Source organism: Dermacentor andersoni, chromosome 5 (assembly GCF_023375885.2).
Source record: "Dermacentor andersoni chromosome 5, qqDerAnde1_hic_scaffold, whole genome shotgun sequence".
Taxonomy (NCBI): Eukaryota; Metazoa; Arthropoda; class Arachnida; order Ixodida; family Ixodidae; genus Dermacentor; species Dermacentor andersoni.
Genome location: NC_092818.1, coordinates 181754149 through 181826237, shown reverse-complemented (window position 1 = coordinate 181826237; position 72089 = coordinate 181754149). Strand labels below are relative to the sequence as shown.

Genomic DNA, 72089 nt, shown 5'->3' with positions numbered 1-72089 from the left:
AAAAAGGTATTCCGCTTCGTAATTAATTGAGTGACCGGCAAACACGGACAGTATTTTGTTCACTTTGACAACGACAGGGCAGATTAAGCCGCGCGCTCCGCTCAAACACAAGACCAATGCGTACCAGTGCCACTGTCGAGAACCAACGTAGCGCGCCAACTTCATTCATTTTGTTCGTAGCACCTCATTTCGACATTTAAATTCGCCGCATTTCGCCAACTTGCGATTGTATTCACTGAACCCTGACTTGTGACTTCGCCTTCCTTCCTTCCTAAGCTGTACCATCGTGAAACAACTTAAGCATTCTGCCTGTGGTTGGGCATCCCATTCACGGACGCTTATTCATTCCTCTTCGGAATGGCCAACAGCGCCGCATGCTGCTTTTGCGGATGTGATGAAACTAGCGAGCACATTCTGTGCTACTGTTCAACACATGACTCTCAACAGTATGTTCTGCATACTTGTTTTAGCCGTTTTGACGACAGACCGTTCTAGGAAGCAAATATTACAGAACCTTGGCTGCATTCATTGTTTGCATTCAAGCTGCGCACCTCTGAATGTAAAAGGCCACAAATCCCTGTATGCCACCAAAGTGCTAATGCACTTCTTGATGACAACGGGACTAGACGAGCACTTGCGAGTGAACACGTGATCGAGCATTCGTTGGCGGATGTGCGCGCACTGACTTCCCTTCTGCTTCGCTCCTTCTTTCTTACCTTTCTATCGTCTTTCTTGTTCTTCACATGTGTAATAAGTACGTAGCCAACCGGACGCGACTTCTTATCTGTCTCTTTTGACAAATGGCCGGACCCAGTTTGCGTTGGACGTATCTGAGAAGATCAAAGCACTTTCTTGGTTGTTACCTCAAGATGTTTAATGTGTCTGCGTTGATAAAGATTATCTGAAGAGGAAAAAAAATATTTGCCGCGATTTCACCCAACAGGAGGCGTATAGAGCTGCAGCTTTTTGTCGTTTGCATGCAACGATTTTTCAGGTTTTTCCTTAGACGTTACAAGCGTTGTGACTTCATATGGTAGTCCATGGGGCTTCCGATGATCAAGTGACTTACAGATCTGTATTTAGAGAAAAATTTAAAGGATGCATTAAATAAGCTAACAAAGGTAGAATCTTGAGTGAGTTGGTAATTTACGGAGTTAAATGGGACCAGTTAGAAAGACGGGGCCGTGTTATTCATTGTTTCATCGTTTCCTTCACTGTGCTTATATATTATAGTATGAAAATTTAAAGTTCTATCCTTCTTAACTGCACACCCGCTTATTGGAAAGCTATCTTCTGCTCCTTAGTGAATTGCCTACGTATATGTATAGACACATTCCATTCTTTAGCCTGACGTTCCGTACGCATTCATGGACTTTTATCTGTTGTGCTACCTGTCATCCTAGGAAAAAAAAAAGCATTCATTATACTTTTCAAGCTCCTTGAACGTTTGCGAAAGCAGGCTTAAATGTTAATGATAGTTCAAGTACTCTAATACCATTTTGCACCTTCTAAGCATAAACATTTAACCTCTGCGCTTGCTGTTCAGTTTCGTCTCACGAAAGTTGAACATTCAGCAGCTCACTGAAAGAAGCCTCACGAACGCTATGAATACCAGCGTCTCTGAAGGTCGCAACTTACACCTTACTGAAATTACGGAAATCTTACTGCCAGATTTACAGGTACACAACTTTGCAACTCCATCAAATTAAAATTTGATCTTTTCACTCATTCAACCTCCATCTCAAGAAATGCCTGATGAACTTATGACAGAACTGTACTCCCAAGAAGAGTTTGAGTTAATTTTGTTGAATCTTTACTATTCGTGGCGTTGCTATAATTAAATTTCATCTGATATTATTGTTTTACATCTTCTCCCTATTATTGTCTAAAATGAAGATAAGAGGATGATGCATATACACTGCGTATAGAAAAGACAGGCTGACCGACGTTCTTGTGGAAGCACTAGAGTTGTTAAATTATGGCCTTGCCATATTTGTCATTTTGGCATGTTAGCTTTAAGTGCATGGTGGAGTAACGTCACACGCTGTCGCTAATTGCGGAAGAATATACTAAAGATAATGAGTACTGATTCATTATGTACGTCACTCATTAGGTTATGAGTAGCCTTTTTCCACAGAATAAATAAACAAATAAATAAATATGCAGACCAAATATCTTTCAGGATATACAGTAAAGCGTTACAAGACCTCATGTCCTCTGGACGAAGAAGACTTCATTTCAGGGTTCTCGTAAGTGCTTTTGCACTTAGTACGCGTTACGATTACATATAAACTGCTAACGGAAAGCTATCGGAGTACAGGGTCTCAGCCATGTTTAAGCCACCAACATTTGGTGCATATATCTGTGTTCAGCGTTCTCGAAAGCCATTCCGGCAGGTGAAAACCTTCACTGGCATATTGCATTTCTCAAGTTGTTCACGATGGCCAAGCCAGAACTACGTGGTCAATTCCAAACACGCTGCGTAAAGACCAACAGGAAGAAAGTGAGTTTAAATTGTGACTACTCCAAAAGGGTAAAGGTATCAGAATAAAATTTGGCTCCCTAATTGCGAATTATTTCGACGTTGGACGTTGCGCCCAGATAGATATTGTAAATGGTTCGAAGCTGAAATAGCACATTCTAGCCGCTGGTGGCTACGTATTGCAACGTAACGAAAACATAGCATCGTTATTTATGATGCGTTTGATATCGCATGCATACAAAGTATACATTGCCGTTTAGCGTGCTGTCAGGATTTACAGAACATCCTGGCAGGAACAAAGAAGTACCTACCTCGAGTGCGTAGCCACTCAGCTACATACTCGCGCATGACAACGTCGAGGCATTTTATGAGGGCTGTCTTTTTTTTCAATATTCAGTATACAGCCACAAAGTGGCAGCGCAATATGCACAATTACGAGGTAATCAATTTCATAAATATGGGCGGAAAGCAAAAGCAGAGATGTGTCGGAACAAAAAAAAAAAAAAAAAGAAGCAAGGGCACGTTTCGAAACTATCGCGGAGGCACGCGAGATTCGGGGTGAAAAAAGTGAGGTGCTGGCCGACGTTGTTTATAATGCGAGACGAACGCTGTGCTCAGCGCGGATGCAGCAGTGTGGGAACCGTGCTGTTAATGCGCATACCTGACTCTTCGAGTGTAAAGCGCGCTTATCAAATATGCGCGCCGGAATTAAAGCGCAATTTTCGAGCTCGCTGGTGCGACGGCGCCTCTTCGTTTAGCGAGCACTGCTTCCTCTCGATCTCGCCGTTAATGCAAGGTTTAAATGGTCGTTGCCGAGAATTCGCGAGAGCGAAAGTTGCAAGAAGTAAATAAAAAATGCATCATGAAAACCGAAGAGGTGAAACTTTCTAGCATGGCCTTTGTTGGATCGGCCAGAAAGCCCCCAGTTCATTCTTTCTTCGTCAAAAGAAGCACTCTTTTTTTTTTGTGTGTGTGAGCAGCATGTAATTGGTAGAAGAATAAGCGAAGTCAGGCTGCTCGGATGGAGGGACTTGCATTTAAAGCTGTTCGTGATGCCGCAACCCATACTTCTTTTCTATTTTTCGCGTACTTTTTTTTTCTTATTGCAAAAGAAGCACGGATACCGTGAGGAATTTTCATGCCCGTCTCGCGAACTTTCCCTCCGTTCCAGCCACAAATTCAGCGCTTGTTCTCGAATCAACATGACAAATATGGCGGGTCGGATATATTAAATTATTTTTATCAGTTTGCCAAAGCAGGAGAAAATACGATGAAACACAGAATTAACAGAGAAAGAGCATTTCCGAGTATGATGCCTTTGTCGTAACGCACCACGCACGTGGCTCGTAGTTTGCGCAATATATGTCGAAAGCTTCAAAATGATTCGCTTGGTTGCTGCGTATTCGCAATGCAGCGGCACGCTGATAAATGTTCTGCGGGGACTATAGCACGATAAACGAAGACACAATAATTGGACACTGTGGGCGTCAATTTTTGCATCACAAAGGTGCTTTTACCTCATACTAAGGATCGTGAATCTCGTATTATTTTGTCTATATCAGCAGCAAAGCTTCTAAATTCGTCTTATCAGTTCGTTTGTAACTTAGGCCCATATGTGAAGGGGGGGGGGGGCAGGCTGAAATGTAAAGAACGGTTTACGGACTCTAGTACCAGATGGCCGGGTGTCATAATAACACGCCTTCATTATTCCATCGTAATAAAAGTGAAAGCCCAGTTTAAGACATTGGTTTTTGTGGTCTGCACTTCCACTGTTGCAAATAAATGGCACATAACACATAGTTACGGGGAAGTTGGGAGTATATATATATATATATAGACAGACTGCATTTACAATATATTGTCACGAAGATAACTAAGACGGGCTCGCCGAAACAGAACAGCTTTCTTTTAATGACGACCCCCCCCCCCCCCCACAAAAAAAACAAAAAAACAAAAAAAAAAACCGGGGCACAACTGCGCCCTTCGTCGTTTTCTCTCTGGCGATCGGTACCTGTAGTGGGTGGCGATCGGGACTCGTAGTGGGCAGCTTACTTCGCGTCAATATATTGTCACGTGGTAGTGACGGTCGAGGACACGGCAACAAAACTGTGAATGGCGAAGCTAACCCTGAAATGCTGTGCCCCATAATCAGGCCACACTCAAAACTCGAAGAAAGCAGTGAATACAGTCGGCGATCGTCGAAAACGTGACCAGCGGCTCAAGCGCGTCGGCTTTTATACATCAGTCGTCGAACGTTCTAGAGTAATCGCTGGGACCCGCGTGTCTTCCACAAAGTTCTACACTATTCGCGTCGCGCATACATGCAATCAGATTACACAAGGTTTGGTGACAGACAGTGGATGGAACCATCAATAACATTCCAAAAGCTTCCGATACATGCAGTTGCGTCCTGCGCTGTGCGATAACATTTGTTAGGAGGTGACAAGCGGTCACCCGGCAAAGATAAATCAGTACACGTGTCAATACCCCCTCTTAAAAAGCATCGAAAGCAGAGTCAATGTGGTTAAGATGGCTGACCAGCAACATGATGATGATGATTTTCTGTCATGGCTCGCACCCACTAACGGGGATAGGCCAAGAATCGAGCGGCAGCAGGTAGCTAAAGAAAATTCTTATTTGAAAACGATAAACGCCAAGTAAAAAGAAAAAAAAAACGGAGATGATGAAATAACTAAACTAATATGCGACTGAGCAGTCAGACTAACCTAAAGGTGAATGTTACTAGAGGCTACAATCAAGGAGAAATTAATGTTAATAAAGAATTTAGACAAAATAATTTAGTTGTAGTGAATGCAGATTTGATATATAGAATAATGATACAATAATTAGCAGGACAATAGTTTTGTTTCATGTAAATAATCAAATACTGCGGAACAAACATTTCTGTGACTATAACCTAGTGTCGAGGCTCCAAATGATAATAATACTGGTATACTTAACCCTAATCCAAATTTACAGAGTTGAGCTTCAAGTAATATCGTTCTGTGGTGTGAATATTGTCTACATGATAAAATGTAGTGGTCTATTCAGTCAATTTACTTACATTTGTGGCATAAAGGGGTCACCGTCAGACCAGCTCTATGTAAATAAATATTCAAATGCGGGATGCGACAGCGTAGTCTGGTGTATGTAATTTCCAACTGCCGTGAAGGACACCACTGTTTATTCCAACAAAAACCAAGATGCTGAAAGTCTGGCGATGGTACCAGCGTTAATGTACTTACATCATTTCGGAGACAACATTTTCTGTATCTCGATGCAGTGATGTAAGCTGTGTCGGGTAAAACAGGAATCAAAGGTCCATTTAAAGACGTTTTGGCGAATAAATCTGCCGTTTCATTGAAGTATAAACCGCTGTGGCCAGGAACCCACAGCAAGTTAATTTTTCGTAATGTTGTAGGGGCTAAATTTTGAAACATACTTAAGATAGCTGTATTCGTTGCCGTGGAGAGCGACACACATACCGATAGAGAATCTTTAACTACAACAGCTGACGATTGATTAGGGGGAAGTTTGCGCAGCGCTAGAATAGCAGCCAATAATTCTGCTATGAAAATACACGTGTAATCTGGAAGGCGTATAGAAAAAGACCAACAGAGAGAGGGAGAGAAAATGCCTACGCCAGCCTTCTCTTCAGACTGTGAAGCATTGGTTGTTATTGTATTGCTTGTTTCCAGGCGAGAAAGGTAATCTAGTTATTGGTCACTTAAATATTGGTATGACATTAGTTTAGCATTTGAGGGGAAAATATCGTCAAATTCTATCTGGAGACTTATCTTGGATTGACCTGTTGGTTGAATACGTTGAATTTGTAGATTCAATGGTTTTAGCTGTGTCTGTACAAATACAATTCTGAGATGTACGTAGTCGCGGCCTATGATTATTAAAGAATGAACTAGTTCATTAATGAAAACATACATTGATTTTACTTGAGGAATCGTAAATGCTTAGGTACGTTTGGACTGTGAGGATTCTGAATCTACTTTTTAAACATGGTATTCGCGCTTCCATATACAGAACGGTGTTTTCCAACAAACTTATGGAGGCCAAGGCACAATCGCAGAGCTTCTTTTTCTAATAAAACCAGAGGCTGCATTTTATAAGCTGAGCTGCCGGAAAACAAGACACACCCAAATTCCATGAGGGGTCGGACATACATTTTATATATAATAATTAATGTATGCCTTCGCCACCCATATCGTCGGTTACTGATCTGACGCAATCATCCCACAGCACGAGTTGCCTTCGACCTTTTCAATGTGGCTTTTCCAGTTTAGTGTCCCATCATACGTAATTCCCGGGTATTTAGGAGAATCAACCTGGGGAATGAACTCTTGGCGATACATGAGTGAAATGTGAACGGGAACATCTAATGGATAGAGAAGACGTGCACGTTTAGTGACGTTTAGAGACATATGGTATGTTCTCTATCCAAGTTACAAGAGTGCATAAGTAATTTTGTAACGATTGATAAAGTAAATGTAGATCATCCTTCGATGCAAAAAAAAAAAGGGTTGTCATCGGCATAAACGTATACCTGCATGTCCTGGAGGAAAGAGATGGAGCTTAAAAATATATTAAATAAAACAGGAGATAACACTGACCCTTGTGGTACCTCGCGTTTCTGCTTATACCTAGACGATGAACATCCGCATTGAAAACAGTAAAATTCTCTTCCCCTTAAAAATTCCGAAGCCCATGCCATGATGTATTTCGGAAACCTGTAATTGTCTAATTGCTTTATCAGTATGCCATGCTCCACACAATCATAAGCTTTAGCTAGATCTAGGGTCACTTATTCTGAATATTCTCTTCGGCGACGAGCAAGTTGTATGCGACTCTTTAAGTCTACGTGCGCACACCATATCGAGCACCCAGATCTAAAGCGAATTTGACTGGGGCTAAGTACTAAGTTTTCAGAAATGTAGGTTGTAATTCGGCCATTCAAACTTCCTGCTATCAGTTTAACCAAATTGGATGTGAGAAATTGGTGAAATATTATTAAATTATATCCACATCCCTGTTCTTTAAGTATCGGAATTACCTTAGCAATTTTCCATTCTGAAGTATCCAGGGATTTTTGAGAGAGTAATTTACCATATTCAAAATTTCTTGCGAGGATAATTCATGCAGAATTTTTATCATGGTTGTGTTTACTCCGTCTGGACCTGGCGCTGAAGAAGGCAGAGAGTGAACAACATCCGCAAGTTCTTGTAATGTAACTTCCCTAAATTCGTCTAGCGGTAATGGTTTGAATGAGTACGGTGGAACTATTGAAGTGAATCTGTTTTCTAGTCCCTTTCCAATACTTTCCTACAATTTGGACAATTTACGTGGCGAAAGGGCAAAATAGTTGCTATTTGTTGGAATAGGAATCATCTTTCGAGAGCGTAAAAATCTAAAGAGGTATTTAGATTTATACAGATAAGTGAATTTATTCATATCATACTCATCTTTTGGCTTTAGCTATCGCATGCTTGAAAGATGCAGCAATAAATTGGTAATCCCTCCAATTGTTTGGACACTGATTACAAAGAAGTTTCTTCCAGGCAGATTTTCGTTTTCGGGGAGCGCGCGTGCATTCCGAATTCCCCCATGGACTGAAAGATTCATTTGTGTCGGAGGTTAAATTAAAAAATGCATTCTTCAAGGAACGTTTTAAAACTGTGCAGAGGCCCAAGTATTCTTTTGTATATCCGTACAGGAAAGCATCGCAGACGTCAAGTCCTTTAGAAATTTGTAAGTTTACAAGTGTGGTATTTTTTCTTCTAAAAGAAATCACAGGGAAATCAATATCAAAAATAACAGGAAGGTGATCTCTGTTTGTAGCGCAGTTTATAGTATTCCACGAGGATACAGTTAGAGACGAGCTGCAAAAAGTGCAAACTGTGGCCGATTGAGACTGGCCGCGCACAAACTTAGCAGCTTTTGAATTCAAACAGGATAGATTATTATCAAGAGTCCAGTCCTACAGGCGTTTTCCACCTAAATCAGTTTTAATTAAACTCTAAGACACATGGTGATAATTAGTCACCAGCGAGTACTATGGCTTTTCTGTAGGAAGCAAATGCGCTGTCAAGAGATCGGGTATCTTGTACTGCTGCTGGGAAATATAACTTAATTAAGGTAAAAGGGTAGCAGTCTGGGAGTGTCATGTATAATGATAAAATTTCGCATTCGGCAGACATACACTGATACAAAATTGTGGCATTGTGACTAAATTTAGTTGAAATCAAGCAAGCAACGCCACCACCTCTGGCAGGTTGATCCAAACGAAATAATCGGTAATATTTTAGGAAAACTTTTTGACCATTAGAAAGCCAGGTTTCTCGTAAGACAGTTATGTGTGGGGAAAATTTAGAATAAATATATGATAAATCTGTAGTAGCAGAAACAATCGAATGGCAATTCCACTGCAATATCTTTAGAGATTGAAGATAGAACGGCAGCGGAAATTGCCTGATCCAAAATACTCTCTTTCAAAAAGTTCTTCTTGGAGAGGTTTGCTTCTTTAGATTTTTTAGATTTTGACTTAGGGGAAATTTTGAGGGGAGGAGATCTGGTGCATTTCAGGCTCTTAAGTTCCATTTCTACATTTTGGAACTCTTCGTAATCGTCCCTTAGTGGTTCTGGAGCCGTCTGTTCTACATAAGTAGAAGGTCCTGCACAAGGAGAATCAGCTAATGGATTGGGTGACGATGATTGCTATTGAGCTAGATTTATAACATCAGAAACTTGGGATGCATGCCCCTGGTTTGAGGCAGCACTAATTAACTGTGCCAGCTGACTAGACAGCATTTGTGCCAAGGACTCAAAAATAGTTGTTTCAATATGTTCCATAGCCTTTTTCCGTAGCTTTCCCTACAGCGTCTGCTATGGCCTTGGATACAGAAACATCTACGCCAGCAGTGTGACGAGCTGTTACGCCTGCATATCTCTCGGTTCTTCCTTGAACTTCAGCCACTGCTTCCCTACGTGAGCATCACCTGCGTTCCACGACTTCGAGTATTCTTAATTCTCGTTATTTCGCAGAACAATTCGAATAGTCTGCAGCGTGAGCTTCATTACACAGACAAAATTTCCCTTCCTGGAATATACAGTCTGTGCTGTCATGATTTTCTCCGAAAAGTCGGCTTTGAGCAACTGATATGCAGCCTTTGATGCTGTGCCCGTAACGCCAACATTTCAAGCACTGTAGTGGTCGTGGAAAAAGTGGCTCTACTCTACATATTAGAGGCCATGCCTCGATTCCAGATAGACGGACTGTTCCCGCGAATCTAACAATCACCGATCTCGTAGATGACTTCTTGTTCTCAATAGTTCGGCTACATCGGTATGCAGAAACAGCACCCGCTACTGAAAACAAGTCTAATACTTCTGAGGGGTCCAGGCTTACGTCTATCCCGCAAACTAAGCCTTTCAAGCAATCAAGGTGTGCTGGAATAAACGGGCTCACCGGATTCGATGCAAACTCGGGACAGTTTAGAAGGTCTCGAACGCACTTCTGGTCTGACAAACAGCACAGAATACTACCACAACCAAATTTACGGACCTCGTTGATCTTCTGGAATGAGTAAGTGGCCTTCCAAAGCTCCACCTGAATAGTTTTCAAGTTCTTCATCTGTATGGTTCCCTCATTAGTAGGAACTAGGGCTACAGGAACATTATTGAAGCCACTGTGTAAAAATTTGTCTATCCGCCACTCTCGGGTCACTCTAGAAGCTAGCCAAGGTGAATGCCCTTGTCCAGGAGAAGAAAGAGACATGAGGTTAGTCAGACTGCCTTCAACTCGCAGCACACTAAATGGAAAGGTGAAAAAAAAACGATATAGAAGTCAAAAGAACAACGAAAATGCGAAACGAATAGTATAATAGCGCCGCCCGGTTCTTGACCACACCGCCCAGGGCCAGACGACGACAACGCTCGCCTCACGAAAAGCGTCCAGTTGCATGTTGCATGTTGCATCTGCATGTTGGGCATCTTTGTAGAGAGAGTTTTGGAGCCTCTGCGGCGTCAACATTTGAATCACTGAAAGTACTGAAAGAAATGGGCTGGCGCGCACGTTAATAAATGTCGCATTAATGAAGGCGAGAATCTTGGCGCTTCTTTTTCTGCCCGTATGCCTTTCTTCCCTTGCCACATCTCTCTGGCTTTCCTTCGGGACTCATTACTGGAATAAATTTCTCCGGGGCAAGTGGACGCTGAATTTTTTGTTCCCATGGAACCTCTTTTGCCTTTCTTATTATCGTGAACGGCCTTTCCTCCTGTTACTTTGATGCTTAGATGAACTTGTGTCCTTGATATGTAGTTAATTTTGACCGGTTGAGAGACACTGCTGTGCTGGTTCATTTTTTTTCCCTGCTGGTTCAGTTTCGTTTCAATTTTCCATCTGACCGAGAAGATTGGTTTTTTTTGCAGTGCCGCTTTGTCGGCATCGAAGCGGTTGAGTCTCGCAGTCTCCGGGCTTACCATCGCCTCCAATCCAGAAAAACAAAAAACAAAAACAACAGCAGCGATAGCAGGTAGAATCAGCACCAACGGTGCCCACTCTCCGCGCTACGTCTCGAAAGCTTTCACGTGAAACCTCAAAACAAATTTAGTCTAACTGCGGTGGCGCATGTTTCTGAGGGATATTCTTGTTTTTTTCAGCTAATAAAACGCAGTTGCATTTAAGAGCCCATATATAGCTGTTTCGAGAAAAAGCAAGACAGTAATCAAAGTATGCGACGTCATACCGACTAGAAGCAGAACGCTGCAAACACAGAGAGAGAGAGAGAGAGAGAGAGAGAGACGACGAATGATGATGCAACACAGAAGCACGTCACCATCGCAGGGGAAACACGATCGCGCAAGGAGTTCCCAGCTCTTGCCTTTCCTTGCGCGAGTGCCCCTGGCGCCCTTCAAACTTACTACGTCGAGCAGAGAGCATTACTCTTTTCATGCTTTCTGTCTCGTCGTGTCCAGACGCGACGACTGAGAAAAAGAGATCTATCGATTTCCTGTCTCACGCTCGACGCGCATCGCGGGCTCACGAGGACCAGAAGAGAAGGGAGACAAAGCGAATTGAAAGGTCGCGCTCGGCTTTGACAGAGATGAAAGGAAAGAACGAGAAAAGAAAATTGGTGCTTCGTATGCACATTTCGCTTACTTCAACTTGTCTCGTCTTCATACGTCTCTCCATTTACTGGGTTCTCTTTTATCGTGTTTCCTCTCACGGCGTGGCGAGGCTTTTTTTTTTTTTTTGTCTCGCTCCTTCCCCTTAATGGTGTTCTTTGTTGCCTACCATAAGCTTGGGACCTTTGCCTTAGTAGTACTTTCTTTTTGCAATGAGTGCTTTAAAATTCGCTTAGAAGCTCGCGTCAGAAGCTCGACGTAAACGAGCGGCCTCTTTTGTGCTCGTAGCAAGCTCGTTACAGCCTTGTGCACTTCCGGATTTACGAGCGAATAGAGCTCGGGCGATTTGTGAGGTACTGTAAAGAGAAGCGGATGCGAAGGCATGCGCACGCTGGTAGAACATCCGGAGCCGGTGTAGAAGGTTGTCCTTTTCGTATATTTATTTCTCATATTCTTTTTATCAGTATCATCGGATTTAGTACAACACTGATCAAGGACTATAGGCGAGGTCCAACTCGCGGACGGTTCATGTTGCGGGACACGTGTCTTGTTTCGTCGTTTCCGTTATTCAGCCAACAAATGACCCTCCTAAAACATGTGCTCCGACGCTGCTTTGCTTTTGCCTAGTTGCTCTATCGTAAATAAAGGAGCCATTCATTCGCAAGAGCTAGGTGTTCCAAGTAAATTGTGCGCCTTCGCCTCCACAGGTGTGACGGCTCCACAGCTTGGGCATGAAAGGCGAACACGCAGATTTGTGGTCGTCACTTTGTCATCCTCCGAGGGACTAAACTTTTTTCTTTATTGAAATATATTTCTCTTCCTCGCGCTTCCCTGCTTTGCATCCGTCTGGTGCGCAACTACGTGCGCTCTGCATCGACGGCGAATGCCAACGCTGGGACGTGTTCACATTCGCCGCCATCGCCGGCCTCACACGTGCACCGGCCGCCGGGAACGATTCTTGTCGCGCCAAGCTGTGTGAAATACACATCAAGACTGAAGATAGGGCTAGTCTCTAAAACATTAGGATTGGGGGAACATCAGAAAAAGCGCTAGCAAAAAAAAGGAAAAAAAAAACACGGACAGGGAATGGAAGAGTACCGACACCTGCGCGATCGGCGAGAAGCTGACAAAAACAAAACAAAAACAAATTCAGCGGCGATTTAACGGCATACGCGAGAAAAATGGGTTATTATTACATCGCATCTCTTTGAGGTCCTGAATCCACGAATAAAACCATGTTGTTGCCCACAATGATTGAAAAGTGTTGTTCAGGCGCTCACTACTATATATATATATACACCTCCACCACGTGAGAGCCTTCCCATATTTCTAAAACTTTTTTCTACTTTCACACTTCTAATGCTAACGCATTAAAAGATATAGCTGTACGTCTCCATTTTGTCCATAATTATTGTGCTGCTTCGCCAATATACGTGATTAAATACACGGTAATGTTAACGAGCACAGCAAAATATCATCCGCAATATAACCGCTGGAGATACGCAGTTAGGCTTGCCCCGGTGGGCTTTGCCTGCGGGGCGCATGTGCATAGCAATTTGTACTCGTTTTCAGTTTTACACGTATACTACCTGATTTCATAAATGTCACGTGCTTCGCACAAGCGAATACCCTCCTCAAGAGCAGATGCAGGAAAATGCGTTTTCCGGTTCGTCAGGCCTTAAAAACAGTTGTGCAAAATCACTCGAAACTCCTCGTGTGCCTTCGCCTCGCCGTCTGCATCACACGCCAGTGCTTCTACCACTTCCGTCCATGGCATGGCCCGCCAGCACGCAGCTGGCGCCTTCCGATGGCCGCCCGTTGTTTACAGGCGTATGCTGTTTCTAAGCAAGAAAAAAAAAGCGAAAATTATATCATGGGTTCTCTGTTGGGTGTTTTACGTACGATATGGACAATGCAGCACGAAGTGTCGCACGGTATTTGTGTTTTACATGCGCTGCGAGTTTTATTTAGACTGCACAAACGGTCCACGTGAATGCTGCGCCAGCAAGCTTCTTCGTTGTGTAATCACAATAGTCTTATATCCTCAGCTCTCTCGTGTATTAAGAAGTAGCTGACATGCCTGACTCATGCCAAATTCTCCTTACGATTTATGTCTTATGTAAAGCCAAGTCAGCAGGAGGGCAAGATACACTGCATGTAATAAGCATACGAAATATACTGTAATACAGTTCTTCCTAGAAAATCGCACCAAATGTATCGAACAACAGTACGTCACAGAACAATGTTGGGCAGCTGCGGTCCTCAGAGAAAATAAATGTTAGAAAGAGTGGTAGGAGGGCTTCCCCAACGCGTGGCAGAAGTGTAGCCTAGAACAATAAAAATAGAAAATAGGCATGACAAGCAATTACGAGAAATGATCTTCGGCATGCGTCCTTGCTATCTTGTGCGCCGATTTCTGTTTTCCGGCCGATATTTGTCCTTTGGTATCTCTTCAGCCCCTGCTCCCTTGTAAAAACGGCGTACAGCGCGAAGAAAAAGGACTGAGAGAGACGACAAACACTGCGTTGTTCTTGTCGTTCGCGCTGTACGTCGTTTTTACCATGAATTGCCAACTAGCCCAAGCAACCACAGTTGTTCCCTCCTCTCTGTTGCACCGTGCAGGGTGCACGTCGCAAGCTGGACTTTCTTTGCTTGTTAACCGCCCTGCCTTTCCTCTCTTTCACCTTCTGATAGTGGAATAAATACAGTTTCTCCCTTCGAGTCCTGACAGAATCTTATCACTTTTTAAATAACGTCCCAACTTTGTTTAAATTAGTGCCGTTGTCGTGGTAATAGATGCTGACATTTATGAGCAAGCGTTGGGGTTGTTCACTGTGCTTTCAAAGATTAATTACCCTGCATGACTGCTTCATCTTGGCTTTGTGCAACATGCTAGTGATGGTGTTTTTTTAGGCGCCGAATGGAGCAGCTGTCGGGTGCGAGTGAATGCGGTAAGTTTTTTTTAAAGGGTTAAACAAGGAGCGTATCTCTGAGGCAGTGGTACTATGTGTTATGTTGATGTAGAGGGTAGCGTATGGCGCCGGTTGTTCTATTAGAAGTTCCTGCCTAACATTATACATGAATGAGCTTCTTTTGGGCGATATTGTGGATGGATGCGATTAAAAGAACTCCTTAAGCATTAAAATACAATACAATCTTTTTCACCCGCCCTATAAAGTGTGTCTGTCTTGGTGTTCATGTGTTCTGATATCGTGTTGTCACACGATGTCATTCTTTTAGCTAAGTCAGATTGCTGATGATGCGTGCGTCGCATCTGCATTTAATTTTTCAATCACAAGCGACAGCTCGCTTTCATGTCATTCGATTGTCACAAAAAATTTGTGATAAACACAGGGACCTATTCTTCGTGTAGCACTGCGATTTCGCTTTGCCGGTTTGTGTAGAATGCAACTGCCGCATCGGCCTTTGTTTCTGGCGAGGTAACGCGGTCCCGTTAGGATATCAACACTTTTAATAACAAAAAAACTGTTGTCTTGTCTTCAACGAAGCACTCTTGTCCTGGCTTACGAACACGCAGGTGCTATGACGGTTCACAAAAACAAAGGCACCAGCACAACGTACACCAAACATTCGCAAGGTTGTAGAGGTGTAAATGAAAATGGTGCTCAGAGCATGTCCAGCCGGCGTTAGCGACATTTTCCAGTGTAGCATCCTTCGAGACCCAAAACTTCGCCTCCAGGCCAGGTTTGTATGAGTGTCCTTGGCACCAACTGAGTGGCCAGAAATGCTGTCGTAGAAGAGCGTACAAGTCCTCAGACGAATAAAAAGCAGGGTTGTTGGTGAGGCAGTGAATTCTCAGTTGCTTGCGTTTTGCGTGATGACTGGCGCCACTTTTCACAGCTTCGGCAGTACAATCAAAACCAGTAGACTCGACAGCAATGGCACCAACACGCAGGTTGCTCCATTGGATACTGCACAGGTTTGAGAGGTAAAACAACAACAACAACAACAACAACAACAACAACAACAACAACAACAACAAGCAAATGAAGAACAAACTTGAGCTACAGGATGACGAGCGAAGGTTCTGTTTGTTCCTCGAGAATTCTCTGATTTCATTATCTATATATTCACTGTTTTATTCTTATCATAATAGCATGTAACCAAAAGGAAAGAGTCTGCTATCGACTAAGATGCGAGGATCTTTGAAGCATATAAAATGATGATTTAAGAGCTAATTTTCACGCCATAAACATTTTACAGACACAGCATGAATGACGTTATCGCCGGGATCGGCCAGTTGCCATCAATGATGCTAAAAAAAAGAACGAAGAGAGAATTAAACGAGCTGTCTTGAAATAAGTTTTCCAGTAAGCATTATTTTAATTGAAGCATTACCGAGGAGCAAATGTGCTCATTAGTAGCACAATTTATCGCAAATTAATTTTACCTTTAAGCGTTGTAAATGAGAGCTCGTTATTCAGAAAGAATCTAGACACCCAAACGCACCGTCTTTGCTGGCTGCTCTGAATCCCGACATGGCTCGGTGCTTGTTTTTGATGCTCGCCTCCGCGCTGCTGGTATTGAGGACATTCGACAGCGTCACCGTGCAGCGCAGATGCATGCGTTCATCCTCGAAGTGTTCGGGCCGTACCCTGAATCGGAGGCCCAGTGATGCAGCGTACCTCGGGTATCTCTGCAGCTCGTGCCTCACCAGGTACTCAGGACGGGCCTGCAGGTGGCAACAATCACGAGCTTCTCCCGGTTTTTGCGAAGGGCACTTACAATTACTTCCTAAAGAAGGTGTCCTCGTTTTGTATTGTACTACTTTTTATCTTTATTTGCAGAAATGTGGAGGTCTATGTAAGAAAAAGATGTTGCTATGCTCTCGTATGAGCATATCATTGCGAAAGGCGTTAGAAAGTTGTTAAGGAGATTTCGTTGGGCTCCAAGCAGTCTTGTAGCCGGAAACCGCCATCTGAGAGGAGTTTATTCACGTTTTTGGTTACAGTATACTTGGAAACCAGTGGCATATTCACTAGTATGACGTCACACCTCCTCGTTTTATTACCTTTTGTGACACAGGAGGAGTTGAGATGGCACGCTCTTTACGATTCAACAAACTTGCTATAGAACAAGACTAAAGGGAAAACGATGGAAGTGACTGCTTCCATGTAAGGTCTTATAGTTCTTTACATCAGCACAATTCTCTAGGTAAATTTCGCTCAAGTATTAACGGACGTCAAGAGTAAATATGCATGTGGCCGCTTACCTCTTTGTCGTTAATGAACCACCTCAACTCCGGAGGCCGGTCGTACTCTGAAGATCTGCAGGTCAGGTTCACAAGGTCGTTGACTCGGTACTTTGGCGCACCACCGTCGATTCTGGGACTATGCGGGCTGGCCTCTAAAGGTAACACATCGAAAATAACCGCATGAGGTGCGCTAATAACGGAGTAGCAACGACGTTTGTGAATACTCAGTTGTAAGCATATATGTTATCGACGCTGTGTGAATGAGGGCGACCTACGGGGTTTTGCGTGCATACAGCTAATCTATGGGGAATGTATGACAACTATATTGATGGAGGAGGACATCGGAGTGTTAATCGATATATCTATGGAATGACACTTCTGGAACATAATAACTGGCTTTGCAGCTAAGCTCGACGATATCCTTAAATGCATCGATATAGCTAAAATACACCGCTTTACGCAGGTATTTAAGTAAACCGCCACTAGAATGCACCTAAGCGCCAAATTTGCTTTCATAGGTTGCGTGTTTGCACTGCTGCACACTTTCTTTAAATTATGTATAGAAAGGCACTGCGAATGCATTTAGGCCCTGCTGTCTTTATTTACGTCTCGCTCCCTCTTTCTGTCCCGTCTTCTTTTTTCCACTCCAAGCATCACGTGCCGTGAGCACTGTCATAATAAATTTGAGAAATGTGGCAATCTATTAATTGCATTCGTCAACGGCACACTACGCGAACGTTCATATTGAGTCGGGATATAATACGTAAATGAGGTTCAAGCTTCCACGCTTATGCTTTGGAGCACTAATAGGAATGTATTTCTCACGCAATTACAAGTTATCCTGTACCGTGTGCATGTGTGCGCACGCATTTGTTTCCTTTGATCTTTGTGCTCCTTATAAACTTCGCGCAATTGTGTCACTTTCTGCCAAAACGTATACAGGGCAGGTGCCTTTTCAATCAGCTTGAAGTTTTTATTTATCACTACCCTTGCCAACCGGATTTTTTTCTATGTTGTTGCTCTGCGGCAAGTTTTTGTGGTATAATGCTGCTTTATAAATGTGAGCGTAAAAATGTTGAGTTTTTGACGGGCGAAAAGATCTGCAAATTTGAAACCCGGAACCTGACGTATAAGTTAATTTTGCAAAATATTGGCGATAAACGTGGCGTATTAAACATGTTCATGTCCCCATTTTTTTTTATACTGGAGACTCGTGAGCAAGCGCGCAGTTATGAAAATAGAAGCGTGCTTAGATTAACTAGGCTACTTTCTTTTCGAAATGCGATAGTCAAACGACAGGTTCAAATGCACACTAAAGAGAAACAACACATTCGTTTAGACTGATAAGATATCTTAAATCTCTATTTTCCGTAAGCTCGTGGTAATAGGGTAATTATTAGAAGCGGGAAATGAAGCTCACAGTTAATTTTTTTTAAATTTCACACCGAATCCTCAACGGAGGTGTTTTTACGTACTTGAGTTTTCTGACTAAATAAGTGCTCCTGACACTTGCAAAGTTCAATATTATGCCGTTTTAGAACACAATAACCTCCAGTTTACGGGAAAAAAAAGTTATCTAGGTCCCAGCAGACGCCATCAAATTCGTGACGCCATGGCTAGCTGGTGCGAAAACTTCAAGGCGGCGGCGCCACAAGTCCTTGAGTCTTTTCTGACTTAGTGAGCCTCTTGTCAAGGTAATAATGACTGCTTTGGTATTGTAGAAAGTTAATTCAATAATACGTCTGAGATAATTTTTATCTTTAGAGTTCCTTTAAGAGGGCAAGTGTATTTGTTAGAGATAAGGCCTACTTAGATTTGCACCACTGCCAGAGAACAATTTTCCGTATTTTCTTGGTGGTTATCCAATCACACCTGGATACGGTATGGAAGGAACCGTGTCGCCGACAATAAGCTCTTCGCTGGATGTCAGGAACGTCTCAGATATGACGCTGACACACTTGAGCCGCAGCGAGCTGCCAGTCACGTGGTAGGGCTGCAGGACGAATGACAGGAGGACTCCTGAACTCTGCAGCCCTTCAGAGTCATACAGGGTCTCCAGGCCGTGCACATCGCTGAACGGAACCTGCAAGAAAAAAAAGAAACCTTGCAGAGCATCCCACATAAAATAAGTCGTATTTTTAATAGAAATACGGAGCTGATAAATGCGAGCAAAACTGATAAAGCGGAGTCCGCAGGCACATCGCATAGCTCAAGATACTTATTTTCAGTTTAGATAATCACGTGAGTCATCGTTATCATATTCATCTGGTTTAGGTTGGCTACAGGATGAAAATGACTTCAAAAGATCTCAAATCACCCCTTTCTTGTGTGCTGTGACTGGAGATTTTCTAATCTCCTCACTCAATCTAGTCTCTGGTCGCCCTCAACTGCGTATCCTTTATTTAGCGCCACTTGTTCGTCGAATAGTCAACCGATTATCTGTTTTACGCATTGCAAGAGCGGTCCCATTCCACGTTCTTTTCAATGACAGAGCGTTTTTTAAAGAACAGCTCTCTATATTCTTAAATGTAGCATATTTTGTGATTGTGCATAGATGATAAAATTATTGACTTCCATCTGAAAAAAACATCAAATTTATTTGTTGCCCACACGTGTCCTTTCGTGGGATTCTTAAATGGCAAGGTTTAATGAAAAAGTCATGAGCCTTTCCACTCTGTGAATGTGGATGACGAGCGAAGCTGTTTAGCACACGACACAGAGGTGACATATAATTTTGAACAAAGGCACGAACGTATTTATTCTACTGATCGGCGGTCACAGTGGCGATAGGTATGCACACACATTCTCGTATCACCTCTGTTATTGAATGTCTTACGTCATTGTCTTAGGTGACGGATGGTCACGTAAGACAATGAATGGCTCATACCTCCTTAAGCAATTGTTCATACCACTGTTAAAGAAAAGCTCGGTGCTCTTTCACTCTGTGAAGAAGGACGAACAGCGAAGCTGTGTACGTGGGCTTCTTAATGACGAACTGCACCTCCGCTGCGGGTCGGCCCGGCATTGCACTATCTTCGGAATCGGCCCACGATGTACAATGCTTAAAGCCTGCTTCACTTCCGCCGTGGGGCGGCCCGGCATGGCACCTTCTTCGGAATCGGCACATGTATGGGGAGTTTTGTGTCCACACACATACACGATCATGGGGGAACTAGCCCATAACAGCTTCGATGTAAAATTGGTTACGTCTTTGTGTTTCTTAATTAATTAACAAATTAATTATTCATTTATTTAATGACGACCACGAACGGGGGAGCGCTGGCACGAGCGCGGTAGCACCGAGGGGCCCCAACGAGCCAGATGTGGAATATGACGACGATGCTGGAACCAATCTCGATGATGATAGCTTGTGTTAATACAGGGACACGATCCTCAGGAAAGTAGCCCTTAACAACTTCGCTGTACAAAAATTTAACGCGGCCTCCCCATAACGACGACTGAAAAGCACTGAAATTCTACGCTGCAATGATGAGCGGCAACGCAGCCAGCTGTACAAGAAGAGAGCGACGACGAACGCGGGAGCACTGGCACGAGCGCGTTCGCGCGGTAGCACCGAAGGGTCCCAACGAGCTAGTTAGCGGGTTGTTCACTGATGACGAAAATGCTCTAGCCATATACAGCTTCGCTGTACAAGCAAAAAAAAAAAAATATTATGAAGAGCCGACGCTCTGTGCGAATAAATGTGAGCAACATGTTTGTAAAAGGCTGGCACTTGTGTATCTGACGGCAACGGCAAGGCGACGACGACAGCGATGACGGTGGCATGACAACCGATTTACTGTACACCGGCGACGAAACGTTACAGCGTATTCATTTACGCCGTAAGCTGATCCCGAAAATCAACATTATCTCGGGGACAATACACACCTCTTGGTCGTTGACGTGCCAGACAAGCTTGGCAGCAGGTAGCGAGTACGGGGCCCTGCAAGACACGTCAACACGTTCCCCGACTTCGTACTTGGCTCGCGTGCCTCGGATCTTGGGTGGGTGCTCGGGAATCACTGTCACAAAGAAGACAAAATTCATACATACATTTTTGAGAAGGCCATTTACATATAGCAGTGTGATGTTCTGACTTCACGCGAAAAAAGAAAGAAAGAAAGAAAGAAAGACAGAAAGAAAGAAAGAAAGAGAGAAAGAAAGAAAGAGAACATTACCATTGACAATGCTGCACTCATTAAGAGAAACGTCTTCGTCGAAACACTGCTCCAAGTAGACTTATCGCTTGCTTCGCATCACGCAGGGTCACTAAGGATCTTTGTTGACGCTTTTAGTTTCTAGTTTTTTAGTTTCTATTGAAGTTTTTAGTTTTTTAGTTTGAATTGTACAAATATTAATTGTACGGTGAAGGGGGGGGGGGCAGTTAACATTATGTGATGCCTGCATATTGTGTATCTATTGAGGAATATTTAGCTCACCAAAATCAGTTTCTCAAGCCAAAAAGATGAAGTTAAGGCAAATATACGATGCCCATTATTTTCACAGACAGGCGCCTTTTGTACACCGAGAAGTGTTCACCATTATTTGCTCGTTTGATCCAAGTATAGATTCCATCGAAGCCCTCACACGAGGCAAAACAATTTGCTTTCTAACAAAGGGACGCTTATTCAACGAAAACACACAGGCTCTACGTGCAATTGTGCACTAAATGCTTTAAGCTTGCGTCGGTGTATCTTATACAAAAGCCAGACACAAATTCAAGAATTCAAAATGCATACTTGCAAAAGTGCTACATCTCTATGCTGCACTCTACAACCTAATGCACCCAACACTTCTGGAGCAGGCGACTTGTGAAGTGCAGCATGGGAACCCCATGATGCCACACAGCCTGCTTATTGACTCTGATCACTGTTCCCACATTTACATCAATATTTATAAAATATTTGCGGATACTAAACAAACATAAACCGACGGTAACGGGCATCATAAGTCCTGTACGAATTTTATCTAGGCCTCCCGAATGAACACACTCGTGAAGTACCCAGGCATAATTTCCATGATTGTTCTCCAGAAGACTGGCAAGCTATCCCGTTTACACGAATAAACGCAGCCTAAAATGCTATCAACTATGTTGAAAGAAAACTGCAAATGAAAATATATGCATTCATTATTTCGGAGACATAGTCCTTGAGTTACCAGATGACTATACAGTGACTTGCACGTTACTATAACAAAACTATGAGAAATTAGTGCGCTAAGTGATGTGCCTGTAAAATAATTATACCCTTTCTTTAAAAAAGAAGATTCTTAAACGTGTTTTCGAAAGCGTTATTTAAACTTTTTACGCCATGTTTCTCACTCTGCCGAGGGAATTCTGCGTTACACGAAGTTCACATTTGGTTTAAATAAGGCACGCGCTATGGGTCGCGTGTATGCAGAGCTGACAGTGTTCCGGTTGATTACGTCCTCTGTAATGAATCGCGTAACGAAGAGCTCCAGAGCCTATATGATTGACTTTAACGAGCGACGCAAGATTTTTCAAGCAGCTGTTACATAACTACTAATGTCACCAGGATTGAACTTACCAACAATAAGTGGACCACTAAGGAAAATCTTCATTCGAATTTAAATGCGTTTAGATCAATGCAGGTCTCGCAAACAACTTCTGAAAAAAGTGTTTCCAAATATAACTCTGCCGTTATTAACTACATTTCCCAATTCCCAGAAATAACTCTGCCTTACAGAATCTTCATATTTAACAAAAATCAAGGGCATCCTAAGTGATACGTGTCATAAAATTTTAACGCTAGCTGCTCAGTTTGAAGCATTACAAAAAATTCATGACCCCTCATGTTTAGGGGGTATCTTCATGCGTTATGCGACGTTCGCCAGCTGTCCTCTGTGAACTAAAGGAGACACCTTGTTTCTGTTTGGTGAAAGTAAGGGCCACGTAATGTGTCACGTGGAGGTAAAGCTCAAAGTGGGTGGGTTTATTGCGGCTTTTGCAATAAATTACGTATGCAAGAACTCCGGAACGTTATGGGTGTTTTAAGAGTGCGCAGAATTTAGCCCATTTCCCTGGCTGAACCACCGAGCCACCATGATTAAATTTAGCGAGAACGGGAGAAAGGCTATGACAAATCTTTGTGCCAAGATAAATGCGTGTGAAATAATACTGCCCTTGCGATAAATTTAAGCAAGAATTCGAAAACGTCATACCGCCGCTATCCGCCAAGCTTCCCAATAACATGAAACAACTATTTTATACCAAATGTTCGTGTTCTGGAAACGGGGGTCACGTTCAGTACAATGGGTTACGAAAGTCCCTTTCCTGGTCAGATTAGACGCGTGGCAAATAGCTACTGAACTCGTGTCTTTCGCTTATTTTTTGTTATACGAAGTTCGTGGTAGGTTTCTGCGGTGTACTCGATGAACTACAAAATGCGCAATGTTTATATTTGCTTAAATTTAGAGGTGGGTTATTAGAAATAAGGTTCAAAACGTGCGGAAAAATTACATGCCTTAGCAGTAAATTAAGTATTCAGGTTATAGGGGCTGTTATAGCTGTGTTTTAGGAACAACGCAGAATTTAACACGCGGCTCTGGTGGAACTGTAAACTCAAAGATCACGTTACCTGGGGGAGTGCATGTGGTTAAATTATTGCACTTGTAAAATTAATTTACCAAGTGCCCGAATGCGTTATACGACGGAAAGTTTTAAACGGGCCAGTAACATAGGTGCAGTAGGCGATGTAATAGGGCAATTTAAATTTTTATTGCAGCTGCCCAAAAGAATCTGCTTGGATGGAAATTGGGTTGTGATTCTGCAAGGTCAACCGAGTCTGCAGTTATGTTACCCTAACACCTCTGAAGAAGATCTTGTCCTTGCCGCTAATGTGTTTTCAATAATACTTCGGGCCAAGGCTACGTTATTTTGGGGTCCGAATTCTTAATAATGAACTTGGTGTCCTTGTTTCTGAAAACCATCTGGGCTCATGGACTGTGTTTCAGTTGTTCTCGACCAAAGCAAGTTGCGTAATCGGCTCGCTTATGGCTCGCACGTGGTCGTCAGAGGAGTCAGGCTGCCACCTCTCCAGGGTCACTAGTTTAAGTGTAGACGCGAGTTTTGCCAGGATCACTCATCCAGGGTCATCGTACAATACGCGAGCATGGTCCAGGAAGACGCCACAGCCGTGCTAGCAAACTTGCCTGACTGCCCATGTACAAGCATGGTCAAAAGTATACGGGATGCGGCTTCCGCGCTATGATGGTGGTATACCAATACTGTATTAATTAATTAATTAATTAATTAATTAATGAAACAATGATATTAATATTAGCAATGTTAATTATTATTATTATTATTATCATTATTATTATTATTATGATTATTATTATTAATAATTAATTATGAGTACTGTACTAATACAGTACTCATAGCACATATGAAATCCAGGCCGGGTGCCTAGACGCAGGAAATATTAATATTTTCTCAGATAGCAAATTCTGCGCGCGCCTCCATGATACTGCCTTTCTTCATTTAATGTGCCTTTATATGATATCTGATATTTCGTGCGACGAGTTTCTCACGCCTATCGTCTCCAACGGCGGCGGATCAGTGGCAACGTAGTAGCACACGCCAAATCCTGCGCTAATCTTCTGAGTTTTCCCACGTCATGGTTGGAACGATTTTTAAAATTTTTATTTTGGAATACCTTACAGGCCTTTATGAAGGTAAGGCTGGATTAAGAAACACAATAGAAGCGCTATTCAAAGCAATAAAAAATCATGAGCCATACCACTCTGTGAAGGTGGATGACCAGCGAACCTGCTAATACAGGACACAGAATTAAGTGACACAGAATTTTGAACAAAAATATGAACCCATTTATTGTCTTGATCAGTGGTCATCGTGACGATAGGTACGCACGCACATTCTCGTATCACCTCTGATATTATTATATTAAGTTCATCATATTCGCGTATAGTCCGGACTCCCGAGGAGCGATGCTTCTGCGAAGAGCGACGGCAGGAACACAGACGAGAATGCAACCATCGCCGGTGGGCGGCAAACACTACCGATGAAGCTCACAAGGATGGCTTGGTGGGCTAGTTGGTATACCATCTCAAAGAGTTAACAGCACACACAGACGGGGACAGAGAGAAGAACAACAGGACACAGCGCTGAACCTGCTGTCCTTCACTCTGTCCCAGTCTGTGGGCGCTGTTAACCCTTTAAAAGCACCGATGAAGATCGTTCACAAAACGCCAAGCGCATGCTGGACGTCGGTCTTCGTAGGCGCGTTGCTCTTTGGGAGTCCGGACTATACGCGGCTTCTACAATACGACGACAGAAGAGAAATGAAATTAAAAATGGAGAACTGCAACTTGTTTTTCTGTATTTTTATACATTCGCGTGGACGACGGCACCGCCACCGCGGGAGAGCGGAAGGAAAGGAAACTAGATACGCAAGCACTTGAAACGCCGACAAAGAGAGGGCGGTGCGAACGTAGACATCCGGCATCTTATACCAAAAATGTTGGCGAGATACGCCATGCCCCAGTTGAATACACAGAACAACTGGTTGACTTCCTGAAGGATATTGCATGGTGTGACATCTGCCCGTCGTCAGGCGAGCTACAATCGCCAAGAAAACGTAGCGATAGAATTACGCTCACTGAGAACCATTATTCTGCGTTTCAGTGAAGACAGATTATTGCCGCAAAGAGTGCACTTGCGCTTCACGAGTCCTCCTGTAGAAGAATACCGTGATCCTGCTCTGAGATGCTACAACTGCGACAGATTTGCACATTTGGCCAAGAACCGCAGCAGTCCACGCCGCTGCAAGATATGCTCAGAAGACCACAACCACACAGAGTGTAAGTGTGTGCGTCAGCCAAAGTGTGCCAACTGTGGAGGAAACCACACAGTGTCCTACTCCGGGTGCCCTCAGAACAGAAGCGCCTCAGAGGTACATAGACACCAGTTGATATACGGAAGGCTGCCTCTTCTTAATGCACTCCAATATAACCTTGATGCCGTAAGATATGCGCCTCCTAACAAAAATAAAGAGCAAGGGGACAATTTGAACTATTCTGCAGCTCTAAAGCACTCAGGTCGACAACGTTCCGACAGCGAGTGACCCGATCCATCTTCAGAGAATGCTGCTCATCTTGCCCACGCCCCCCCCCCCATCGCGTGAAATTCGCCTACTTTCTCAGCACCGTCCTGTGCTATTGACACAGCAACCTCATCTAACACCTCAGCGACTACCTCAGCATTCGCCCCAACTATACCAGTCATCCCAGCGACCACCCAGTCAGCTCTCCAGTGATCTGCTCTGTTCACAGATGGAGCTTCAGCATCGTTTGGTGATTACGCGTCTATACCCGTGGCAAAAGTGATCCTGCCCATGCTATTCGCAGCTCGGCGTGCAATTCTCAGTGCCATTCCACAAGCAATCAACCTACGAGAGGTAAAAGCCCTGCTGTCTATGGAGTCGTTGGGGCTACCACAACCAATAACAGCTCGACGGCAGGCTTACAAAGAGTAATCGTTACAACGATGTTTCTGTATTTCAGTGGAATGCTAATAGCGTAATAAGACCGCTGATTATTTTCTCAAACTACTAGCTCAACATAACTTTCCTATTCATAAAACTTAGAGCGCTAAAAACACGAAAGACGTAGAGAAAGGTGTGTGTTTCTTCCTCTACGTCTTTCGTGTTTTTAGCGCTCTAAGTTCTTATTATTAACTTTCCCTTTTTATGTATACAGGAGGCAGGCGTACGAGATGACTTTCGTCTTTCAAACTCCGTGATATATAAATCATCGAGCATTGCTGGAAATAGAAGAGCGATGTTATGCGTGAGAAAAGACTTGCCGTCCTATTTAATACAGCCGAGTGATTCACATATACTGGAGTTCGTAGCGTGCAAGATATATTTTAGAAATACATGCGTCACAGTGATAAGCCTTTATCTACAAGGTTCTAGCAAAATACCTGTAGACAGCTTCGTGAATGCGTTTGGTATCGCAAACTCACATGTGCTGGTTTCTGGGGACTTCAACGCACATAACGTCATCTGGGGCAGTGAACATAATGATTTCCACGGGAACATTATCGAGTGCGCAGCAGAAAAATGTAAATTGGACCGTGTTAAACAACAGCTTTCCGACGTTCTTGCGGGGGTTTTGCTACTCCAGCTCTGTAGTTGTTATGCTCTACTCACATGACCTTCTTGATGGCGTTGATTGCTCAACCGGCAAAGAAACGCACGGTAGTGATCATTTTCCGGTTTGGTAAAACATGGTCTCATACAGAATGAATGGGCCCGGCGCTACTCAAAATATGACAATTTGCTAAATTTTTATTACTACTTAAGTAACTAATTGGGCAAAAATGCAAACTTTCAAAGTTTTGCAAATATATTGTGCGAGTCTTACAAGATCTGCACAAAGCAAATCATTCTCCCAAATGAATCCGCTGCAGTTTACGGGGATACGAATGTCTAAGGCAACTAGAAGAAAACTGCGGAAAACTGCCGAAAAACGAAAAACTGGATGACTACACATGACACAGAAAGTTCAGTATACTTCACACAGACGCTAACAGAAATCAGGTACGAGACGATGGCGAGAATATTGCACGTCGTTGTCTCCTTTCCCTCCAGTTCCCAGAATATGGTCAGTTGTCCGATCTTTTAGTGGTCCAGCTACCCAGAGTCATACTTCCCGAGCCCTTGCCGTTGCTCGAAACACTGCGCAAACATCTGTTGCTGACGAATTCTGTCAACTTATATGCAGACCAGGAATTCCGTTTACTTGCCTACAATTTACAATTTCCACAAAACTAGCAGAACAAAAGGTTCGTGCGTGCTTTATGTCACAACACCCTTAACTTGACTGTGAGTTTAGTTTAGGTAAATTGAAATGTGCTCTTATTACGTTATGCCGTACAAAGACAACTACAGGCCCAGACAGTGTTACGTATGTGGTGTCAAAGATCCTCAGTACAGCCGGTAGAATGGCTCTTCTGGATATATTTAATAATATCTGGATAAAAGAGAGTTTTCCAGATTCATGGAAATTAGCTCGTGTGATTCCAGCCCTGAAACCAGGAAAGACTCCTCTTTCTCTCGACTGCTACCAACCCGTTAGTGTCACAATATGTTTTTGTAAACTAATAGAGAAGATGGTAGACAGTCGACGGCAATGGTGGTGTGAACACACAAATGTGCTTTCGAACCACATGACAGGTTTTCGAGAAAAGTGGTGTACAATGGATGCAGCATTAGACATTGTCACATGCGTCGAACATGAACGAATATGTGGAAATGTGACAATAGCGGTATTCTTAGACATTCAGAGTTCTCTCTCTCCCTGTCGTCTTTGTTTCCCCCTTTCCCATTCCCCCGGTGTAGGGTAGCCAACCGGACGTTATTCTGGTTAACCTCCCCGCTTTCTGCTTTTCTCTTTCCTACCCCTCCAGAGAGCATTCGACATTGTAAGTCACATGCACGTCCTTGCTGATATGTTAGAGCTTGGCCTACACGGCCGAACACTGCGATGGACATCAAATTTCATAAGCGAAAGAAAAATATTTATGGAAACAATTCAAGGAGAGAGTAATTATCACAGCATCACGCAGGGCGTTTCGCAGGGCAGTGTTCTCAGTCCGTTTTTATTCAACTGTGTCATAGCAGCCTTAACGCAAAAACTACCATCTGGCCTACAGCACTATCTGTACGCAGATGACATCTGCATATGGGCCTCTGGATCTCATATACAAAACATGCTGCAAGAAGGCCTTGATATCAGCCACAAATTTTTAAAACAAAGGGGCATTAGTCTTTCATACGCAAAGACACCGCACTTCCTTTCACTAGGCGATGGCTGAATAATTTCCAACTTATGCTTGAAGGGCAATATTTGATGTTCGTAGAAGAGCATAAATTTCTTGCGGTTATTCTTGACCGCCAGTTGACATGAGCGTCACACATTCGTGCAATTGAAAATCAGACCAATACTGCAATAAACGTACTTCGGCGACTCGCTAGCACAACGTGAAGGGGATCAGTCTCTTCAGTATTGCAAGTTCATAACGCATTCATAAAGCAAAAAATTGCTGACTCGTCACCTATTCTCCGTGGTTTATCGCAAACTTCTGAGGAACGTCTTCAACGCTTACTGGAAATAGGGCTGCGAGTGTGTCTTGGGGTTCTGTAGGATAGCTGGAGTTGTCTAGTAATTGCTTAAGCTTGTCACCCACCATTTCCAGCCATACGAACGGTTGAAACATGCTGACATGTTTATCGCGTCTTAACCCAACACGAGAAACATCCATTAAACCTCGCGCTTAGCGAACAAAACAAAAGCAAAGTTCATGATCTTGTTCAAGAAGATAAAGCAGTATTACCAAGATTTTAATTATGCTAAGTGGATGTTAGTTATCCTCCTTGGATGTTAACAAGTCCCAGAATAGAATTATCGGTCGAGGGGATTATTTCCATGAGAGATATGTTCACGCTTGCCACACAGCAACTGGCGCTATTCCAAATTTACTCATTATATCTCCAGTACATCCATGTGTATACAGACGGTTCATGTCGTAAAAATTCCTCGGCTTGCGCATTCGTCATTCCTCATTTGGCGCTAGAGCAAACATTTAAGTTATCCCAAGAGACGTCTTCCACCATGGCAGAACTGTTTGCAATCCTGTCTGCTTCGCATTTCACAGCATCAGAAAACAAAGCACGATAATGGGTTATTTTTAGCGATTCGCAGGACACTGTCATTTGCTACAAAGCAGTAAGAAAAATTCTTTGTACACTTTGCTATTGTATGAGACACTCAAAGGACACACAAAGGCAATAAATAAATCACGTAATTCACGTAATTCCATTTCAGTGGATACCCTGGCACTGCAATATTCCTGGTAATACTGCAGCGGACGCAGCTGCGAATCGGGCGCACAATAACGCAGAGACAATCAATCTTCCCTTTTGTGTAGTGAAGGTCACCTGCTGCTGTGACGTATCATGTTGTTTCAGCAAAACTGCCTGGTTTGATCAGCAATCTAAGAAATCGGAGTTATACTCGGGGCCATGTATAAATATATCAATTCCGACAAATCTAAGAGAAAACAGAAAGTTCGAAACATTAGTGCACCGCCTACGGCTTGGTACTGCATTTACGAGACAATTTTTATACGGAATAAAACGTGCCTCTAGTCCGCAGTGTTCTTGTGGCCATCCAGACGAAGATGTGCATCATCTCCTCCTCGAGTGCACTAACAATTATTTGCAACGAAACGTACTGAAGGCAAATTTGTTGCTTTTAGACTAAAGACCAGTCACTCTAAAAAAAAAAAAATATACTTGGTCCATGGTCAATTGCGGGCCTTCAGAAAAGAGCACTTCTTGCTTTGAAAACGTTTTTTGAGGACACCAACAGTTTGGGTAAATATTAAATTTTAATTTATCATAATCAGCTAAATGAGTGATATAAATGTTGTTCTGGGTTCAAAATTGATTTATGTGGTGATCGTAATTTTTACGCTATGTGTAATTATTTGTGTTCTGTGCTTTCAGTGAAATTACATGTGTTCTGTGTTTTGGCAATTCAAGATATGTGACTTTATATATGCGTATGTGTACTGAACTCATGCACAATACTTTGCGATTCTTGCACTGTTTGACTGTATAGCTTTTATTCATCTGGTATTCTACTGAGTGTCATATTTTGTGGCATCATTCTCCATTTTTGCGCACATTTGCTTCCTTTGCAAAGTGAGACGAAGTAGCCGATGCCGCCAAAAAGGCGCCAACCTCTCCTGTTATTCATCTGAAAAAAAAAAAGCAAGGAAAAAAGAAAAACGTAGACATGGCTGACGCAGGTCAGCCTTGTGGGCTAAGATCCTATCGTAGTGGATCGTAGATCTGGTGCGACGGATCCGTTCACGATCCTACCTGAAAAGACGTTGGCCGTCAGCGACGTGATTTCAGCATCGTGGGATATCTACTAGCGCTCCGTCGCTCACCGTGAGTGACCCACCGTTGGCGCTTCACCCTCGTTCCATAGACCTCAATGTTTCTTTCTTTCTGATTACCCTTCTTTTCTTGTAAACTTTCACACTTTTCTCCCTGTTACTTGTGGTATAAACATTTGAATAAAATCTGTTCTTATCCTTGTGCCTGGGACCCCTTTGGGTCCCAGGTGTGACAAGGGTAGTTCAAGGGCGCGTTACAGGTCCCGGAGCCCACTACCCGGAGTCCACAGGGGGATATGCCATTGCGCTTGGACTTCTTCGTCATCATCGACAGGATCGGCCCAGATTTTTGTTGACGCAAAGCGAAAAATGCACGGAACCCTAGCCATAAACAGCTTCGCTGTATAAGGCATCAGCACAATGAGAGCACGTCTCGTGCAATGCAGTAGTACGCAACGTCATAAGTCAATACGAAAATTCATTTGAACTGAAAACTAAAACAGATGCAAATACACGCATAATGAAACGTGCATATATCACATGACGATCACTATAGTTACAGGATAACCATACAACCCGAGGGCAGACATGTCAAGTGATGAACTGCCGCAGTGCAAACTCAGGAAGAAAGAACGGTAGACAACAATAAACTCTGTCATTGACGAAAGGCTGCAGGTTCACAGATTATGTATAACGCGTGAAATCGTACGTAATTTGTTCGGGAAAATAAGTAATGAACATAAAACACGCACGGAATTCTTGTAGTTGTAAATCAATGAAGATGCTTGATTAGGATGTAGAAATTTACAGGGAAGGAATAAAGTCACAAAGAAAAATGAAGACACGGAAGGACCAGAGAGTTCAGACGGCAAATTTTTCGGCCTGTCGACTACGAAATGTGTCGTGGCTTGATTGGGAAGTGGTGTTCTCGGGGAGAGCGTTCCAAAGACCGGTAGCACGAGGCAGAGCTGAAAAATTAAAAGCGACTGCAGTGTCATAAATGCAGCTGTAGCTGAACTGAATGTGCCGTCCTCGTGACGTCCAGGATGATTCTTTCAGGTTTGACATGGACAGATCAGCTGTGCGAATGAATCGATGAAATAATGATAAAAGGGCAATGTCACGGCGAATACATTTAAGGGTTACAATGAAGTGTGAAGCTTTATTTAGGTTACACCGGCATGGTAAGTATAATAGCTTGAAATGAAACGGCTAGCTATATTTCAGATGTCCTCCAGAAGGTCGAAATTTTGATGGGAACACCACATAGCAGAGGCGTACTCAAGTGGAGGCCGAACGATTGTTAAATAAGCTTCTTATCAGAGTTTGGAAGGGACAGTGTTTAAATTACGGCGCAGCAGCCCTAATGATCTCGAAGCGTTAGCACAGATAAACGTGATATGATTAGTCCACGAAAGATTGGGCGTAAGCGAAACTCCTAAGCATTTGTATTCTTGGAGTTGGACAACTGTGTTCGTATTAAGGTATGGTGGGAAGATTGTAAGTGAACAATTTTTCGAGTGAAAGAAATTACCTTGCACTTCAACACGTTCAAGTACTGTCGACCTAATAAGTTTACGGACCATGAGATCTGAGAGAGAACTGCATATATCTGCAGCCTTGCAACCCGGCCTGGTATTTGCATTTCCAGCCTCTTCTGGTATATGCGAACAACATTCTGATAAGCACTTTTTCTAACTACTGATATAAGCTACTCAGGCTACTCAGAACTTCAACGCTTTCTGAGATCTCATGGTCCGCAAACTTTTTTTTTTTTGTCGATGGTACATGAGCCACGAAGTACATCGGTCACTAACGTTCAAGATCATATTGGAGTGCCACGTGGTCAGCGGGGCTGTTAATTGCACGGTAAGCAATACAATCGCCGACAAATAAACGCAACACAAGATATGTTATTCGGTAAGTCGTTGATGTAAACTTAAAAAGAAAGAAGTGGCCCGAGTACACTGCCTTGAGGCACATCAGAAATAACGTCAGAAAAAGGAGAAGAAACGTTATCGACCACCGTTAACTGCTTGCGATTAGAAAGAAAATTTGAAAGCCATGATACGGTTAGTAAGTCTAGGTAGGATTGAACTCGAACGACCAATTGGACTCGAACAACCAATTGGACTCGAACGAGCAAGATCAGTGAGACTCTGGGTAAGACTCAAGATCACTTGCAACCCCCCCCCCCCTTTCCTCTTAAATTTTTGTGTTTTCAGTCATGCTTTGATCACAATCGCTGGATTGAATGCTTTGCTCGAGCGACCGTGATTTCGTACTCTGCAGACGTGCTAGACCAACGAAACATAAAAATAACTAATTACTCGTTCCCATTACATGACCTGGTTCTTTACTGATATTGTTGGCAAAGCTTCTATCTATATTCAGTCGCGTCCTCAGTCTTTTTTTCCACTCAGCGCCTTGCACATGCTGAAACAAAGACAGTGAGCTCACCAAATACCTTGACCTCTTTCTCCCCAACCACGGTCTGGAAGGAGGGCGCCTCGGCAGAAGCCTCGCAGCGGTAGTTACCCTCGCTGGACAAATTCACGGATGAGATGAACACGTGACCTTCTCGTGAGCGGGACATCTGCGAAGGATTGCAAACACAGCTGCTTAGTTGCAGGTTATCGGCGGTGCCTCATCTATATTAGAGGTCGCGATCATCTGCCTCGTGTATCTTTTCTCAATCGTTATCAAGGCTCAGATGTGCACCTTCTTCGACTAAAACATACATGTAAACATTAGTACTATCCTTACTTTATCAACCTGTCTTTGAAACGTACGTATTTATAAAAGAAAGAAAGAAAGAAAGAAAGAAAGAAAGAAAGAAAGAAAGAAAGAAAGGAAATGAAACTGGAAACAGTTTGATGTTTGTTATGGCAGGAGTTCAGCATTGCATTTCCGAAATGAGATATAGTAGAAATATTGATTTAGAGACGCAGCAATGAAGTATGGTTATTAAATGGCATGAATACTTTTAAAGCGCTCGCGCGCACCTTCTGGCTTTAATGTGACCGCGCCCTGTCATTCTTCACGCTTTCCCATTCAGTGCACGTTTCGGAAACTACCTTTATTGGAATAGCGCGATGCTCTACATAGCACACAGTCTCATTTGGCCATTGAGATTTTCGGATATGATTGCATGGGCGACAACAGATGAGAAAAGCGCTTTAGACAGGCAAGAAACTCGTACTCAGTTATTGATTTTGACAATCGTTTCGAATATTGTGAGTACGATCAGAATTCGTATGTGAGCGTGCTGTTTCTGTTCCAGTACACTGGGAGAGTATGTAGGCATTGATCTCCCAGGCCCACCAAGACTTAGGGCTAGGGAAGCTTGAACCGAATAAAGGAGCAGGCGCAGACTTCGTGAAAACATACAGGAAGAAAAAAAGGAAAGAATTGTGGGCTAGATATGAAAGTTGATTAACAAATCAATTCACACTCAATTCTAGACATTCAAGTGCCCAAACCACAGTATTATTACGAGGATTGCGGTAGTGGAGGGCTCGAGATTAAATGGGACCACCTGGGTTTTTTTGACGTGCACCCCATGCGTGGTATACTGGCGCATTTTGCATTTCGGCCCCATCGAAGTGCGACCGCCGCGGCCGGTATTTGATGCCGCGCCTTCAGGCTTAGCAGGGCAATCTCAAAGCCATCACGTCAAGACGGCGGGTAAACTTCATTAAAGTTATTATTGAAAGCAAGAGAACGAAATATATGGATTTTGATGTGTAATGTGTCATTAGATAAGCGCTCGACTATTATAATAACCTTATGAATTCTAAGAACAGAAACATGTTGCCATTGGCATCATATTTATAGATGAAATGATGAGAAAATTTGCAGTCGTTATTCGTTTTATTTTAATGACATAATGTAACAGGAAAGGTTGGCGTCTTTGACGGCGCCCGCTACTTCTCGTCACCACTCTATTGTTTTTCTTTCGTCTTTTTTTTGTGTTTTCACTCAGTCTCATATTAATGTCATTTGTGCATATGTCAATAAAATTTCGAAGAAAAGCCGGCGACAAAATTTGCCAATTACTCGAATACTATAAAAACAATCGAGCACTGGACAGGCTGTCCTCGGTTTACACAGGGCAGGGTTCAACTGGAGGCCTCGAGGAGGAGTCTAGCTTTTCCTTGCAGTAGAGTTGACGTACCTGCCCGATAGCGACGACAATGCTGACGATAAAGTGTTACCGCATTTACAGAGGTGCACCACCCACTCACGTCGACCACCACACCCGGCAAGTCGTAGTTCTGCGCGGGCGGTCTGTCCCGGGGGATGTACCGGTAGAACTCGGTGTCGTTCTTGTACCACTTGACCGAGTACAGCTCGTCGGACTCGAGGTCGAAGCTGCAGTTCAGCCACATGCCGCGGCCATGGATCGCCACGGATGGCGCCGACATCTCCAGTAGCCGAAGACACGATATGCCTGGGTTAACAGAAAAAAATAATAAGAAGAAAGGGAAATAGAAAGTGAGAAAGCATCTGCCGTGCAAGTTAATTAGCATACCTTGCTGGTGAAGCAGCGCACTGACACGGACACAGTGAAGACAAACAGGAAAAGACGACACAGTGTCGTCTTTTCCTGTTTGTCTTCACTGTGTCCGTGTCAGTGCGCTGCTTCACCAGCAAGGTATGATGATCACTCACCAACTAGCCCAACTTTCCATTTTACTGAAGTTAATTAATTAATCAATTAATTAGTTAGGCAGGTGATCAATAATCTTTAATTATTTAATTAAGCATGCGAGGAAAGCTTGCGCATTTTACTCGTGCCACTCTTGTAAAGGTTACCTAAGTGTCTATGACTGAATGATATTCCCGGAAGATGAATTAGTAGCTCTGGAATATAATACGTCATTGCAATAGCCCATTTGTTCTGAGGTTTGCTGTTACTTTCATAATTATTGCTTAAAATTTCTTTTTAATAGGATTAAACGATAAGTAAATGGACATACGCGTATTTACAAGCACCAGTGATTTCAATAAAATGAGTTGTTCCGTTAACGACATTTTTGTAAACTTATAGAAAAATATTCTTGGTGACTAGTATTATCGATAAAACCAACACAGTTCGATCTCTCATTCAGGTGATATTACGCGCACTTAATGTGCGTAAAAAATGAGGTCATGTTATATATATTTATATATACCTATGCTCTTCACCGACGTGAGACGGTAAGTTATAACGTGATATTCATCCTCAATCAATTTCGACTCAGTGTTTGTTTCGCATTTCGTGGGGCAGCTTAGATGACGGGCTGAACTGACGGGTCAATTGCCTTTGAAATCATTTGATTTGCGACGTGGACGCGAAAAAAGGCTGGACATACAAAGCTTAGACTTCTCAATGCCCAAAGCGGCATGCATGTCCGTGGGTCGGTTGTACTCACTTGCCATTCAGTATTGTGCACCCTACTAAAAAATAGCAAAACAAAACAATACAACTGACAAAACAAACACAAACAAACAAAATAAAAACACGAATAAAGCGACAGGGAGCCTCTAAATGAAAAGAACATTGAGCGCGTTCTGTCGTTTGTCATTCACAATGGAAACAAGGTCAAACTCGATAATTTTCAACCCAACATAGCGCATGTAACTCGAACTAGCTTTAGCGGAATAGGACATTAAGCTGTTTATTGTCTGTGCACATGTATTTTTTTACATCAAAAGTAGGCCTAGTTCTTCAAACTCGTAATTGTACATGTTTTGTAATCGCACATCACTTTCTCGGCTTTTGCTGTGATTCGAGTCATAAAGCAACACATACACGTCCACCATATTTCTCGAGTTAAGATACGACTTGTCGAGAGCTCAAACTAGAAAGTTGCGCTGCTCGTTGCAAATGGCCGAATGGGTCCCGTTTCTTCTCAACGCATACGACACCGAATAGAACACTGGGCACGTACCGAGTGTTTCGAAGAAGAAACATCTTCATAAAGGATGACGCCCATGATCGCCCCACTACATCGTTACGAGCAAGAGTAATGATCCGTTTTCATTACGGCCGCGATCAATTATGCCGCAGCGAGGAAGGTCTGCACGCGACCACTGGTGCGTACCGTCATTTGCTTTTCGGCCTTCGCAGAGGAAAGACTCTCTGTGAGCGGTGGAATTGATCGTCCAGCGGACGACTCGGCTTTGTTGGGTCTCCACCACCAAAGCAGAGCCCTTTCTTCTGAAAGCAAAAGGCCTCTTTCTTGCAGACCGTCCAGCACAACTGACGCTGTTTTATATAGAATAGCTGAAACGTATTCAAAAGAAATTAAAGAAAAAGAAATAAGATGGCAACGCAGATGCTTCATTAACACACACACACACATACACACACACAGACACACACACACACACACACACACACACACACGCACACGCACACGCACACGCACGCACGCACACACACACACACACACACACACACACACACACACACACACACACACACACACACACACACACACACACACACACACACACACACGCACGCACGCACGCACGCACGCAAAAAACATTAGCAAGTTCCAGCTTCTTACAATGTTCTTTACAACATCGTTCTTTACGAAATTTATGCACTGCATGCACACTGTCACTTAAAAGGTTTGCATTTGTTAGGGAATAATGCGATATATGCTCCGCAATTCGTGACTCAACGCGTGTCTATTTGTAAACATTATGAGACGGCGCAAACACACGGATGTCATATTTTAATTGCATGGTATAATGAAACCGCACAGACAGCGTGACAGAACCTAACCATTATTGTGCAGAAAGTCAGGTTAATTTATAGATTGAGAGAGAGAAACGAAGTGCGTATCCTTGTGCCGATAGGTTAGTAAAGACGTATAATATGAGTATTCCATGCTGACATTTGCTGACAGAGACGACGCAGCGGCTATGGATGCTTATCGCCTCATAGCTCCATGCTCACTGCCGCTGTTCGCTTTCCGCAATCCAAGCTAAAGCTTGAAGGACCATGCTGACTGCTGATTTCATTTTCTTTATTTCTGATGCAGAGTTTTGACAATACTCATATTTTACAGAGGCGCTACGATATAACACATGGGAGCATGCGGTCAACTGTTTCTTTTCGTGCAATTACCATCTTGTACTGCACTCTCTATGCGATAATCTGCACACCTAATGCAGTCGCCTACAATTAGCTGCAGGACTGGCCGATCTTATTCTTCGCCACAGCAATTCCAGTTCTTTACAAGGAAGTGCGTAGTTAAACATTATCAATTTCATCACTCTGTGCTCGTGCATGTGTCCATTGCGGATAAAAGCAGAGAATACCTGCCAACTCAGGGTCTGAAAACGAGAGATATGTACTGTTGCGTAACTTCTCATCAGATGTTCACAATCGCTGCTCTGCTGTTTGCATAACAAAATATACTCGACATTTACGCGAAACTGGATCTCCAGTGAAGCTGTTAAAAACCATCGCTACAACTGCTGATTGGGGTATGCAATGCTTAATTGCTTTAGAGTTCGTAGTAGTAATTGTAATTTAGAGTAATAGTAGTAATGGTAATTTAAATAAACATAAATGAGTAGCTAAATAAGGCGCCCCTTATCATCAATCATGTTGTTTGGCTGCTTTTTTGTGCTTGCTCTTTACTAAAATGAATGCTGTTCGGTATGTTGTATGCGCTATTCCAATGAATGTACACGCTTTTCGCTTCAATCGCTGAAGGTTTCTTTTAATCGCAGCAAATATCCTTTATTTCCGTGAGGATGCGCCGCGACATATCCCGACCAACTAGTGGTTAACAGCTTGGCTGTAAAATATGACAGCTGTACATGTATCCCCCAAGCAGACTCTATAGCATTCAGAAGCCGAGAAACACAAATACGTCACACATTTTGCATCGATCACTACGAACCAAGGAACATTCCCCGCTTTATGTGCGCATTTTTACAACGCGAGCATGGGTGAGTGAGCGAGTCGCTACCACGGCCACTTTGTCTCCAGCCTACTTCCTGTGCGCACCGCCCCTCCGCTGTGCTCTCTCGTGTTCATCAGATCGGGGCGTCGTCGTATATAGTCGATCAAGACACGAAGGGAACCGGCCGTTTCCCTCTCACGACTTTCCTCCCTTTGGCTCAAGCCATGGGCGAATAACTTCTGCAGCCCGATACGTCCGATCTTCAACCGTGTTCTCAATCGATTTTCGCGTCGCCCCTCGCAATTTAAACAAAATTCGGCGCTATAGCTCTTTCAACCGAGCGTGGTAGAATAGGCTCTAAAACGGGACGAGGACAGAATCATGGCAAGAAGAAATAGCATTGAGGAAGTTTCATCTGCATTTTCTTTAACAAAATCACTGGTGCAGAAAGCCGCAAGTTGTATAAAAGCCGCAAGGTTCAATAAAATTTGCTATCCACTCTAGCGTTGTTTAATCAATGTTAACGCGCTTCGAGCTGCCGAATAATTCACCCGCGTGCTAGCCTCGTGGATACACCTCACTTTGTAGACGGTGTAGGCGGTAGCAGTGCTTGATTCCATCCTCAGACCAAGATGAACTCTTCAAGGGCGAATGTCTCTTTCCAAGGAAACTGTGTGTGTGTTTTTTGTTGTAGCTTCGTGGCACTAATTTTCAACCCGCCACGGTGGCTTAGCGGCTATGGTGTCGTACTGCTAAGCACGAGGTCGCGGGATCCAATCCCGCCGCGGCGGCCGCGGTGGCCTCATTTCGATGGCGGCGAAAAAAAAAAAAAAAAAAAAAAAAAACGCCGCGTCCCGTGCATTGGGGCCACGTCTAAATTAATCCCGAGTCCCCCACTATGGCGTGCCTAGTAAACAAATCGTGGTTTTGGCACGTAAACCACGACAATTCGTTCGCTATAACTTTCAGGTATATGGCAACTCTTACGTTTATGTAACAAGGCTGAGAGTTGGGGAAATTGGCTTACGTTAATCGTGAAAAGCAACGCGACTTAAACATGGATGCACAGAAGAAAAGCAGGGACGAGCACTCACTCGCAACTGACGCCTTAGTTAAAACTCGTGAACTTAATACAGACGTTATTAAAACTCAAATAAAAAAGTAAGGAAAGAAAATAAGCAGCACGCCTAGGATGAACCGCTTTACACTGATAACTTGCGCACGGAGGAAAAAAGAAGTATCGTCGGCTCAAAGCTTACCACGCGGCACCAAGGAAACCATACAAGTGTAGTAGAACCGCGGAAAAGAAATCATGATCTATCTAAAAACGCCACTTCTGTTTCAAGTCGCACTGTTTTTCGCAATACAATTTTATGTACTTTACCCCATGGGTGCTGCTTGTCGTTTCAACCGAAGGTTATACAAGACACTTTTTATTCTTAAATCGAAAGGTTGACCTCAGCCATAATAAGCGAAGGACATCACACGTGTACAAATTCTGTCTGTTTCAAGCTTTTCAAGAACATCAACAACGAAAGAAATTGTGAATCGAGGCAGAAAGAACGGACGCAGAAGTGCAGAAACCTAGCAACCTTATATTAGCAGATGCTTACGAGGCAGAACACAAAGTTGTCGACGACTGCCTGTCATCGACGGCAACCCCGATTCTTACCGTGGCATTCATTTAGGACCAAGTCTTAAGAGATCAGCTACTTTGTCTTCAATCTTAATGAGATTAAATCTGGGACTCGAAGCGAATGCTTGCAGGCCGAGTCTAAAGCCACACATACGCAAGCAAGCAGCGGCAGCACTAGTTGCTAAGACAGCTCACTAAGCGCCCAATTTGATAAAAACGTTAAGAGATAGAGAGGGACAATGTGAGAGAGGGAAATAGCCTAATCTCACGGTAAAGAAAGCCGGTGGGAACTTGGGAAGTAGAGCGTGGGTGTCTTAATAAGGCCTCGACGTCGACAGTTTTCTAATCCGACTGCCACCCTACTTATCAAATCCTAAGTGCACGGGTAGGGTGGGGAAGGACGAGGAAAAACTCCGCTGACTTAATCCTTTAACGCAATCGATGGCCACCTTTCTCGAAGTTGACGGCATTGTTTCACGCTCTGCCAAGCTGATCGCAGAGCTGTGTTTCTCTTGACTCTCGCACCTCAATTCGGATTCTCGCTCACCGGTGTGAAGGAGAGAGAGAGAGAGAGAGATAGCAAAGAGAGGAAAGGCAGGGAGGTCAACCAGAGAGCGTCCGGTTTGCTACCCTACACTGGGGGAAGGGAAAGGGGGAACAGAAAGAGGAAAGCGGGATAGAGGGAACACTGTCTGTGCACGCAGCAAAGTGCTTGGAAATCAGTCAAGTAAAAGCAAGTGCTCCGTCGATACGTTCATAGCTGGTGATGCACGTTGAAGGTACCAGTCAAGACCAAGGATCCGGTGGGCGTCCGCAGTACGTTGCAGTGCGTGACAGTATATTTTTAAGCTAAACCCCAGCCGTTCTGACTTCAGTGCGAATATAATGATGCGGGTGAGCCATGATGCTTACTCAAGAGTTGCAAGTACTGAATTGAGAGCATCTAGCACTTGCATTGCACTTCGCGCTGACGGAGTGTGCAGGTTATTTAAGAGTATTCGAAGGGTATTCATCACAGACCGGAGCATCATAACGACTTGCCGGTCTTCTTCAGGCAATTTGTCAGGAACTCGCGTTGTTCGCTCTACAGCCGTGCGCAGCTGTATCACTTGACGTGGCTCCGGCTCCGGTTGTGGCATCAGCTGCGGCATCGCCTCCGGTTGTGGCATCGGCTGCGGTATCGCCTCCGGCTGTGGCATCTCCTCCGGCTGTGGCATCTCCTCCGGCTGTGGCATCGGCCGTACCACCAACTGTGGCATCGGCTGCGGCATCAGCTGTGGCTTCGGTTGTGACTTCCGCTGTTGTTCTGGCTTTGGCTGTTGCTTTAGTAGTGAGGACCAAGTTGTATTGTTCTCCGCCATGGCCTTGTCCGATTTAGATTGAATTGCCCCAGGCCTACGGGGCAGAGGAGGAGGTGATGTCGAATGGGGCGTACTCTTCATAGAGGTATCAGCGTTCTTTGAACTCCGGCTGCGTCGGGAGCGTCGCTTTCTAACGGCCGCAACAGCTTCCCGACGAGACGAATGGTCTCTCGCCATCTGCTTCAAGATCGCCTTTTCCTTCTTAATTTTGGGGCAGTCCTTCGAGAAAGCATCATGGGACCCAAGGCAATTGGTGCATTTGAGAACCGTGGCTGCACAAGAGCCTGCAGCGTGGGGCTCGCTGCAGCGTGAGCAAACTCTCATGTTCTCGCACACGGCACTCACGTGTCCCAGCCCCATACAATTGCGGCATTGCAGTGGCCTTGGGATGAATGGTCGCACAGGGTGTCTAAAGTGGCCCACCTTGACGTGCGAAGGGAGAGTCTCGCCCTTGAATATAATTTTCACACAGCGGGATGTGCCGAGGCGATACACATGTGTTATGGCGACGCCATCAACGGCAGGCTTCACTAGGATCGGCAAGTCGGCGCTGGAGATGGAGACATCCACGTCGTAGATGACACCAGTAGTTGAACAACTGTTCTGGGGGATGTACGAGCGGAGCTTAACGCCACCTAGTTCTGTAACTGTAGTCAAATTTCTCAGCTCAGTCTCATGTGTGACGTCGATAGCCAACGCATTTTTTCGTGTGTTGACTCTAACGTCTGCTATCTGATTTGGCGCCACCGCTTCAAGTTGCACCGATACGGACTGTCTGTTGAGTCGCCTCAGGTTGTCGGTAGCGAGTTCTGGTACAAATAGAATCGTACTGACTGCGGTATTCTGAGTTGGTCCTACCGTTGGCGTGCTCGAAGACATGGATGCCCTGGTGGTGTGTCTTCGTTTCGCCTTGCGGCTCCGCACAAGCTCGAAGGCGTCATCGGAGAAGTCCTCACTGCTGAGCGAGTAGACGCTGGTGTCATCGCCGTCGGTGTCGCTCTGGAGGCCGGTCCGCTTCCTAGACGCAGCCGCCGCTGAAGTCGCCATTCCCGGAAGAGGCACGGGGACGTCAACTTGCATCCACGCCACGAACCATACCGACTCTCCAAAGATGTACGCAGAAATAAGGAAAAGACAGCTGAGCTAGAGAAATAGCGTTCTGGCTCGCAGACACTTAAAGTCCGGTGCAGCTTGGCATGGCGCAGAATTTTTGCGTCTAAAGGCAGTGGACTCCCAATCCCACCCAATGCGCGAAGAAGAGGCCGAAATACCTTGCGTAACCTACCAGACCTGTCGATGTGAACGTCTCTTGTTGCACCTTCATTTAATTTCTTGAATTATCAGCGCTCAGAAATACCGGGCCCCTAAAGACTATGCTATATTGTATGCGCGCAGTGCAGGAAACCTGAGAAGCCTGCGTAGGTTGTGGGACACATACAGACAGTTCACACGAGTGACTTCCTGCCTCTTCGGTAAGTGCGCATGCGTCGTAAATCACGTGCGTTTGCTAAATGGCACACTGTTGCACAAACCCTTCAAGAACACACTATGTGATGATCCTGCGTGACCTGTTATTTTTTTATATAGTATACTGTTATTTGTTTTCTTGGAACCTCATTAAATATTTATTGACGGATTGATTGATTGACGCATAAAGTGTGCCTAAAGGTACACTGCGCCCTAAGCGGGTGCTTCTCCCGTAGGCATTTGGCAGGCACTGATAGGCGTATCAATGCTCTGGTATACCTTTAGACGTAGTGTAAACACTGTAGGCATATCAGTGCAAAACTGTAAGTAGATTGATCGTATGACGACATGCGCCAGCAATTCAGGACAGACACAAGTGAGTCAAGGATTAATAATAGCTACCGTGAAATTCACGACTGACGCACAGAGAGAACTGTCGACAAAGTAAACAGCGGCAAATCATAGAGAACTTGAAGGAACCTACGTATTCTATACCTCAGTCTCTTTGCAGCGACTCATCTATAGCCAAACAGATCAAGCACCTAGCAAACGAGAGGTAAGCTAAGCGCCGTGGAAGGAATATTGTATAAAGCTTGTATATAACGGTGTATAAAAACTTAACGAAATAACGAAAGCATGAACTCCTTCCTGCTTCATTCATAGACTGCGTCCTGATGGGCGTTGCCGGTCGTGATTATCCGAACTTTTGACAAATCTTTAGCAAGAATATTTGATGTAATTCTAGACATGTCGGTCTTACAAATTTTGTGGCCACTTCTGGCTAGAAACACACTGACATCTCGGTCTATGAGCGCTTTGCTTTTCTCTAATCTCCTACACGATGTCAAAATCTGCTGTCTATACGGTGCTGCTGATGTTGCGGGGAGAAGGCCACAAAAACAACAACAGCAACCGTCATCCCGGTTACAAGAAGGACAAGCGGCGAGATGAAGGTTGACGCTGTCCAGGGACACAGCGTTGCCCGTGACGACGCCTCCCCTAATTTCCCTCAGTGTTCGGGCCTTGAAAGGGGGCCTGCCTATGTCTGCTTAGTGCCACTGACAGTGGATGAAGCTCACGTGATTGCTTCCGCAGGTCGCCGAGTTTGCCAGTCCGTGCCAGAGCGAATCGGACTGACTCTCTTGAAAAAATTTGTAATGGCTTGTGCTCTCTGTCCCCATGAAGTCTTATTCAAAGACTCAACGTCTACAGAAGAAGAACAATGGGCAGCTGGCTCAAACAACGCATATAATTGTGGCGAACACAGCAAATAGCTGTAGGAAGGGCTTCGCTATGAACATTACTCTTAATTTCTCTTTCGTTCGCGTGCGCGCTCACAATAAAAAATAGCGAATGGTGGTGTCGTTTATAGCATTCTAAAGTCTTGCATCCAACAAGTTCTCGAATACTACGGAAGTTGTTCGATGTGCATTGATTATACACGGGGACACACAATCTTCCTTTACCGATGCACAGTGGATATGTACGCTGCGCCGCACGTCGTAAATATTGTGCTTTGATTATACCCATGATACGTAGAGCACACAACCCTTCAGCACTTGATTTGATGTGCGTGCGGCTAAATGGCTAAATAGCCTTTTCCGACCCGTAAGGCGTACGTCAGTGAACACTGCTCTCAAAGTGTTGTACACGAGGCGTTGTACGTACCGGTGAGAAACATATAGTCAATGGCAAGCCAAGAATGCGAGGAATACTGCACCACTAATCAACTCAAAGTCTCGAACTCTAACTCGGACTTGCTCAGCACCACATGAGGTTTAATATCAGGGAGCGTTAGCCTGGAACCTACTGTCCGTACCGCTCAGAGCAGTGCACATAGCAGGTAAACAGGGACGCTAATGGGCTTATAGAATGCGTGCGCACAACGCTCATGGCAGCAGCGGGGGGCAGAACTCTAGCAGAACGCAGTTCTGGCTGCGCCACTGAGCTGATTGAACGGTGTGTTGACGGTGCGTGCTGTGGTCTTCGTAAAACGGTGATGCTGATAAAGCATCTCCACAAACAAACGTTTTCTTCTTTTTCTTAGCTGCGACGTCCTTGCTTTCCTGCCGAGCTAGCGTTCTTGCTGGCGCTCCTGCTGAACTTCTGCGTGGCACTGGTGTGAGCGGAATGGACAGTAAATATCAATGAAAGGAAAAATTGTCGTCCACTCCGAATGTTGCACGAAGTTACGAGTTTGACCATTTTTTTCTTTTGTGAACCTTCCTTCACCTTGCCGGCTTCCGCAGAACTTATTTGCCATATACATGTAGATGTCGATGTTATATAACATTTCACACGGCGCTGATTAACGTTGATGGCTTCCCGTCGGTGTAATCTCTTGCACTATCAAAGTGCAAGGCTTCCACCGCCACTAGCAGCGCTCCTCATAAATACAGCCTTGTGTAACGCCTTGTAGCTGCCAGGCCACTGTTCCATACAAAGCAGACTCAAGGGCACTGTTCCATGCAAGGGCACGGTGCATGCTTCATCGCACTGAGCCAAACCCGCGCATTGCCAGAACGCCGTCCTAGGAGTTAGTTCTTGTGCAACGCTAGACTTCGCTGTCACTATTATGATACTGTTAGTTTCTTCAACGATACGCGGACGCCACATGGCTCCAAGCCACTTTTCTGACCACTCTTCTGCGCAGCAGGAACAGTGCCCTGGCAGAAGCCACGCCTGTCTTAACGCCTGCGCGATGCGCAAAACAGGTCTAAGTGCCAACATTCTGTGGCAATGAAGGTAAATCTATATCTAATCAAATCCATATCCAATTCATATTCATTTCCTTCTGCACTTTAGTTACTGAGTCAAGTATGCTAGGAAGAAGGCTAGTTTGTGGCACCCCGTGCTTGCTTATGCGCTAGCGTCCGTTTCGTTCTTTCGGGAACAGGTACTGAACCAGCATAGCTTAAAACTGGACACTGTAGCGTTTTCCAGAGGGAGTAAACCGAAAAAATACAATTTAAATAGAACATAATGCGGTGTATATTGTCTCCTATTTTATTATAATATGGCGTTGCAGAAAGGGGGGGGGGGTGTATAAATAATTCTGTTTTCCAGGAAACGCTGCTGAGGCTGCGCAACTAACTTCAGGAGCTTTGTCACGCGTGCACTAGAACTACGTAGCTTTCAAATTATTCCCGCAATAATTCACCGTGAGTATAATAAATTAATTTATTTAGTATCAGCTACGCATATCTGACAAAATAAGTTAATCTCACTAGGACAGTCACTTTAAGCGTATTTAAAAAGTTATGATTTTCTGAGTCATTGCTAAGCACTTGCTTCGGCGCAGACTCTAGGGCCTGCTGCTCGTTCACTTAGTTGCTTTCTTCTCGTACTCTGTCAAACACTTGAAACCAGCGTTGCCCGCAATTCGCGCCTGCGTTGGTGCAAGTTTGGAGTACGCCGCCATTTCGTAAGCGCTAAAAGGAAGGATGAGGAGGTTTTCAAGAGACAATAAAACTTGGGGCCTGTATTGCGAAACCCTATCAAAATTTTGAATTTTGTGTCCTCAGGGGATTACCACTAATGGGTACGGGCTTGCGCTCGAAAGAAGAAGTAAAAAAAAAGAATGTTTACAGATGAGCCAGCTTGCGAAGTTTGACGCCAGAGGTCCCCCTGTTTGTGTTTCGGCTTTGTTAAAAGTATCAGGCACCCGGATTCGCTGTTAGTAAAAGCTTATGCTCGAGGCTTATGAGCAAGTGTTTATGAGGAAGCGCTCGAGAACACGTGCGAAAAAGAGCAAGCAATTTGTTGACGCCTGTAAAATAAATTAAGCTTAAAACATCGCGCAAGATGGCACCTCACACAAGAATAACACTTACAGTGATACTGTAAAAAATATATAATATATGGAACAGTGATCAATCCAAGCCAGACAAACGCCATATGAAGATGAAAAATAAATAATAAAAAGCTCAAGCTTACACGGAACTTTTTCTTTTCAAAGACACAACCACCTAAACGTACTTTGCGCATTGATAGGCATAAGTGTGAAAAACTTAAACCACTTCTGTAACTTTTTCGGCAATATAGTTATAGATTGTACTGCGAGAAGATGTATGCTTGCATCTGGACTTGCGCTTTTCTGCGTATGCAATGTGGTATATTATTTGAGTATTCCTGCCATGCTCATGGGAAAGAAACTATTCTCGAACGAAGTTTGATAGCCTTATTTATGTTTTTACCAAGAACGCAATTATAGCAAATATAAAACAATCAAATTCAACTGTACTGATCAAAACAATGAAATGTGGTTTTTTTGCTTGTGTATGTTTCACAAATGCCATTAAAGATAAGACCCTTATTTAATCATTTACGACTTCTCGCAAATCTACAATGCTATGCTGCAAAAATCCGCGTGATACATGCAACGCAGGTTGTATCGACATTAATTGCGCCTTTTTAATTTGATTTGGTTTAGTTCAATACAGGTAGGTGAGGAGTACACAGAGTGCAACGTGAGAGAGAACAAAAACGCAGGTAAAATAATCTTGAAACTGTTTTATTTTAGAGCGACGCTGTCTCAGAAATTACAGTATTCAGAGTATCGAGATGACGTCCACATCATTTGAACTTCACCTGTACACGTAGTTGCTAGCTTCTATATCTGCTATCTATAGACGAACGTTGCGTCCTCAGATGAAGCCCGATTCATCACTGTCCGCCGATAATGTGCTTCGAGGACGTGCTCAGCGCCGCGTGAAATTCGCCGCGAGTGAAGTGAATGAAGTGTTCGGAGTGGCACGAAAGTACAAGGCGCCACATTAAAAAAAGTCACATAAAGGAAAGAAGAGGCACCGTCGAGAGAGTAATGACCTCAATTATGCTTCATAGCTGCGCTGCCGCGCTTGCTGCGGTGGTGGTTGCGAAGCCCCCATGACACGTGTCGGCTCATTCGTCTTCTCACTCTTTCTATGTTCGTTACGAAGCTTCTCCCGTGCAAAGTAATAAAATAACAACAGAAAGCCGCAGCGTCAGCAGGCCTTGAAAAACAACGTCGTGCACGCAGTGTCAGATGAGGCAATTACCACCACTAGCAAATCTATCCGGCTACCCGCATCTTACGTTCACCAGCTATACACAAGCCCCCCCCCCCCCCTCCCACCTCCCTCCCCTACTCCCTTTTCCCCCCTCTCTAACCCCCGACCCCTTTCTTCAGATGAATATACACAGCGCGATCTAAGGTGTTCTTTCCTTCCTTCGACGACCTCTGCTGCTACCTCTCTTCTCAACGCGTCGACTGCTGTTGCATATGGCGCATATGCTTCCATCAAAAGCTCGTCAACGCGCTATAGTGATAGGGAGCGTTCTGTTTTCGACACCACAGCCCGGCAACATGGACGCTGCAAGCTGTTCTCTCGGTCTCGAAGCGAGCAAGGTGATCTAGGAACAAAACAAAACTCTATGTCACGTGCACCGTAGCGTTAGGACATACGGCACGCTTCGGCGTGGACGAGCGTTTTGTTCATGCGAAGCCGTTGATGCATAAGAGGGGTCGCAAATAGCGGAGAAATTGCTAAGTTTGGTTTAGGCAAAGAACTCTTTTAAACACGTTAACGTTTGGTGATTCTCAAAATGAACTTAACAAAAAGAACATGCAGAATTCTATAAAAGCAGTCTAGGAGATGTAAAAAAGGCAAAGGCTAAGTAGACCAGACGAAGTAGGCGCTGATTTGCAAGAGCGTCATTTGGAGAAGCAGCATTTGTAGATGGCACACTTCTCAGATAATACAGTGAGAGAGGTTACAAAATGTATGGCCCCTATTTAGTATAACATTTCTACACTGTAGAGTGGTTATTAAGTATATTATGCACCATATATTCTTAATATGAGGAGAGGCAGTCGGATAATGACACATTTCTCCTGAACTGAAAGCTCAGAAAGTTCAGCACCACAAATTTCTTTCTATGAGAAAAGCAAAGATTATAAAATTGGAAATGTGTACAAAATTGTTGCTTTTACGAAGGAAACAGAATTTTCTTGTGGCATAAAAGTGAAACATGGGATCCTTATGCGCGGTGATAACTCCATGTACGAAAAAGAACAATGCACGGATGAATATCGCGCCACATGCCTAGGCACAGAAGCTATGTTCACAGAGCTTATGGGTAGTAAACGCTCACTGCCACTGGCTGGCAGCTTCCGTGCTTACTGTCATAATGGGCAGGCAAATCTTTATTTTTTCTGAACTGCTGTAGTGCACAAGTGACTACCGAATTCAGCATTCCCGACCTCTCTCACTTTTCCTCTTTAAAGCCAACTGCGGCTCACAATCTTTTATTCCAAGCTGACTATATGCTAGCACAGTGAGCAGAATTGCTATGAAAGGTGCGCCTGTCATAGTATGAGAACGCCCTGATGCTAAGACTTGGAGTCTGATGAACTTGGATGCGAATTTGGACTAGCTCATTGCAATTTATATTTGCCGCAAACCATGAAAGAGACAAATTAGCACATGCAAGCGTCGCGCTCTTCGCGAGCGTTGTGCATTGTTGCTGTAGCGCGCAACCTAAATATACCAATAGGTCATGAAGGAAGCAACACGACACATGGCTGTTGACAACGCGACCGCCATGTGTGAGGCTGCTTCCCTAATGTCCTGTTTTTAAATTTAGGCAGTATTCTACAGTAATTATTGTAGCTCATATGAAACCATTGTTGTAGGTTGTGCATGGGAAAATGTTTCTCGTTGGTTTGTATTGGACAGAAGCTGCGAAAGGACCAAATCGCAGTCGTGAGAACTTCCGCTTCCCATTAAATATAAGCTGGTATAGGGCCAGGTGTTTTTGTTTCTAGCGAATAGTCTGCGATTAGTTGTGGGCGAAAAGACGTAATAAACAGGTTGTCGGTGCTTGAATGTTCTTTATGACAGCAGAACGTGTTCGTAAAGAATAGCGTTTGAGCATGATTGTGAGAGTAGATTATAGCCTACGCATAAATAAGGGCTTGCATAAAACTGCGCCTAAAGAGACTTAAGGTAAAGAGCTCTCATTCTTTTTCACAGGGTGGCTTTGACGGACGTGGTCTTGCTCATTAATCGCAGCATCAGGTTCACATTAACGAACTTGCGCGAGCAAGGCTCAAATGCTACGTGCCTCGACGATGTCGCGGTATCTTTAGCGGTGCGGTATTTCGGCGCCATTTTCTAACATTCTTTCGCCAAATGACGCCTGTTGGTGCGCCTTTCCGTCTGTTTCCATCTTTATTGTCTTTGTTTTGTTTTAGCCCAATTAGAAACATAATACGCGAATTGATTCAACCTAGGTAACATGGACCAGTGGAAACACCAACTATAACTCATTACCGGAAGCAAAACTTCTCCAAGGCGCATATGACAAACGGAAGGCTTCAGACAAGAACATTTACGAAGCCGTGCAAGTATCCCGCAAGGAAAACTGCAGATTTCGAGATCCTATACCTGTGAACACATAAAATACGCATCATCATCATCATCATCATCATCATCATCGTCGTCGTCGTCATCATCATCATCATCATCATCATCATCATCATCATCCTGTTTTATGTCCACTGCAGGACGAAGGCATCTCCCTGCGATCTCCACTTACCCCTGTCATGCGCCAAGCGATTCCAACTAGCGCCCGCGAATTTCCTAATTTCAACGCTTCACCTAGTCTTTTACCGTTCTCGACTGCGTTTCCCTTCTCTTGGTACCCATTCTGTAACCCTAATGCTCCAACCGTTATCTAACAGGCTCATTACATGACCTGCTCAGCTCCATTGTTTTCTCTTGATGTCAATTAGAATATCGTCTAATTAAATACGCATACACATATGTATCTATGTGTTCAACATTTTGCGACATGCTTTTGTGCCAAATTTGTGTTCGGAAATGCGTATGTATCTTGGAACACAAATTTGTTGGGCTTTAAGAGAACGTGCCGACACATACCTGTCCCATCAAGGTACAAGAGCGCGCAAGAACGTATATGTAACTTTACGTCCATATGTTGAACTCTTCAGAAAGAAAACATTCGAATGCTCGTTGCCACTGGCCCCAAAGAGGTCACCGTTCCTGGCCTCTGCCGTCGTGCGCTGACCATGACACCACCCGGAGACAAACAAGGAATTCCAATGATAGAAAGAAACATGATACAAGAACAAAGCCCGCTTCTACTATCATTGTTTGAGCAGGGTCAGAATAACAGCTGGAGGGGAAAGGAGTTGGCATGGTCCCCACGTCACAGACGCTTGTTTCATATATTTTTCTTCGTTTTGTTCTGAACAAATGAGATAAGGCGGGTGAAGGGAAGTGCACTGCCAAGAATAACAGTGTCCAGGCGATGTTGCGGCTTCCCCTGTCCCCGTGCTGCCATTTCCTAAGCGGAAGAGGCTTCGCTGGAAGCCATTTGTAACGGCGGCGCCAGATGGGACCCGTTTTTTGTTTGGTGCAGTGCGCGCCGACTTCCGCAAACCACCTAGAAGAGATTGCCAACCTTGCGACAGCGGTTGGTGTTTCTGAAAACCATAAACAAAAGAAAATAAAAGGATCGCAACGAGGATGCGGACGTCTCCTGGAACATCAGTCGTAGGAATTAGTTGTTGACCTGCATCTGAGCAGTAAAGGGAGAAATAGCCCGCCTATTCAACCTTCTAACGTGTATAACGTCTGCTTCGACAGTGCGTCAATTTCTAAATAAAGAGGCCGTAGGGACAGGAAACCACTTTCTGCGTAGATCAGAGCATTTGTCCTTAACGCGATGGCACAGAACACATGGTAAAGGTTGAAGGTTTCTCCTTTCTGAGCGATCGGAGACACCAGAGAGACACGACATTAATCCTGAAGCATTGGACCGGGAAGTTCAAGGGCTTTCTTTTGCTTGTGCTCTGGCTTTTATGATGGCAGCTCGGCGCCGCGCATCGCCGCCCAAAAAATTCAAAAAAAAAAAAAAAACCAGAACAACGAGGTAATGTCACGGATGCTCGTTGCCTTTGAGCGATGGAAGTGTCTCGGCTGCTTCGGTCTTGGTTTGTGTCACTACCAGCCCAATCTTGGCTATTCCACGAAGAGATCAAAATAGAATGTTGCGCCTGATGTTTCATGCTGTGTTAAGCTGTGCATCATTCATGCAATGGTCGCAAGGTTAAATTTAACGGCTAATACGCCATGTTTTTCTTTGTTTGTTATTTACGGCTGTGATATCCGCTGTGTCAACTTTTAAACTCGGTACTGCCCTTCAATTCGAAGCAGGTGTTCCTCCGGAAGGGGGAAAGTCCTCGCTGTCTATAATTAGCACTCCTTTTAAATAATAACCTATTTCCATTGCCTGTTTGGGAATTTCCATGATATTTGTAAGTCCAAATTATCACCGTTGGCTGGTGTAGATCGCATATATTACAAGTTCCTGAAGAACACAGAAGCCTACTCATCAATAATCTTGTCATATATTTTAATCGGTCATGGCCGCGAGGCGTGATGCGAGGCCATCGGATAACGACTAAGGTGGTGTGGTCCAGTACATAAGTCCGGTGACGCTCATTACCCCGCGAACTAATGATCCATGTCACTGACATAACTTCCCTGCAAGCTCAGGCAGCAAGTAATCTAGTGTAGGCCGACTGCTTTTATTCTCTTGAACACTGTTTCCGTGAACTTTGCTCTTATGAAACCCATATACAATATTTATTGCGAAGCATTCCTTGCCTCCTTCCAGGAACCTTGTGGTAGGTTGGTACATAGGTAGGTATGTAGGTAGGCAGGTCCCTGTCTCGCCTCGTTTCGGGCCTCTTCAATTAAAAGAAAAGCGTGGACAACGGTATATAGAACCTCTGGATTACAACGCAGCAGCCTCATGCTCTAAACTTGAGACCACGGTCGCACACATAATTCTCTCGTCCCAAAGGCAACTTGCTTTTTGAGAACCTTGGTGCGCACGTGATGTGCCAGTTTCTCACATTCCTCTCTCTTGGAACCTAGCACATTGAGACGCTTGGTGCTTTTTATTTCTGGCCGTAATCGGAGACAGTCTACGTAGACAGCTGAGGAGGCAGTCGGAGACAGCGTCGAGGCCAAGTAACGAAACGTGTTTCGAGCCGTCTGGAAGACGCTTCTGCGACGTCATGACACCTCGCCTCGACATAAAATAAGTTGAGAAGAGCACATGTTACTGATGTATTTTAAACCTTTGCGCCTGCAAACATATGAAAAAGATGATGTGACTTACATCAAGGGCAGAGGAAAGTGTGTACGTTTTCTTGTGCGCATACTATCTTCCCGTCGATAGAGTGACCTAGAAGTCCCCGCCGTCGAACTTCCAGGCGCCATGTACAATCACCATTTTGTTTGGACAGGAAAGTAGCCTGCATGCTTCTTTTACTTTGATGCTGTCTTCACGAAGCTGTCTTCTTTGACATTTTCATGAGAACGGGAACAAAACTTAAGATGGCCGCTGACCACTTAGCCGTCTACTGTGCCGTCTACGGCGAGTATCGGAACACAGCCGCTGTGTTAGTTCACGAAGGCAGTTCACACTGCCTTCGAGACTGGCCCAAATATCCCCGTCCTTTCATCGTAGCATTAAACGCTACCTAGGAGGTGTGCGACATTGTGCCATCTCCATGATCTACCCAGGTGGAACTGGTTTTAGCGTTTCTTCGCCAGAGTAAAAATGCCGTCGTATTTTAACAAAGACCGCGTTACATAGGCGTAAGTAGAATCCTATGACGTCCCAATCCCTGCTTCCCTAGCTCACGCCCCCGTCCAGTACATACGCAAACGCCAATAGTCGGCATGTCGTCAACTCGCGTGGAGCGGCCGGAATAGAAATTATACTGTCGCCGTCATACAATCTTTGTCCGCATCGCTGTCATCCTGTGGCTGTTACACATTGGCTCACCTTACACACACAACTGCTCGCCTTACAAAAACACGTTGATCCACCTGATAAAGGTTTATGGAACTGCAAACGATACAAGATGCCAACAATTCTGTCTGTCAATCCTGATGCTGGATAGCGGCCTAGCTGCAAAATGCTTCGCATAACATCTATTCCCACAGTGCGTGGGATCTGCGTATTTTTTTACTAACGAATATTAAGGCGAAAGCCTTAAGTGGCGCGGTGCAATGGTTCATAATCATCATCATCATCAGCCTGGTTACGCCCACTGCAGGGCAAAGGCCTCTCCCATACTTCAACTACCCCGGTCATGTACTAATTGTGGCCATGTCGTCCCTGCAAACTTCTTAATCTCATCCGCCCACCTAACTTTCAGCCGCCCCCTGCTACGCTTCCCTTCCCTCGGAATCCAGTCCGTAACCCTTAATGACCATCGGTTATCTTCTCTCCTCATTACATGTCCTGCCCATGCCCATTTATTTTTCTTGATTTCAACTAAGATGTCATTAATTCGCGTTTGTTCCCTCACCCAATATGCTCATGGTTCAAACCTCGCAAAAAAAGAGTTTCGTGTCCTCCAGTGAAACATAGAAAAGTAGACGAGTGAAACAAAAAATGTAATCATCAGCAATGACTCACAGCCAAAAAAGCAGCGTCTAGTCCAGTGATGCAAAAAATATCACCATCAGGAATGGCTCCTACCCCCCGTAAGCAAGCAAAGATGCAATGACTGAATATTAACGAAGAAATGAAAGAAAGAAAGAACGAAGGAAAGAAAGATAGACCAAGAGAAGGTACGAAAGAAAGAATGAAGTAACCTTTGGGTAGGGCATCAGGTGCTCGCATGTGTCGTTGAGGGGGTCGACCTACAGAGCCATCCGTTTACTTCCCACTGCGGCTCGTTATGTCGCGCAAGAAGTCTGAGCGTTCCGATCGTATAACTTAATGTGTTACTACGTGCGCAGCAGTATTTCGCCTTCACGTGTTACAGGTATGTAACATGCTGCCGAATTTCGTTTTCTGCTTTAGATCAGTGTTCTGGTATAGCTTCTGGTTTTGACGACTTTGACAAAGCGTTCGACGCTGTTCCTCCCCAACAACTCTTGCTTTTCATGCTTAGCAAACTTAGGGCTGACAACAATGCGTTCAATTGAATCGAGTGTGTTCTATGCAACCTAATCCGGACTCATAATGTCCAGGGAGAGGGGCCGATAAGAATCATGACTGTAAAATAGAGATAGAAAGGAAGAGCAAGTATTCTTTTATTGTTATGCCTCTTTTGGCAATCTTCGATGAGATTAACTCCTCTAGCACGTATTTCTGTGCAACCTTAATCGCTGCTAGCTCCGCAGTTGTTGACAAAACTGGATTGGGTATACAAAATATAGGTATAGGTAGAGTCGAAGGGGCAGAAAAAAAGCTGCAGAGGCGCCCTGACCATCGCTGTGTACATACGCATCTGTGAATACTTGAAGATAATCTGGAACTTTTTCGAGCATGTGCCCAATCAGGTTGACTGTACACCATAGGAGGGTAAACAAACTGTGCAAGTACGGGGTACATTTAAATATGCGACAAGCACTCACTCTTCCAAAAGGAGTTGAAAGCACTCCATTTGTGTCAACAATGTGACAATCCATGTGTCATTGCATTCTACCAGCATTTTAGGACGCCACCTACACAGACGAAGTCAGATTGAGTCAAGACAGTTTCTTTACGTGCCTGTCGATATCCACGCTATATACTTCCCGAATCGTCGCACTGTTCGGCTGGAACGTGTACTCATGCAGATACAACTTCCCTCTCGGAGTTATGTGGAGCCGAATCCCCCGAAGCTAATCCGTACACGGGGGAGCACCTCCCTTCTCTGTCATCCCTGCTTCCTTCCGGACCCTATATGTCCCGTCGCGAGCAGCCATCGGGAAAAACGGGGCGTACCTCGTCTCGCCTTTCTAGACGGGCGCCTTTAAAGATTGCTGCAGGGAATATATTTGAAACGGTTGCGCAGGCGCGTGCCACCAAGCGGTCGATGCTGGAACGGCGGCAGTCGCGACGAATGAGTCAGCGCCGTTGTCCCCATCGTTCCATTCATCATGTTGCGCTAGCTGCTGCAGTTTATTAGGCTTCAGTCATCGTTATTTTTTGTACTTGCCTTTTCCCTCACCGGATGTGACACGGCGCGTGCGTGCCCATTGTGCGCACGTCCGTGTGGTTGCGGGTGGTTTTGGTGTGTGTGTGCGCGCTCATGTGTGTCTGTTTTCTTTTGCACAGGAATGGGTGTTAAAAAAAAAGGCTGCGCGTCCTACTCATTAGAGGTTATGTCTGACGGCACAATTTCACGCGTTGAATTTCGAGTTACTTTGCTTCACAAGGTGTGCACAGCATGTTAAGTAATCTATTTTAGAGCACGACAGAAAAGAAGAAAGCCAGGACGCCGCGTTTCGGCTTGCCACGAACGCCGAGAGCGCTAGTGAAAAGACAGTGAAAAGATAGCATGGGAGGAATAGAAACTAAAATTTGCGATCGGAGTCACATGCTGGCATCTCTTGTGGTTTCAAGCGAGTTCGTTTCATAAAGAACTGAGTCTAAGTAAGAAGGCACTTTAAGAGAGTTGCGTCAAAAGTAATCGATAGGTTGGTTAGTATTGTTCATGATGTGCACAGTATGAAAGGTTAGAGTTAGGTCTACTGTCGAATGAATACATAACCTGATACTAGATCGCGGCAGTCAAGGCTGTTAGGACAGTAGGCAGAATAGCAGTAATCATAGATGGGCAGACTTCTCTGCATTTGTTGATATTCACTTCCACTATTGTAGTATAGTCTGGAGTTCCACGGCTTTCGCAGTTTTCAGCTTTAGTCGCATATCTATTCAGTCTCTCATTTATGCGTTACTGCTGTATTGTTGCTCATTATATTAGCTGATCGTTCGTTATTTTTCTCGCTCTTTGTTCTAATTGGGGTTTTACCTCATAACTTGTGGCTGTAGTTGTTTGACATTCCTACCTTCTTTTTTGTTTCTCTGTGCGCCAGTTCTCAGATCTCAATGTTGTTCTTCAGCACGTTAAATAAATGATTGATAATAATAATAATTATTATTATTACGGTTTAAAACACACAAATGTGTCAAATTGGAAGGCCGTTAATGACTATATGATAGCTAAAGCTACAGCGAAGCTCAGAAGACAGCACAAATTTATAATTCTAATAGCGAAATAGTACAAAAAGCAGCCTGAAAACTGACAAGCACAGTACGTGAACTTCGAGTCAGTGATGAGTTTTGCTGTTAGCATGCAAGCATACAATAAATATTTGCAATAGGCTTGCAGGAGAACGTCTTTTTAATATAAGCGGGATACACCCGCCGATTAGAACAATGAGATCTACATAAGTGGTTTACGATCATACCTTATGAAATAGTTTGGTAAACTCTGGCCTAACGCAGCTAGTTGACTGAAATATGTTACAATATAGTCAATATAGTAGACGAGTTCGACCTGAATATGTTTCTGGAAACGCGTGTTGTGACCAAAGGCACAAAAAGGGGTTATGCCTTATAACAACTCTTGTAAACTTAATATATTCAGGCAGGAACTGTTTGATAATCCGCGAGGAAAAGCCTACCAAGTCGAAAGTAATAATCGAATTGATCTTTGAGTTCATAATAACTGACTGAATGGACCTATATCGTCCCTGTTTGCGTGATTCTAAACATTGTAAATATTTTAGTAGGAATATTCATATGCATTCAGTTTGTGAGCAATTTCTTAATCTTAAAGTTCTGGAAGTTCTAAGATCAGCAGGATATAACTAGGATCTTAGGTCAATGCTGTCAAAGACGCATAACAAACCTCGGCCCAAATGATTACTTTATTAGAGCTAATTAAAGAGCGACAAACACTTGAAACCAATTACATCAAGCTTAATGTTCACGTTGACCAAATCGAACCAAGGTGGCCGCCGTATGCTTCTATGGGGCTAGTTGTTAGATAGCAATCATGCCATGAAATTGCAAAAATGGCCTATGTTTTATTACATTACCTATACACTTTCTTGAGACTTCTTCAGCGTAGTTTTTCATTGGTCAGGATCAGAGATGGCAAATCAGTTCTGTGGATATTCGTGAGGTGGTGGAACACCGATGAAAGCTGGGATAGTTACATTCATAGCAGCTATACTATACATGCATACTATTACAGGCATACGTGCAATATAGAAATAGATGTTTTAATGATACGAAATAATGTAAATTAGAGATATGTAAAACAATCAATGCAAAATCAATGTAGTAAGCCTCTGCTAGTCCACGCAGGTTTGTTGATTATTTGGTCATTAGAAATAATTATAATCTAGCTCCATTTATTACTCTAACTCCGCTCTAGATGTTCCGAAAGTGTGAGGCTACTTTTATGTGTTAGTGTGACATAACTCATATTTTTCCTAATATTATTACTATTACGTGAATAGTGGTAGCCGTCACCCTTATATAATGGTGATTACATATGTTTCCTTTATTTTCATTTGAATAAAAAAATGATTGAATGAAACTGTCATCCAATTCACAATATTACGAAGCTATCAAGCAAACTCGTGAACTTCTCAGAAAGAATGCTTCGCAGTTGAAGATAAATTGTTGAGTGGGTGGTTTCTCTGAATGAAAGTGGAAATGATGGAAACTATTGTGTCTCTGGCTTCTTCCCAAACAATAAATTCTACAATGATCAAAGGAGAATGACATGAGGTGAGATGAAAAAGAAAAACGTTCTATATAGTGATAAATTACATTTCGTAAATGTTCTTAACAGTCAATATAGAAATAAGCATCCACAAAACGGCACATTCTGCACTTCATGCAATTAAACAAGTTAATAGATCAAGTATAGCAAAGAATCAAGCCAGGCAAAGCTATGTTAAGCATTACATAGGTGCAATATCACTTCCAGTAAAGAAGGTCATTAAAGCCTTTATATCGCGGTAATGTGGCTTTACCCGATGGCCTAAGCAACTTTTATATGCCTGAAAGACGATCACGATTGCGATTCACTTTTTTTATCAAAGGATATTTTTGTTGTTCAAACTTGACAAGTTTATAAGGAAGCGTTCTCTTGGTCCGGCAATTGAACAGGGAACCAAAGCCTTTCCGGGGTGGTCGCTTTGCCATCTGCGCTAATTGATCTAGTCAGAGGTACCAAGAGATAATTTTTTCCCTTTCATGATCAGAGATTAGAACGAAGTAAGAGAAACAGAAAGGTTGCAGAAAGGGCTGGCTGAAAATTGCTGTCAACGAGCAAATGGAGGCCAACATCTCACAAACGTTCCATTGGAGCCAATGCAGCTAGGGCGGATGGGTCGCCTTCAAATCTGCACCGCATACATGAAGCATTGCAATGAACCGGCTGGTGGCCCTTCGGCGATTCGCGTATCTCCTTTCCGACCCTCGGTGCCGCGAGGTCTTGAATTGCCGGCAATAAATGGCATCGCCTTGTTCCCGTGTTTTTTTTTTCTTTTCCTTCGGAGGCCACTTTTGACACCGGCACGGCGTTGCGCGCATCGTACGACGACGTTGGGGGAACAAATTTGTGGGATCTGAATGGGAGGCATGACTATACAGATAGCACGAACGGCAACAAAATGTGGAGTACACCGTTTTTATAAAGAATGAAAGGAAAGCAAAAAAATAAAGAAGCCACACCGATTTGTTTTCCACGATATTTCACTCCGATCGTAGCACTAGGGTGCCGGGCAAATATACAGACATCAATGCTGAGGAATTTCGTGTTAGCCTCTTACGGCATCGCATTCATATGCAAAAGCGTGTATCATTACTAAGTCGTCTTGCCTGCGTCCTTCGTTAGCATACGTGTGAGTTTATCTGCTAAAACGTGTAAAACACTGGAGCAGAGCTTTATACGACATCGAGTTTTCAGAAATTACCACTCGGTAACGGGCACCGCCCTTGCGATTCTATTGCAGTGTCTTGTTAGGCTCTCCAAAAACATAGTTTTCTCTTGACCAGATGCAGAAAAACTTCTTTTCCAATTCTTACATACTCGTTCGCACTGGATGTTGTTCCGTCGGTTGTTCATTGCACGCCTTTCAGAGCTAATAAATTTGACAAAACCAATGTGCTAATTCCCAGTTTACGCGAAACTGCTGCTACGCTTATGGCAGTTTTGCGAAGAGATTTTTCACAGAATAGCAGTATTTTCGGTCGCCACATATAGCATGGCTACTATGTTAGCATGTGCCGGGCCAGCAGAAACTGGTTACTGATTTTCGATACTCGTAATTCCGCAGTTTACAGAGCTGTAAGCTTGATGATTCCTCTCATTAGTATTTTTTTATTAACACGTACAACTTCTTGAATTTTGAGAAAGATTGGGGGACTAAATAGAAAGGTATGCTGCCCTATAGGAACTATGGAACAATTTTTCTTTAAACGCAGCAAAATGATTGTGAAATAGCTTTAAGCCATCACCCAATAAAAGCATTTCGTCGTTTCGTACCTTTTCAAATAAAGAGCTAAAAGGAAACAAGCAAGCAAGCAAGCAAATAAAAAAACAAACAAATAAATAAGGAGAGAGAAGGTTTATACTAGCCGAGGGGGTAGCTTAGCCACAGTTTCGGTATGATATTCCGGATGAAATGTTTACGTATATTGTTGTGGTGAACGAGAGAGAGGACACGTATTCCCATACGCGCCATCGAGATGATTTCAGATCAAGCCAATAACATGGGCTAGCTGGTTACAAGTGTTAGGGACATTATTTAGCGGCGCACACTTAGACGGGGGACCACGACAAACACAGTAGTAACTTCTGTCAGGAGGACTTCAGAGTTTGCCAAGGCTTGTATCCTGCACGAATACAATAAGCACCTTTGTAGCACCCAAACTAGAGAGGCTACATAGCCGTCGTCCGAGGACATCATGCAGTTTAATTCGCGTACCATGACATATGGTAAAATGTTCTACGAGGCAGTTTTTGAGGTTGCAAAGCGTCTCAAGTTGAGAATCACATCCACCATGGCTCGAAGTAAATTTTTACTTCATTAAGGAGGAGAAGGAGGAGGAGGAGGAGGAGAAATAGACGCAAAGACAGGGAAGTTAGCCAGTTCTCAGACCGGCTGGCTACCCTGTGTTGAGGAAAGCGGGTAAGGGGAATAAAAGATAGTATAAAAGAGATGTTACAAAAAAGGAAACATACTTTAAGCAGTGCCGTATTCTCCTGTAATAAAATACCTAGCAAGTACTGCCGCACAAAGAAAGACAGTATAAGAGATGAAATTCCAGACACGCGAGGCGCAGATAAGCCAGCAGAGATACTCAAACAGACACTCACATAAAGAAAAAAAAAAAAGAAAAAAAAGACAGAAAAGGAAATAAACGCTTACGAATTAGTTAGCAAAGGATGCGACCAAGCCCTCGCCAGTCTGAGTGGTGCCTGTCGAACAATGCGTCAAGCTGCAGCTACGTGCGAAGAGTATTGGCAAAGCAAAGTGCCCGCGGTTCGGCCAGCACCGCACGAAAACCCCAGGGAAACCAATTAGCCTGGAGTTCGATTCCCAGCGGCAGTGGTCGGCTTATCGGCTCACCCGAGGCACGAATTGTACTAGTGCGGCTACTGGAGGTGCTGATGGCGCAACCTGCACATTTTCGCCCTTCGTCGACGTGTGCGAGATGTTGGAGGCTGTACAGTGCTGGAATGCACAAATAGACGAGGGTGGCACGCTGAAAGGCTATAGATCAGAACACAAAAGCAAAATACTGCCGCTCAGGCCCTTTTTTGTTCACGCGCTGCAGTTCCTTCCAATATATTTCACCCAAGATGAACAGACTTTTCAACTTCCTAATTTCTCAGTATAAGCTCTCTGTTTGTCCTTTTAATCCTTGGCCCATATTGTATACGGTGTTCGTTCCTGACTCATGTGATGTGGCAGCCGACTCACTTCGTCAATATAATCGTATCACTATGTCAAAGGCAATCCATCTCCATTGATGTAGCGTGATCTGATCACTTTCTACGAAGAAGACACTGCTGACCTCAGCGTTCACAGGCGCAGAAGGCTCCCAACGGGCTTCTGCGTTCTTACATGTCGACTGGCCTGTGCGAGTCTGTACGTTTGACTACGTGACGTTTTAATTGCGCGGTTTCTGTTCGCATATTCTGGCATCTTTTATCTCTATATAACCTCGCACCCTCCCTCCTTCCATGTGTGTATAGGGAAGAGCGGAGGCGACGCTCACCCAGTTAAGAACGCAACATATCTTTCTTGATAATATTTCTCCTCTGCCTATTTTAGTTGCGTTGCAGACTCACTGAGATAGCCATCGGAGTAGTCCCGTCAGCGAGGTCTAGTTGGCAGACTAGTTCTCGTGAAAGAAATTGTTTGTGATTAATGTTGACGTCCGAAGCCTCCATCTGAAGCGAACAGGAGGCCGTGTTTGAAAGCCGCCGTAAGAGGTTTGACTGCGCAGTCATCGCGCGCAGGCGATTGTGCACTCCGCCAAGTTTACAGGTTGTGCACAGGGAGGAGCAACGAGAGAATGTATGTATCTTTGTATAACGGTTGGAATTTAAAAGAATATTTCTGTAACGTGTCATGTACGACGACGCACATTTGTCAAAATAAAGATGACCCAGCCCGTTTCCACATTTGAATGAATAAGTAATCGAGATACTTCATATTAGTATTCTTTCTTCTTTCTTTTTCGCTGCATTACTGTGATTTCCCACATGTGGAAGAGTATCATGCTTGGTCATTGAAAGGAGATGCAGACTGAAACAGTTGAAGGACATATAGGGCACAATCTGCAGAACGTCGCTTTGTTTTTTCGACAAACACTTGAACTGCAACTGTTAGATGGCTTCGAAGATGAAAAAAAAAAAAAAAAAAAGATATGCAGATTCCACGTACTGTGGGAATCGATGTAAGCGAAGCTCTCCGTGCTGGATGTTTTGATTGACGATAATTAGCGGCAACGTTGACGGCTAAAGCTTAATTTATTCAACGTTTAGGCTAACATGAGAGTGGTGAGTTGATGTTAAACGTTACCTTGCGTGCACCACTGCTGTTTGTCTGCGTAGTACACAGGACACACAGGGAGAGGTGTTTGCTTGAGGTGTTGTTGTGCTCCATATTTTATAACCTCTGAGAGGGTTGAGCGTTGTCATTTCCACATATGGCACATCGCTTTGTGTCAGAAGTATTAAACTTGAATTGGGTTATGGGGCTGTACGTGCCAAAACCACACTCGGATTGTGAGGCAAGCCATAGTGGCGTTCTCCGGATTAATTTTGACACCGTGATGTTCTTTAACGCGTCCCAAAATCTAAGTGAACGTGCGCTTTCTATTTCGCCCCGTCGAAATGCGGCTGCCGCGGTTGAGATCAAATCCACAACCTCTAGCAATGCCTAGCCGCAAAGATAACGCGGCGGGCGCAGAAGTGTTGATTTGACTGTCGACTGCTTCCGTACAGTCTCCTGGACCCTGCGGTGCACTTTAATTAATGCGACTCTGCTTCTGCATGCCCTGCGTAATTTGTCCGCCTGACATATACATGGCGCTTATTTTTCAGAAATAGCAGCAACGTACTGTGCCGTACCTTGAACTTAAGCTTATGCTGTTTCCCGGCAACCGCTGTCGTATAGTAGTGAGATTTCCTTGCCTCCTCCCGTAACCTCTTATATGGGAACTGCCTCTTCTCCTTCCTCTCCTCTTCTCCTCTCTACATACAGTTCTATCTGCGTCCCCTCTGGTCTCGCATGTTAGTAGAAAGAGAAGCGCCGCAGTTTCTGCCATGCTTCTGAGGGGAGACAGGGATAATTATAGCTGTCAAGCGGCTAATGTGGCGACGGCCAGGGAGCTCCAGAGGGCATTGTGCACATTCAACACGGAGGGGCAAGAACGAGTTTCTCCCGTCGCCTTTCCTCTCTTACTGGCCCCTATCATCGCTTTGAACCACTCCCCGACGCGGTGTGCGCGACAGGAGCAGCAGCAGTAGCAGTGGGAAAGTCGAAGGAAGAGGCAAAGAAAGCTTCGCTTTAAGAAGGACTTGTGTAGTATTGCCAAACTGTTTCTTCATGTTCTGATAAAACTGCTGAACGCAAGAGAAATGTAAGAAGCAGCATATGCTTAAACCGCAGCACGCAATAATTGTATTTAGAAAAGAAAAACACAAAGAAACACAGACGTAAATACAAGCTCAGCGTTCATACGGCGCAAGAAATTCGCCTTATCACCCATGTCTTCCGGTTTCCAAGCTGCGCGATACAGCGGCAACTGATTGTATAGATACGCCATTTGGTCATCTCACCCAAAGTGGTGTAGACGCCATGGCTTTCTGATGTTGAGCAAAAAGCCTCGGACTGAATTTTCAGTAGTTGGCAGCCGCGCTGCGATGAGGGTAGAATGAATTTACTTTTAATTTCTAGTTTGCTGTTTTGTTCATACTTCGAAGCAGTGTCACGACAGCTGGCGCAGTGTTATGCTCAGTAAATCTTGCCTTGTCTCTTAGGGTATCAGTAGGAATAAAAATCTGCGCATACGCATGGCAGCCTTCTTTAGCGAAGATGTAGATTTAATGGCTTATGTTTCAATGGAACGTATCCCCTCTAGGAAGAGAAGTCAGTGATACGTCTAGCTGGAGTCGTCATTTTTTGTGTAGGTGGCGCTCCCTGGTGGGGGAGAAGCGGAGAGACACGACTCCTTCTTCCTGATCGTTCTTGTCATGACATTAGTTTATTTCAATCACTATATGCGTCCGGATATGCACAAAACCAAATAATATCACCCAGCAACAACGCACTTTCGAATGAGCTGGCACATTAAGTATTTTATTTCATTCAACACTGAGCGTTGCAGCCTTGTGCGGCCTTAACAGACGTAACGCTGTAAGATTCGGCATCATGTGGAATCGTACCTGGTTTGTGGGTCTGTGTGGACCATACTTGTGTACCTTCAAGATACAATCACTTTGCTTCAACTCAAACTTTTCGAAAGAGATTTCCACGCTTGCTGTCGTATTCTTTCTATTTATTTAGGTGTTATCTGTTGGAAGAACTTATACGCACCCTTATCGTTCATCTGGTATAAATAGCTAGTTAAAAGAAGTAGCCGTCGCCAGTAAGCCGAGACGACTCGTCTAATTATACCTGTTGTGGTTGTTCAGTGGCCCTGGCGTTTTGCTGCTGAGCACGAGGTCAAAGGTTCGATTCTCAACCGCGGCGGTCGCATTTCAATGTTGGTGAAATCCAACAACGCTTGTGTGCTTATATTAATGAGCACGTTTAAGAGCCCCAGTTGGTAAAAAATAATCCGGAGTGCTCAATTACGGTGTTCTTTATACGGTGGCGTTTCAGTATGTCAAAGGTCAATATTTATTTATTAAACTGACTCATAAGTATCTTCAACTGAAATAATTCACACCTGTCTAGCGGCTGCGCCTTTGACTAGAGTGATTGCTTCAAAAAGTGGAAGGAGTAGAGAGTCAGATATGACCGAGACAGTTCGAAGGGTGCAGCCTGTTCATAAGAAAACCCTATGGTGCCAAGCCAAGATGACGATTTGCATGGTTGTGCTTCAGTTTTGTTGTACTCGAAACTGTATATGAACCCGATTCAGATAATATAACAGGAACGATGTGCTACACTTCTAGTAAGAAACATTATTAAAGAAGTTTCTAAATATTTGTCACTTGTACATGTGCCCTTTCAGCAATTTATTGTTCATAACAGACAAAATTTAGGTACATTCATTACGAACATATTTTTGTTTTGTATTTTCGTTTCCTTCATTATTGCCAGCAATGAAAACAGTACCCGGTTTCTGTGATACTAGAGAGGCTTAAACTGTAATGCACAAGAACAGAAGTTACATTGCTTACTTTTTACTGAGAGTAATCTTGCTGTTCCTAATCGTACGTGCACTTGGAAAGTGTGTCTTGCGCACTGCATATAAGCGGCCGTTAACTTGCCGCAAGAGCAAAGGCTGAACGACGAGCGTTTCCGAGCTGCGCAGGAGAAATAGCATTTAAATACATTGCCTACACAGCGTTTTGCAGCTGGCCACACATTGGGCTTGTGGGCTGTTCCTAAGAAGTAGAATAAATGCGCGTGTTCACAAATTTTATCAAGACAAAACAGGCACTCGACTTTTATCTTTTATCATATGACTGCTGAATGCTGTGGTAAGAAAGACCAGCGATTCGACATACGCGGCATGTGCTAATGCGGTTATCTGTTGCTGGGAAAACACGCGCAAGACCTGAATCACGATTATTTTACCTCTTGCTGACAAGAAAGAAGGTCGAATATCTTTGGGTTAGCCACGACGTTTTTCTCTTATGCGGTCCAATACAAGTCCTCAGCTAGAAAGTTAGCCGTGAAGGCAGAGAGCTGTCCCTTTGGACAGCCGCTTTGTCTGCGTCTGACTCACCTTCGACAAGAGCGATTATCCAGAGCAGCAGGGACCGACAACAGAGATATTCCCCCGACGGCACGCGCTGACGGCGGGCCCTCGAGGTGCAAGACCCAGCAGCGGGGTTCGTTCCAATCATCGCGCGCACCACGCACACTACTTCTTGCCCAGTGCCGCCGCGAACGCGTTGCTGGCGTGTGTGTGATGGGGCAGCCAGCGGATGTCGGAGCGCTCGCGTGGCGCCCCGCGGCTGCATTTTCCCTTCTTCCCTGCGGCGTTTCCCTTTTTTTCCTTTCGGCGCGAGTGGGGAGGAGGAGGATCGGCGCGCTTCTGGTCGGGAAAGGGGAAACCAGGAGGCAGCGCTTCGCCCGACCCTCCTCGATTCCGGCGCGCCCGTGGCTTCGCTCGGGACGCCCGAGTCGGGCTTCGAAGCGCGCGGCCGCCGCGTGTCTGGCGTGTCCGCGTTGGCAGCAGTGGCGCCGCCTAGGCGTAGCGGCGGTCGCATTCGACGCGGCGGCAACAAGCGGCCCCCGTAATGGGACCCTCTATCTTTCTCTCGGTACTTGCTCGCTATTCTTTGCTTGTCTCATCGCTTGCTCCCTTACAGGACAAAAAGAGATCGCCGACCGATTGAAGTCGACCTCTCGAGAGAAAGTTGTTTAATAAATTGGCGGCGTTCGTGTAGTCGTGTACGGACTACTCCGTGCAAGAAGAGCGATCGGGTACAGAAATGATCTATAAGAAAGAGGGGATAGGGAAAGAAAAATAAATGGAAGAAAAAAAAACGCCACGGTAAATAAGCGCACAAAACAACGAGATCGGTGTGACGATGGGATTGAAAAGCTTGTCAATGACGAAAATCTTCCGAAGGATTCAGAAAAGCAAATCGAACGAGTTGTTTTCCTACTTAAAGGGCTCTTGTGTAATAGTCGTCTTTGCTAAAACGGCAAGTTTTTCTCGTTTTTATATATTTTAATTATTCCTGTAAAATTTCTCTCACTGTTTCCAACGCACCAATGTATCACGCTAGGCATACAGGCGCCATAACTACCCAGTGAAAGGAGTGATGGAGGACAAAAGAAGGAAATTGATCAGGGCAGACTTTCGAGAATCCCCTTAGGACCCAGCTCAAATCCAAAATGAACTCGCTTCACTAGGAACTAGATGCTTCACCGAATCACTTACACGGCCCGAGCCGCTAAAAACATGATGCCTCCGTATCGAGCGTGTATATATATATATATATATATATATATATATATATATATATGTATGAACTGGAAGTGCACATTAGTACCACTGCTTTGACTGCCTCAAAACCTAGGTGGAAGCGTATACAAATTTAACCATAGCTTTTCCAGCTAACAGTAAATTTAGTTTATTAGAAAGCTATTTCTCACATAATGAGTTCTTCTTGCAAAGTTACTACTTGCAGTAACCGAGTTACCCGCAGAACCTTTGACCTGTTAGAATGGAGACTGCTGTAGCTTTCCGAAAGTTGATGTTAATGTAAAATTCTTTACGACAAAGTGTCCAACAGCTTAGGGCTCAACGGACGTTTTTTTGTGTGTTCGCGTCAACATGCTATGCAGCAATAGCGTGCGCGATATACTGCATGTACAAAACGTATATATTGCAGCATCAGGGCTGTGAGATGTATCAGGCTGAAGTTTCATTTTTTTGTAGAATATATTCAAGCTCCCCTTCCATTTATATATTAAACAGGATGCGCATGGAAGATGCACTGCGCTGCAGTGCGCAATTTATGCTGTGGAGATGAAGCGTAATCCAATTATCGCCAGCCCGCAATAATAGAAAAACAAACATACAGTGATGTTCGGAAAGATTGTTATACCTCTTGCAATCGAACTTCTGAGTAGATCATATGTATTTGTGTTTTTTTTTGTGCGCAAGGAGTGCGAGCGCCAAAGGTGCACTAAGCAGGTCAGTATGCTTTTTGTGCAGCGGGCAAAATGCAGCCTCTTGACAGACCGCCCAATTACTGCCGTTCTGTAGCAGAGCTCAGGACTGCTGATCTTTCCGCTGCTTGTTACGAACGTTGGAGAGCAGCAGCTTAACGGTAGGCACACCGACGGACCGGGGGAACACGGATCATTGATCAAATAAACGAAGTAAGCAAAACTTGAAATAGAAGCTCCCTCTTATTTAGCATCAGTATTCTTTTTGAAGGATTTGTCCCACGCTGTCTCATTTTGCTTTTGTACTAGACAAGTGGCAAAGCTATGAAACTTGTGAAACATTGCCGGAATTTTGGTTGGCCTGTTTTTCTTTTCAGTATGCTGTGTAGCCCCACCGAAACATATAGTGCCCGTTAGCGAATGGCTTTATGGCAATAAATTCCAAGGCATATTTCAAGCAGCTTTTAGGAAGGTTGCCGCATGCATCAGCATCGCATTTCGTTGGGAGATGTCCCTAGAACAAAACAAACAAACAAACAAACAAACAAACAAACAAACAAACAAACAAACAAACAAACAAACAAACAAACAAACAAACAAACAAACAAACAAACAAACAAACAAATAAATAAATAAATAAATAAACAAACAAACAAATAGAAACAAACAAACAAACAAACAAGCACAAAAAAAAACAAGCGAACACCAAAGAGTGATTTGATTTCTGCCCTGAACTAGGTAGCTCCAGAAAATCAGGGTGGTGAGCTTTACAAGAACAAAGAAAGTGATCACAAATAACTGTGGAAATAGCATGTGGCTGGCGATGGTCCAGTCTGCGGAAATAGCGCGGTCACAAGATCCTTGCTCGTCACTTCAAAAGCCCTCGGCATGGGCCTGACGCTTTCTCTGACAGTGCTACGTAACTCTGTCCGTTGAGCTTTTGACGGTCATGCAGCGTTTTCTCACGACGAACCAATGGATGGCAGGTTGTCGCGAAACACCACGAAACGTGGGGCTACCGAATGGTTCAGAAATATTTAATTAAAATGAAAACCTCATGAAGTTTCGCTAACTCCAACGTGATCCATACCGAATGTCAAGGGTGTGTTTAGTAGTCGAAAATAATGTATAAAAGCGCTCTGGCGCATGCATGTGTTTGCGAACGTCAAGGATCGCTTTAATCATACCGAGACGCGAGAAAACGAAAGCCGAAAGTGTCAACATCGTGTATGCCTGCCATGTCTGCCTGTACAAGCGCTTTGCAGTAGTACTCATGCAATGGGGTGAAGTAAGCAGGAATATAGAGACACGTAAACCGCACACCACCAGAGCCTGTGGTGGTTGTAGTGTATAGCCTGCATTGAAGAGTCAGCGACGTGGCGAGCCGCCTATGAGTTATCGACATCGGGGCGTTCGTTCCCCGACGTGGAGAATCAGTGTAAAATAATTGCGGCAGAACTCCTATCACCATGGCTGTCGACGGTAATGCGAATAGCAATCGAAGAATGTAGCGACAGACAATATTCCTAAAGTCACTTTTATTTAACACGTGTAGTGATAATTCTGAAACTTTCGTCACTTCAGCCACACACTCCGATGTCGTCCCACTCTACCATAGCCCTCGCTTTCCAAGGTCGCCCATGAGCATGAAGACATAAAGACGATAGTATGACGCCGAACCAGTGACGATGGAATGACGAAGGAACGATGAACTTCAAGAAGGAGGGTACCAGCGAATACACAAAGACGCGTACACAAGGAAAAGGCGTTACACACGGACGGACGCTGGACTTTCAACTGTACTTTATTGGAATTAACATTGCCGCACATAACCTCCGACGCATGCGTATCTTCACCTCCTCCCAAGACACGCGCATCGATGTCACTTTTATCCCATTTAAACCGAAAGCGTAACTGGCCGCGAACTTGCGATTTCGCCGTGGCGGTGCTCCGAGGAGGCACATGACGTCCCAACGCGCGCATCGCCGCGGATATTTCTCTCTCTCTCTCACTCCCTAATCACTACTGCGCATGCGCCACTAGTAGCACCGAGCCACAGGTGTTCCGCCGCTGCGCAGCGCCGCGCCTTTCCGCCACCGCCGTTTGGTATGACGTCACACCGCGCTACTCGTCGTTGCGCTCGCCTCCGCTCGCTTCACCAGCTGCGTCGCATGCCTGATAACATGTCGGAGCATTGAAAAGGAAAGCTCGCGTGCGCCGCAACCACAGTTGAGGCGGCAGTATGGACGGTGACAATTCTGATAAGCAGGAGGAGGCCTGGAATCGACATCGGAACGAGATTAAGAGGAAACGAATCGCCCAGGAAACAGACTAACAGCGCGCCGAACGACTGGCTAAACGCCGCAACATAGCTAGACAACCAGACTAACCTGGACTTGCAATCAAGATTAACCAAGGCTAACCATGCTATGCCTTAGCTTTCGCTACGTATATCCTGGCATAGCCGAGCTAAGCCACTGCCAATTTTTTTACCTACCCGCTAGGTAAGCACGTTCATTGTTGGTTAAACTCAAAGATTTATCACTGACATAGTTTTCTCTCTGATTTCCAATTTGAAAGGCTTCTAAGATCTACCGCTCATATCTAGTCTTTCCCTCCTTAAAATGGTCACATGATCGAAAGTTGGCACAGGTTTTTCGCACTACTTGCAGCCGTGGCAATGAACTGCCAGATTGCTTCCCTGGTCCCTGCTGAAGGATGTGTTATGTTCTTGCAAGCGCTTATTAAAACAGCTGCCTGTCTTGCCTATATAGATTTTACCACATGCCAACGGAATGCGGTAAGCAACACTAGTTTTGCAGTCGATGAAGAGTGCCACGTGCTTAACTTTACCGGCCCCTCTCATTCTACCCTCGTTTCCAATTCTCGGAGCAGGCTAACCAGCTTGCAAAGTGGGGAAAGTACAAGGCTTACACCTTGCCTTTCAGCCACTTTCTTAATGTTGTGGGCGATTTTCGATCGAACAACAAAGATATCGATCGAACGACAAAGGTGTAAAACGACGACGACATTAAGACAATGTGATGACGACGACTGTATGACGACGATAGAGTGAGGATAGTGGTATGACGACAACTAGATGACGAAGCAGGAATGACCACGATGGCACGATCAAGACGGCATGACGATGGCGGTATGACAGCAGATGCATGATAGCATCGGTGTGACGACGACGCAATTACGACGACGGCATGACAACGGCGGCATATTCAGGATGGAATGACTCCAGCATAATTACGACAGAACGACGAACAATGAGTAACGTCGGTGGATCGACGAAGGAGGTATAACGACGACGGCATGAAGACAACGGGATGACAATGCTGAAGTAATGACGATGGGGGAACGACAGCGTGGCAGCAATGGGATAACGACAACGGTATAGCGACGATGGTATGAAGCGAGTCGAGTGTCGGTGTTACAATCATCACGACGGAACGACCACGGTGAATCCCGACGATGGCATGAAACAAATGCATTGCGACGGCTGTATGGAGACGATGCAGTGACGACGATGGCATGGCAATGGCATGAGGAAAATGGAATGACGATGAGTGTCAGATGGCAATGTATCACGAAAGCTGCATGTCGACGATGGCGTGACGACGACGGCATGACCAAAGTCGGATGACGAAGCTGGAGTGACGATGATGGCACGACCCCGATAACATTACGACGACTGTTTGACATTTAGGCATGATAG

At 44.3% G+C, this 72089-nt stretch overlaps 1 protein-coding gene across 1 annotated transcript; it reads right to left on the bottom strand.

Moving 5' to 3' along the window:
- Window positions 1-15071: 15071 nt before the first annotated feature.
- On the bottom strand, window positions 15072-66866 carry LOC126531694 (uncharacterized). Its single transcript, XM_050179361.2, has 8 exons — window positions 66465-66866; window positions 35031-35236; window positions 33244-33379; window positions 20721-20854; window positions 18705-18915; window positions 16851-16984; window positions 16088-16310; window positions 15072-15549 (listed from the first exon to the last, which is right to left on the bottom strand). The coding sequence occupies exons 1-8, from the start codon at window positions 66700-66702 to the stop codon at window positions 15473-15475; spliced, it is 1359 nt and encodes a 452-aa protein (XP_050035318.1). The 5' UTR covers window positions 66703-66866; the 3' UTR covers window positions 15072-15472.
- Window positions 66867-72089: the final 5223 nt, after the last annotated feature.

Excerpts from the sequence above, each read along its gene's own strand:
- LOC126531694 (XM_050179361.2), bottom strand. The coding sequence starts at position 66,702 with ATGCAGCCGCGGGGCGCCACGCGAGCGCTCCGACATCCGCTGGCTGCC. Across the intron at positions 35,237-66,464 it reads GATAATCGCTCTTGTCGAAG|GCATATCGTGTCTTCGGCTA; the intron begins GTGAGTCAGACG and ends CTGTTAACCCAG. Across the intron at positions 16,985-18,704 it reads TCCTTCCATACCGTATCCAG|AGGCCAGCCCGCATAGTCCC; the intron begins GTGTGATTGGAT and ends TGTTACCTTTAG.